This window comes from Sitophilus oryzae, unplaced genomic scaffold (genome assembly GCF_002938485.1).
Source record: "Sitophilus oryzae breed Bouriz unplaced genomic scaffold, Soryzae_2.0 scaffold_1499_pilon_pilon, whole genome shotgun sequence".
In the NCBI taxonomy this organism is placed as follows: domain Eukaryota; kingdom Metazoa; phylum Arthropoda; class Insecta; order Coleoptera; family Curculionidae; genus Sitophilus; species Sitophilus oryzae.
In genome coordinates this window covers 2,437,485-2,509,573 of record NW_022146168.1, presented here as the reverse complement: position 1 = coordinate 2,509,573, position 72,089 = coordinate 2,437,485, and the positions used below count along the sequence as shown (strand labels likewise).

The following is a 72,089-nucleotide window of genomic DNA, read 5'->3' as shown; positions in this document are numbered from 1 at the left end:
TTCTCGAAAATAAAAACATAATTTAAAAATTCCGTTATAATACGGAAATGGATTGAAGTTTTGTGATTACAGTAATATATAATTTATATGGTTTTGTAACAAATTGCTCGCTATTTTATGGAAAATTATGAATCCCTGCAAACCTTAATCAAGCCTTAATCCAAGCACGTGTGTTTGAAATTTTGGGTGTGGCTTAACACGACATGATCGGGCTAAACATTAGGCAGATTTCTGAAATATAATATATATTTCCTTCAGCCACACACCCGCTTTACCCGACCCCTGAGAGCGACCCGATCAGTACAGCGTAATAGTCTCTTAAAGGTTGATTCTCACTATACCTTCCATATCAGCTCCCTTCCGTTTCTTTGCCGTTTACATAAAATATTATATCATGTAAATGAGTAGGACAATGCACACTATCCGTTCCGTTCTGTTCCGTTTCCCTTCCGTTCCATATCCTTTCCTTCCACACAGTTTTTGGCGGACGAACAGAAGCGTATCGGAAACGGCGCGGCGTTGTCAGGTTCTTACATTTGTACCAGCTCTGTTAAAATTTTGATGATATTTATTTAATCTTTCGCCTCTCAATTAAATTGATTCAAAAGATACAAATTTTTAAAATAAAACTTTCGTAATGATATAAATTGTACAATAAAAACTGATATGGAAGGGAAGCTATATAGCGTCAATACAATAAAAATACGGAACGGATATGGAATGGAAACGGAAGGTACAGTGAGAATCAACCTTAAGGGTTGCTTTACTTTTGTCACGTCAGTTTCGTACACTAAAATAAATTTTTACATAATACATACCTATTACGTTATTTTTCATTTGAAGACAATTTCATTTTACGCATAACATCAGCCAATTATGACAATTTCAACTACATAATAAGCATGTAGTTTAAATATAGTTCATATCAAATAAACTTTTATTCATGTGATTAAGCTTGACTGGCACTTTTACATATTTTCTTTTAATGAAAATATTTAGTCAACAAAAATAAATTAATTAAAAACCTCACCAACAGCACTTAAGGGACACAAAGCGCCATTACTTCCGCTTTCCGGTTCAAAATATTCTAATAAAGTTGCAATGAGTTTTTTACGGCTATTAAGCTATCTCGTACACTTCGTACTAAAAGAGGTTCTAAAAAGAACAATGTTCGACTGCAAGGTCTGCTAATAAAACTTTTTTAGCTTAAAATATCACAACACAATTCATTTAAACCAAAAGCCCGTAATACACAACTAAAGTGTCAAACCGAATGACAATGTCAGGAAATACATAATTAAATGTGGGAACTTGAAATTTTTTACAGCAGGGCTATCACCTGAATCCCCAGCGGGAAATTTAAATCCCAGTTAGTCAGAATATACGCCGAATATGTCCATGGTTGGCAACAATTAATATAAAAATCGCGCCCCCGATTACGTAACTAAAAGTTTAATTCATATCGAATATAGTTTTCCTTGGTTTAAATGATTTTCTTGGATACTCATTTTTAGTTTTATATAACGATTTGAATGTTTAACTTTATAAGAAAAGGTAGCTTTACCTTTGTCCGTTAGTATATGTATTATTTTATCACTTTTCTTAATAATTCACTCCAACAAATAAAACAAAAATAATGTTCTATAATGGTTTAGCAACATTACATTTACAAGCGAATAGAAGAAATTGTAAAAGTATACAACTACGATATCACGTCTTGCTTTATATAGATTCGCTAGAAGAAAAATCAAAAGAAAAATTCAGCGAGTCTGACACTGTCAGATATTAATGACTGCATTTTTGCTGTGTCAACTCATATAAAAACAGACGCTTACGTGACGATCTCGCCACATACGACAGTTTTCATTCCGAGCGTTCTGGAACAATTTTTAATATCTCTCGTTAAACTAGCGCTGCTGTACGAATTTAATTTACCCCTAAACGAATTAAGCTCGATTTTAAAGGTTAAAGAGAAAAAGTCTGTAAATTTTTAAATACACCAGAGTATATGAAGAGCAAAAATTCAAATGGGATAATATTTAGATTTTGAACTGCTTGGGAAAATGATGCTTTTGTTTTAAGAGAAAAAGGACACGTGGAATATTTAATTGTTTTATGTAAAAATGATTCGGGGAGTTAAACATGGTGAGTCTCAAATAAGTGCAAATATTTTCAGGGGTGGTATATTTCGATCCCAGGAACACATCTATGAGGCTTTTTTCACAAACAAAAGATAATGAAAATAGTGCATTTTCTTTTAAATTTTTCTGTATATTTTAGAACTGCTTGTTCACCGCAACTTTTCCCACTGTATAATGTTTAACTCTGATATTACCATGGTTACGGCACTAAAAGGGATGCAACATTGCCATTTCCCCCATGACCTATGTTCTAGTTATTCATACGAGAAAATCCAACTATACTCTGTTTTTTTTCTCAGGTAAGATTTCGACAGACGATGCCAGAAAAAAAGCAGATGACTTCTATACCAATCCATTTATTTCACTAAAAAAAGTTTCTAATATTTTTTAAGTTAACTATGGATGGGTTTATAAAATATACGTCATGCGTCGTCTCATGTTGTTTTTAACCAGTTTTATTGGTTTATTTCAAAAACGACAGATAATATTTCAATATTATTGGTTTGACGCAAGGATGAACGACAAACGGATGCGTATGAACTCGACTTAAGATTTTTGAGAATTGTCAAACTCTTGCCAAATTATAGGTTATAATTTTGTGTCAAATTATGTCAAATAAAAATGATAAATATTGCATTTTGGATTGTGTTGTTACTTGTGTTTCGTGTTTTTTAAAATTAAGTGGAGGAAAACTAGAGGGAAAATTAAGTGTTGAGCCAGACCATAGTTTACAGTTAATATTCGGTGCACAGAGACCGCCAGAGACACATGTTTCCAGAGATTATGGCCAGAGAGTTGTATTAGCGACATATAAAGTTGTATACCAACTCGTATATGGTACCAAAAACTGGAGTATCTGTAAAATAACATCACACGATAGCTAAATAATACATTTTAGTACAGCAGAAAAAAAATAAGATTAAAGTTAATTAACCAAGATTAGATTTTTTCAGTTTTATACAGTTTTTTTCACAATATTTTGAAGTAATCATTTGTCACTCAAAATTTAAATATATTAATCATATATTAATTATGCGTTCCAATTGTACCAACTTATTTCTTTTTAAAATAAAATAAACTACTTTGAAATTAAAATGACAGACACATCTATCACTGTCAAGGATTTTGTCGTTGGACAGACTATAACAAGTAAAAAATTGCTGAAAAGGGGTGAAAATTTGAAAAAAGGTATTAACAAAATACCCTGTATTATAAAGTGCAGAAATATTAGTTGTGCCATTATGATTAATAGTTTAATTGTGTCTTTTTTCTTAAATCTTTAGATTATATCCATATATTTTTAGCCGACCATACCAATAGGTATGGTAGGGCTATTAAGATCGGCAAATTTTTTTTTTTTAATTTCACTCAAAATGAGTTATTTGGGTCATAAATGACCTAAATACAAAATATTTTTATGGTGTCTGTCTGTCTGTCCTTCTCGTCTGTCCGTCTGTAACACGATAACTCAAAAACCGCTAAACCGATTTTAACCAAATTTGGCACAAAAATACTGTGGCACGCGAGAATCTGGTTATTAGTTTTTGATGGGGGTGGGGCGTTGGTAAGGGGGTATGGGAGGGGGTTAAAAATTTAAAAAATCGTAACTACAAAATTACAGTGGCTAGCCAAACGCGGTTTTCAATTTAAGATTAGGAATAGTATTTACAACAAAATTTGTAATAACATCAAAATCAGTCAAAGTCGCAGTATTTGAGATAAGAAAACTGGAAAAATTCCTTTACTTTGAAACTAAAAGAACTGCCTACCAAATTTTTATTAACATATTTTAGTATGGGCGGCTATACGTGCCTCCAGGCGCCATTTTTTTTCCTTTTCTTAAGTATGAGGTTTTGTTAATAAATTGAAAGATGGAAATTTTTTTATGGGACGTTTCGCTCCAACATAGTAGACTTTTTCATGCACTTTATTCTAAAAACTTGAAGTCGCCTTGCTAGGACCAGTCTGTATAAATGATGAATTTATGTGATGGCGTGTAATAAATAATATTTAAGTCAAATTTTGAAATTTTCAGTTAGATTGAAATTAGAGAAATAAATTACAGAAAAAATTCGGTGGCTCTCAAAGTTTTATTCAAAAAAAGCATTTTTTCAAATTTTCATAAATATCTTTCTATTCAGAATTAAGGTACATACAATTTCCTATAATTCTCGTTATTCAAGTTTTTTTTTCTCTAATAACTGTTCGGTCTCAAGAGCCAGTTGAAAATTAGCGTTTTTGGTTGTCTTCACAAATACCTACTTACTTTGTGTACTCCAAAACCCTTAATTTATTATTATTTTTTTTTAGTTTTAACTTGAATGTGATCATATATAGACACTGATTTCAACAATAATTATACCACTTCCAATAATAAATAAAAAAAATATTATATATTTAAATCATGTTATATATAAATACAGATATAGTTGCAGATAAAATAATCCACTGTCACTTGTTAAAAGAGATATGTATGAAAAGTATAGAAATCATTATGGGTTGTAATTCTTAAACAATGTCAAATTTAAATGAAGTGATAACGCAAAACCTCTTGCAATAATGAACAACTCTGTTCAGATAGAAACCACAACTATAATTACAATCCAACTACACTTTTCCAACGAATTGCCATCGTAAAACATTCAGACAATTATTTTTTCCATTTCGAGCTTAGTTCTCATTCTGTTTCTCGCTTGTCATCTTTGATGGCTACTCTCGAGAAGATTGTGGAAGCACCAAGGGCATAGAAAGATCGACAAGAATGCAAAGAAAGTAATTTGCTGCAATATCATTTACCAGAATCCATAGTGCCATATAAAAATATATAGAAATACAACGAGGTGTGTGTCAGCGATGCATCTTGGCTCCCCTCCTTTTCAATATACAGGGTGGTCCGAACTGTATTCCGGAAACTTCAGCAGCACATCCTGCTGATAAAAATAAGTAAAACAGTTCGTATAAATATATGTCCTAAAATGCTTAGTTTTGGAGATACAGGGTATAGAATTTTCATTTTTATTTCGATTTTTTCCAAATAATTTATGAAGTAACGTTAATATTTGGATGAAAATTGGTGTCTGGGAGTTTTTTGACATGAGAAATTTGATTTTGATGTCAATATGACTCCTACTTGTAGAGGGCGCCACCTACTTGTGTTTTAACTGTTTTGAAGAGTAATAACTTTTCGTCCGTACCTGTATATAATTACCGAGCGAAAAAATATACATCTCTGTGATTTTTTACGTAAAAAATATCTCTTTGGAAAAATCGCTACGAGCAACCGTTCTTAAGATATTTAGAATGAAAATAGTCAATGCATGTCATTATTGACAAAAAAGTAAATACGTTGAGTAGATAGTTACTTGACTGAAATAATCAAGTTGGGAAATTTTTATTTTTTTAAATTAATCATAAACTTTCCTGCGAAAAAATGATTATAAAACAGTTTCTGTTGAATTTTTGGCACAAAAACATTTCAAATTTATGATTTCAGTCTAATAACTATTTAGTCAATATGTTTAATTTATGTCAATGATGATATGTATTGATAACTTCGATTCCAAATATCTCGAGAACCATTACTCGAAGTGATTTTTACCAAGAGACATTTTTTACGTAAAAAACTTCGCAAATGTATATTTTTTTACTCAGTAATTTTATACAGGTACAGACGAAAAGTTAATGCTCTTCAAACCAGTTAAAAAATATGTAGGTGGCGCCCTCTACAAGTAGGAGTTATATTGACGTCAAAATCAAATTTCTCATATTAAAAAACTCCTAGGCACCAATTTTCATCCATATATTGACCTTGCTTCATAAATTATTTGGAAAAAATCGATATAAAAATGAAACTTCTACACCCTGTATTTCCGAAACTAAGCATTTTAGGACATAAATTTATACGAACTTTTTTACTTATTTTCATCTGCAGAATATGCTAGCGAAGTTTCCGGAATACAATTCGGACTACCCTGTATATAATAGTGAGGCCATCTTTCAAAAAGCTTTAGAAGAGGGAGATGAGGGAATCAAAGTTAATGGTCAACGAATCAACAATATCAGATACGCTGACGATACAGTAGTAATAACTGACAATGGTGAAGATCTGCAGAACCTACTTCAAAGAATAAATGTCTCCTGCAAACAATATGGGCTGAATATGAATTTGAAGAAAACAAAATTCATGATTATTACAAAAGACCAAAATGTAAATACCTCAATATCGATAGATAGCACGCCAATAGAAAAAGTCCAACACTACAAATACTTTGGCATAATAATAAATGAAACTGCCGAACAATTGCAAGAAATAAAGTCCAGGATTGAGATAGCCAGAAATTCTTTTTTAAAACTAAAGAGATTTATTTGTAGTAGAGTTATAAACTTAGATTTAAAAATAAGAATGCTCCGATGCTACGTGTTTTCGACCTTATTGTATGGTGCCGAAGCGTAGAACCTTAAAACAGCCGAAATTAATAGACTGGTGGCTTTTGAAAGGTGGTGTTATCGTCGCATGTTACGGATTTCTTGAGTCGATAAAGTTTCAAAAATCAAGAATTACGCCGTATGAACAAGGAAGAAGAAATACATAAAACCCTTAATCCCCTTATCCAAGGAGGGCGTAGTCAGGGCAGAAGACGAACATTCTGGCTGAAGAACCTCAGAGAATGATATGGAATGACGTCAAATGCATTATTTAGAGCAGCTGCAAATAAAATCAAAATATATAGCCATGATGATTTCCAACCTCCCTTAGGAGACGGTACTTGGCGAAGAAGATATTTGATAGAAGAAGTACTTGAAGAAAGAAGAGTAGAGAAGAAGTGCCTGCTGCCTCACAGAAAAGGCAAAAATTGTATAACATCAAGCTGAGTAGGATAACGATATCCTTACTGCGTGAAGCTCTTATGTTGGTCCCATTAAATAATTACGTCACAATAAGGAAATATATTCATATTTTCGTAACATGGGGGTGAGAGGCAACTTAACCATGGCCATGTTTTAACCAGAGAAAATTAAAATTTCTTAAGGTTTTACAGAAAAATAGTAACTTGGAATCCGTTCTCTGTCAAAATCCGACAAAAGAATGCTGCTTTGTCCGTTAGACACATTTGTTTAAAAAATGCCGCTGACAAGTTGGTCTCCGTTGGATTAACGCAGTGGCGAAATACCCAGAATATTTTTTTAAAGAATTGAAACTTATTATTATAATTAACATTAGAATTTATATACGCCTAGTTTTACTATAAATAAACGTGAAAAAAATGAGACTACCACTGAATTTCTCTGCGCTATTAATAAATAATTAGCGTAAAGTATATTATATTACATTTTTAGCTTATTTACACAATTATTTCATACCTCAGAGAACATTATCTATATTCAGTTTTACAAAATATATAAAAGTATAAAAATAAAAAGTTAAAGACTAAAAATATAAAAGCCGGTAATATCTTGTTAGTGGAAGTTTTCCCATACTTTTTTAGGATACATGCTATATTGGAAATTATGTTGAATATATTATCCCATATGTGCAATATAATGTTATAAAATAAACTTCCTTTACGATATTTCGTTAAACAAAGTTGTCCGTAATTTAGCTGTATGTTTCTCACCTAGGACGAAAATATATTTTATAACATTGTTTCTTTTAATATCGTTTTGACTATCCAAAGTCTTTTTATTACCATTTTACGAAGAAGGGTAAATAGCTTAAATTTAAAGCATTTACGGGCGTAAAAGTTTCACTTATCTTTTAGATATTTTGTTGCAAGTATAGCCAGTTGGCCTTTACTTAAAAGGTTCAGTAATACAATAAATAGGACGATCAGAGAGAGGAAAAAAATATGAAAGCTACATAGCAACACTTGTAAAGTAAAAGTAATTAATAGATACAAAGGAAACGACCAGTGTATAAAATTAATTAACTAACTACTAAATTATTCTTCTCATTTTTTAAAATATTAAACCTAAAAAATTAGAATATTTGAGTCAATTATCGAATCGTGATAAAACCAATCAGGATCAGAGAACTAGAAGGAATGAATCAGTATATCTATTCATATTCTCTTTACATTCATTTTGATACTCTTGTATGCATCTGATTGTCTGTAATTTGAGACATGTTTGGCAATTTTCCTATAATTTGTAAAGTTTGGTAACAATACCAATTAAGTGCCTATATAAACGCTCAAATTATAATTAATAGTTTATATATTCGGACAAGCAATGATATTCTTCATATTAAAAAACTATAAATGGTCTTTAATTATTATTTCAATTTTGCATATTAAAATATTATATTTTAAAAGAAAGGTAAATCATACATTGCAAAGTTATAACAAAAAATTTTAGATGCAAACTTACAATTCAGAATTTAATATTTAAGAGATGCATTAAACGACGACCGTTAGTTAGGCATGTTTCAAAGTGATAAATATTACCCCCTATGGACCGTTGGGCCGTTTGTGGTTAATTAACAAAGTTCTCGGTTAAAACGCCCGGAGTATGTCATCGTCAAAGAGCATGTTCCACACAAATTGCACTAGATCGGTTAGCGGCTAGATTAGCTCTGTAACTAAACGTTCTTTGTTACATTCTCCCTTAGCTTCACTGCGGGAACATTTATACCATGATTTAAGGTTTTTCCGATTGGAAGCGGTAGAGAAAGGAGTGTAAAATGCCCAGTTGGCCGATCAAAATCAAATGTAATTGAACTATATTTGTAATTCAGTTGAAAATTTGTTTAAAAGTCGTAAACCGGCGCAATTATGAAATAAAATATTTTCTTGGACTGATATTCATTTTACGGGAAAAAATACACTAGATTTGTCTTGTTTTGTCAGATTTAATGGAAGTAACTATTAAGAAACTTAAGAACCAAAATCGTCTACCACAGAATGAAGAAAACTACGAAAAAAATGGTATAAACTAAAGAACAAAGTAAATAAGTACAAAATTAAAACAGGTTTTACGGTTTCCACATAATTAAGGACTGTTTTAAGCAAAACAAGTACTAAAATTATAGCAGGTCCGCAACTATAGGCTTGGTGCATTTCACTGGATTTCAAAAAATTCCGACCGCAGCCCTCGATACGGCAGAAATTTTTGCTCTGTATTTGAGGACGTCCTGGTTACAGTTCATGTTGATCACATTAAAATAATATTGAAATCGTGGCTTTGTTATAATATGTTATAATATTTGTGTATTTTAGTTTTTTGCTCGGGCAGTTATTGAAAAAATACTATAAAATACTCAGGTAGGAGGTTTGTGTAATGTACCGCCGTTTCTGGTAGTAAAAATTAAGCGAAAAAGAACTCGAACTGGGCATCATGTTCTGCTATGACAATTTCAAATGTGAATAAAATTACCGAAAAATGTTAACGTGTAAAGAGGGGCGTAATTACGTGGTTGTTGCGTTTAATAACATTCAATAACTAAACTTTCCCGAAACAACATTTTATAGCTTTACACCGATTTGATCAGAAGCAAATATGGATTCAAGCAGTTCGACAAAAAGGTAGGTAAACAAAGTGCCCATAGTCATATACTATGAGAAGATAAAATATAATTTGCAATGTTAATGGTATACTCTTTTTTTAATCAACTAGTGCTTAAATTTTTATAAATATCTCCTAAAATTAAAATTACGTACCTACGGAGAAATAGCTCAAATTATGCCCCCACTAATAAAAAATTGTTAGCATCGTTTAATGCCGTTTATACTTTTCCAAATTTCCACACCGTTTTATAGGAAATTGAAAAAAAATGAAAATATGGTTGAATTTTTAGAGTCCTAAAAATCAGAACATGTTTCTATGGTAATATAATTTGGATTTCATTCTTTGATAGATGGTTATTATTAATTTTAATCAACGTCATATTTTTGGTGAATTTAATTTAGAGAATTAGAGTGTTTCGGAGACTTTGATCTGATTGATCGGATTGACAGGATTACTAATCCAGACGTTCGAAAAGTGATCTCAAAACGAGTCAATGCGTTTGGAAAGTGATTTCTGAAGATACTGACTGCGGAAAAGCACTATCGGAGACACACAATAGGAAAAAATGAAAACTGAACTACATAACTTAAGTGGTTTAAAAGATTTAGATTAAAATAACCAGGTACAATGAAAGAATGGAACTTGATTTTGAGACAATTTCTAAAAATTTTCATCGCAATGGTAGATAAAAATTAATATATTTTTTTATTATTAATATGTTGGAATGTTTACTATGTTGACAGTAAATAAATGATTAAAATAAAGTTTATAGTGTTTTTGTTTTAAATGGCATAATTTAAAAAAAGACTAAAATAAAACACATCTTGTTTTTATAAAGAATAGTCTTACAGAAACTAAAAAGTATACTTAAAGCAAAGCAAATAGGATAAAAATAGATCTTATACAATCGTTTGAGAGGGATATTAAGATTATATTTGCTTCATTTGTTTCTTTTTACAAAATATATTTAAATGTGATTGTTAACCCGATTAATCGAATGATCCAACCGTTCGTAATTAAACTACCAGCTGATTACTCTCAGCACTGATCTTGTTGAAAACCTCTATTGTCTATCTATTAACAAAACTTTCTTTGCTTGTCAGATAGTTAGTTAAAGTCAAAGATAGTTAGATATATTCAAAGAAAATCAATCTCAAATCTAATAATTACAATAACAGACATATATTTCCGTCTATCCCAACAGAAATTAATCCGAACATATTACAAGTTAGTCCGTTTGAGCCGCCAAGGAGCGCGACCGCAAGAGACGTTAAATTCTCTAATTAATTTGGCAGCGCCATGATGAGTGAGAGACATCAGCTAAAGTGTCACTTCCAAGTCCCTTTATAGGCTCTCGCCCTACATAATTCGAAGAAATAATATTAAACATTGCTATATCAAAGTTGGCACAGCCTTAAGTATTACCTACTTATTTTATTAAAGACCATTTTTATTTCGCATGGCTTCGAAATGCAAAGGATTTGATAAACATTTAATATAATGAAGTCTATTTCAATGTGGAATTGGCTCTACCATTTAATTTTTATTCTGTTATTCTGGGATAAGATTGCGTTTATTGGTTGAGAGTTTGGGAAATTGATAGGGTTAATTTATTCCTTGACTTTTCTTTCTCTCTCTTTAATACATTTTTTTAATAACTCCTCTTTTTTAATAAACAACTAGGGACCACTCGAAATGTTATAGAAGTGTAGTTCACAATAAATGGGAGAATATTATTGAGTTATTGAAAACGGTGTACGCAAAATCAATGCTGCATGCTCAATAATAAAAAAAAAAATATTGTAACATATATCATGTGACAACTGTGAATGCCGCAGTTTGGAAAAATGCCCTTAAAATCTGTAAAAAGTTCAAAATCAGAAAAATTGCCGAAAATAAAATGTATATGTGAATTAGAATGGAAGATGCGACTGTTATACCTATAGTCTCTTACTGAACAGACTTTGTGTAAATTACTCCTTTACAGGTACAAGGCTTTATAGATGAAAATACCTCTTAGATGTCCTAATTTGAAATTTAAATTTAAATTCTTAATGTGAACATACTGTTTAGAGTTATTTCCATAATATATTACCAATATGCATTTGCATTTACTAAAGGTATTACTATTTCTAATAAACTTACTTAAAAAACACTTCCTCTAGGAGATGCAAAAATTTGTTTTTGGTGGGGAAGCTTCTAGTCAGGTCCTAAGGGAATCCACTCTGGGACGTTGCCTAAGGAATATCTCACTGTCTTGTCCTAAGTTGTAGTGTCGTGGCCAGGGAATTGCACCATACCGACTGGTACTATCCTGTCCTACCAGAACTGATGCGTGGCTAGATAGAAGACTAGCCTCTACTGGTCTCTACCTTGGTGCACAATAGGCCACCCCATTGTATCCTTGTCTCCCTTACTTGCTCTGTAGAAGTGAGCCGACTAACGACTAATCCTGAAGGGGTGCAAGGGGTATTGAAGCGATACATATAGCCTAGCTTACCCAAAAGTCAACCTCACCTTCACGTGGTGCACCCTGTTTACACAAACGAGGCTCTAACATCCGAGTATAGGCGGTATAACCTTATACAACCCTCAGACCTACCATCTTCTGGGGAAAAGGAGTAATAAAATACACCTAGCCGGCCGAGAACGTAGCACAAGGGAACTATCGTCGCAGTCCTCACTGTGCCATAGCCATCCCGTGCTACAGTTGCAGCCAAAACTGTGCGGCAGCGTAACCGCCACAGTTAAACCTTTTCACGCAGCTTACACACAGCAATGATGGAACATTCGAGTGGGACAAAATTATCGTCCGGAGGTAAAATACCCCTCAATCGGATCTCCGGAGGGGGTGCCTACTCGGAGGCGTATCATCGGAGAAACAAAAACATCAATGTTTCACGTTCGCGGCGTGGAACGTCCGCACTCTACTGGACAAGATAAATTCAAATCGACCAGAGAGAAGAACAGCACTGGTCTCACAGGAACTCCACCGATTAAATATAGATGTTGCCGCTCTAAGCGAAACACGCTTTGCAGATGAAGGTAGTCTCACTGAGGAGCATTACACCTTCTTTTGGAAAGGTCACCCCGCAACACACAGGAGAATTCATGGTGTAGGCATTGCGATCAAAAACGAAATCGCCACCAAGTTAACAGAAGTACCTATTGGTGTCTCCGAACGTCTTATGACCCTAAGGTACCCCATATCAGACAAAACTTACGTCAACAACATTAGTGCCTACGCTCCCACCCTTGACGCTAAAATTGAAGATAAGGATAAATTTTACCAAGCATTACAAAATGCCTTTCAACGAATTCCAAAGCACGAACGAATCATCTTGCTAGGTGACTTTAATGCCCGTGTAGGCAAACAACAGGAAATATGGCCTGACGTATTGGGAAAACAATGGAAAACGCAAATAGCAATGGTGAACGCTTATTAACAACATGCGCAGAGTATAATCTTTGCATCACCAATACGTGGTTCATGTTGATGAACAAGTTTAAAGATACCTGGAAACATCCTAGATCAGGCCACTGGCATCAATTGGACCACATAATCGTTCGAAGGATGCATCTAAAAGATGTTAGGCTCACAAAAGCTAGAATAGATGCCGAATGCGGCACTGACCACCGACTTTTAATTTCAAAAATGAAAATCCAGTTAAAACCCAAACATCCACGCTGTAAAAAGCAAAACAACATGACCAGATTGAACGTACGGGATCTAGAGAACAAGAATACCGCCGACGCCCTCCGGGAAGCCATCAAAGAATCACTTCCACCGATAACTTCAATCTCAATATTGGAAGCTGAACAAGACTGGACACAATTAAGGGATGCGATTCATAAAACCAGCGAAGCAGTACTGGGAAAGTCGAACAAAAAGAAACAACCAGACTGGTTTGACGAAAATCAACAGCATATACAGGCTTTTTTGGAACAAAAGCATAGAGCACATCAAGCCGTCACTGCAAATCCACTTAATCCAAGACTGGTAGATAACTTTAAAGCAGCCAACAACACCCTTCGAAGAGAACTGCGCCAAGTAAAGGATAACTGGTGGTCACAAAAAGCGAATCAGATTCAAGAGTACGCCACTCATCACGATTATCGTAAATTCTTCGAGGCTGTAAAAGAAGTATACGGTCCAACTAAGAAGGTAAGCTGCCCAATCATGGCTCAAAATGGCGAACTTCTAAAAGAGGAAGAACAAATCAGAAATCACTGGAAAGAACATTACAGCCATATCCTTAACCAAGAAAACAACCCCAATATGGAAGCACTAAACACAATACCTCAGTATAACAGCCTCGATGTATTAGACATCCCAATAACAGAACAAGAAATAAAGACCTCCATAAAACAGCAACAAATCAGCTGGCTGTGACGCGATTCCGGCGGAAATCTATAAGTGTGCAAGTAAAGAAATTATGGATCATCTTAAGGCTCTCTTTGATGTCGTATGGGAAAGCGGAGAGGTACCTCACGATTTTCGCAACGCGAATATAGTGAATATATTTAAGAACAAAGGAAGTGCATCAGACTGCGGAAATTACCGGGGAATTTCGCTATTGGCTATCGGCGGAAAAATTCTTGCAAAAATAATGTCAAACCGCCTGCACCCATATATAGAAAAAATCCTTCCAGAATCGCAAAGGGGTTTTCGTACCAACCGCGGCACCGTCGATTCCATATTTTCCATCCGTCAACTACAGGAAAAAGTAAAAGAGCAGGAGTCTAAACTTTATGTTGCATTCATCGATCTAACAAAAGCCTTCGACTCTGTGAACAGAGATGCGCTTTGGGCAATTATGGAAAAGTTCGGAGTACCCAACAAATTTCTTACAGTGTGTAAAAGCCTCCAAAACAACAAGTCAAGAGTGTCACATCATGGATCACTGAGAGACCCATTCCTAACAAATACAGGAGTTAGGCAGGGATGTGTCTTAGCGCCTCTCCTATTCAACATATTCATGGCAGCGCTCTCCATTATAGTGGACAGCAAACTGCAGGAGAGAGGATTGGGCATTAGATACTGATATGACGGCGGTCTGTTCAACATAAAAAGACTCAGGGCAAAAACACGTACAAAATTTATCACAGAACTTCAATACGCTGACGACTGCACTCTAGTTGCAAACACGGTACAACAATTACAAGAAATGTTGAACACATATACCTGGGCATACGAGGCTTTGAGCCTTAAGCTAAACATCGACAAAACTAAAATCATGTGCACTCACCCGGAAGATCACAACAATGCTATAAAAATCGGAGAAGAACTATTGGAATATGTGGCGGAATTCAATTACCTTGGCAGTTTGATTTCGGAAAAGGCCAATATTGACTCTGAAATTCAGCACAGGATTAGTAGCGCCTCAAGGGCATTCTGGAAATTAAAAGACAGGGTTTTTACAATCATGACTTGAGTACAAAAACAAAACTTGCAGTATACCGAGCAATTATAATCCCCACCATGATATATGGGAGCGAAACCTGGGTGCCTTACCGCCGACACATGAACGCATTGAACAAGTTGCAACAGAGACACCTTAGACAACTCTTAAGAGTCCGGTGGTTCCATCATGTCTCAAACGTATCGGTCCTTGAAAAATCTAACTGCGAGAGTATTGAAGTCATGGTCACAAAATCCCGCTTAAGATGGGCTGGTCACGTATGCAGAATGCAAGAAAACCGCATACCAAAATCTCTGCTTTACGGTGAGCTTGTGGACGGTAAGAGGAGGCCGGGTGGACAACTGAAAAGATACAAGGACATTTTCCACGAAAATTTAAAGGGAATTAACATGCAGAATGAGTGGGAAAAAGCAGCTCACAATAGAACTCAATGGAGAAGGGTTGTAAACTCAGTTAACAGCGCAACCAAAAAGTAGAGAGGCAACAAAGCAATGAGATTTTTGAATGTCCGGAGTGCGGTAGGCAGATAACATCACGTATCGGGCTTTTCAGTCACAGAAAAGCTCATGAAAGAAAACGCCTTGCGTGACCATTTTCTTTATGTGTGTCGAATACTCGTCAGCGAGTAACGGCTGTATGTATGTATGTAATCCTTGCGGTGAAGCTTGAGGAAAACCCTTAACAACATTGAAAAAATTAGCAGTGCAAATTCCAAGGAACAAACACCAAAGGGAACTACAAGAGAGGCAGCTGAAACTTGCGTGGGACCAGCCTCCACAAGTGGCATACACGCTACAACCTCCTCTAGTAATGATCGGAAAGTTACCTCTAGACCTAGCAGGCTACAGAAGCTACTGTTTCCTCTACTAAGTATTTGCTCCAGTGCACTGCAGTGGAAACAAAAGCGAAAAAGGGGAACAATAATTACTGAAGAATACCCAGTATATTATTCCGATATTCAATGTGAAACTCATGTCTCTTCAAAATACTATTAAGGTTGCCTACCTCTTTCCTTCAAAAATTTTTCTAGATATTTTTATTTAGGGTAATTTTTACTACTGAAATTATATTATATAGTGTCAATTAGTGTAAAATAACTTTTTAAAATTGTTGATAAAAAACAAGGTGCGATATAGAGTGCGTGGGAATAGAATATAATGGCCATTTTCAAATATCTATTTGGATGAAAATGATTAATACGATGATACATCATAATAACCGTCAAGATCGACTCACAGTGTTTTTATTCAATAATATCCGATTGTTATAGACTAGGTGCATTTTTCGCAGATGCTGGCAGAGCTGCACAAGTCAGTTTTAAAAAGATTTAAGGTCTTAAATTATTTCTAAAATCAAAATGATTTAAGTCTTTAGTCAAATTCAACATAAAGTTCAAATGATTCAGGTCTTATGGTGCGTTTAGACTTGAGCACGCATGCACTGATCCTTCGCGAATGCTCAAGTGTAAACGGCTGTGCGCGCACGCTCACTCTGAATCTGTCTGTGCGCGAGCGGCCGCGAACGGTATGGTGCGTTTAGACTTGAGCAGGCACGAGCTGAGCGCGCGCGCACGGCATTCGTTCGCGCTCTCGGCTCCGTTCAAATTAAAAACTTATTTTTCGACGAATGAAGTGATCCATTTGTGCGCACACAGCAGAGCTATGTAGGCGAAAATAATGGACGACCAGGAAATAGTCGAGGCTGCAGTCATTGTTATGCACAGCTTAATTATTAAAAAGAAGAAAAATCGAAAACATCGTTGCTGGTGGCAAACCCAATTTTTTTAGAAATCGATATAATTTACTGTAACAACTTAGTGTCTGAGGAGGGCTATGATCAGTTCAAAATCTTTACAAGAATGACTAGGCCCGACTTTGAATATTTACAAAATTTAATAACACCAAAAATTACGAAAAAAAGATACAAACTTTAGAATAGCAATTTCATTAATATCGACATATTCAATATTAATTTTATTTACAAGGTCTTGCTATGCGTTATTTTTTTTGATTTTTTAATAATACAAAGAATGTTTAACATCCCATAACATATGCAACTTTTCATATTCTTCAATTAATAATAACGATGATTCATTGTTCCACTCCATAATTTTAATAAAGAAAACGAAAAAAAAATCACACACGCACGCACGAACGCAGACAAAACAAATTGCCGGTGCAAACTGAGCGTTCGCGCACAAATAAAATCCCTTTGAGCACGGACCAAAAACCGACACCAGACGGCTCACGTTCGCGGCTGCTCGCGCACAGACAGATTCAGAGTGAGCGTGCGCGCACAGCCGTTTACACTTGAGCATTCGCGGAGGAACAGCGCGTGGGTGCTCAAGTTTAAACGCACCATTAGCTGTCTGGTGTCGGTTTTTGGTCCGTGCTCAAAGGGACTTTTTTGTACGCTCAGTTTGCACCGGCAATTTGTTTTGTCTGAGTTTGTGCGTGCGTGTGTGATTTTCTTTCGATTTCTTTATTAAAATTATGGAGTGGATCAATGAATCTTCGTTATTATTAATTGAAGAATATGAAAAGTTGCCTATATTATGGGATGTTAAACATTCTTCGTATTATTAAAAAACCAAAAAAAAAATAACGCATGGCAAGACCTTATAAATAAAATTAATATTGAATATGTCGATATTAATTAAATTGCTATTCTAAAATTTGTATCTTTTGTTCGTAAGTTTTTGTATTCAAAGTCGGGCCTGGTTATTCTTGTAAAGTTTTTCAACTGATCATAGCGCTCCTCAGACACAAAGTTGTAGTAAATTATATCGATTTCTGAAAATTTGGGTTTGCCACCAGCGACGATGTTTTCAATTTTTCTTCTTTTTAATAATTAAGCTGTGCATAACAATGACTGCAGCCCCGACTATTTCTTGGTCGTCATTTATTTTCGCCAACACAAATCTACTGTGCGCGCACAAGTGGATCACTTCATTCGTGGAAAAATAAGTTTTTATTTTGAACGGAGCCGAGAGCGTGAACGAATGCACGCTCAGCTCGTGCGTACTCAAGTCTAAACGTGCCATTACGTCTTTGACTTAAATAATTTTATTTCAAGTCAAGTCATTTTTGTAAAGATTTAAATCAACATAACGTTATACGAAATATATTTGTTATAATATTATTTCAAAAGTATTAGTAAGTGCAATTTGTAAAAGTTCTAAAAAAGAAATTAAAAATGTTAATCTTTTGATACCTTCAGAAGGTGTAACGAGTATTATAATTTATTACTCGAGCTAATAATTTTTTTTAGATTAGTAATAAAACACCGGCTAGCAAGAACTTCGGTAGCGATCAAAGTTTTTTGAACCGGTATTGCTAGTTGGGACATAACTATAGTAACAAGGCTTATCTAGACTGCAACGAAATTTTTTAAAAGTACATAATTCTAATTTTAGAACACGTCCATAAAGAATTTAAGCACTAGTTGATTAAAAAGAAATATACTATTAATATAGATTAACAGTTATTTTTTATACAAGACGATAAAATGGTATTTTATCGTCGACCGAAAGATTAATTCACTAGCAATGAAATCGCGAGTGCATTAATTTCGAAAGACGATAATGCAATTTTATCGTCGTGTATAAAACAATTTTTTTTTCCATAGCGAGTTACGTTTTAAAAAATATTCAGAAATTATTATTTCAAGGAATTTATTACGAGTAGAAAAAATATTGCGCTGGGTTGGCGCTGGTTTCTATGTAATTTGACAAATAAATAAAGCTCTCTTTAGTTGTCAGTTTTGAGTCAATATTTTTTAATTGTCTTTCGTGTCGATTGCTGATTGAATTATAGCCAGAAATGGCTCAAAACGAAATAAGTAAATTACCAACAGATATTCAGGCTGAGGTGACAAACGCCATATAAAAACTACTTCCATTTAAATCCCGAATGACCTATGAAAAGAAATACAAAATTTTCAAAAATGGAAGCAATTAAAAAACGTGCGAGACAACTCGCTGTTAAAGTGTCATTTATCTACCCTTCCGGTTAAAGTACTATTTTATCTACTATTTGTGATAGATATAAGGCAATTAATAAATTATTAATAATTAACAGTTGCTATGGAAAAAATTATAGTTTATCCCTATTAGGATAATATCCTCATAGTACATCTCTATTTAATTTTTTGATTATGTATTGGGCACTTCGTTGAACTGACTTTTTAGTTAGTTATCAAATATAAATTATTTAGTTATACAAGTAAAATAGTAATTGAACAAAATTAGTTAGTGTATGTCGTTCTCTGAAATTACATTAAAATGTAATAACAGATGTGAGAAGTAAGTGGCTTACAAGCTGTTTCCCAGCTTTGAATGCACGTAGATATTTTCTGTCGGATGTAAACTGCACGTTCGTCTAGGAAGTGACTATGTCTCTTCGGGATGTTCAGTCGTCATCTGTAATCGACAGGCGAGCAACTCCAGTTCTGATGGATATTAATTAACATCACTTTGGCATAATTAGGGCTTTGCGCCATTGCATCAGTACCAGACGCTCGAGACGTATGCCTTTATTATGCAGAAACTAGTCGGATATTGTTATTGATGTTAATTTTAGAGAGGTCGAAGTGAAACTGGGGACATAACATGGGATTTATTTTATGATTAAATTGATGTGTTTTTTTGAAAATAAATATTGTTTGACTTAAGAAAAATATAAAAGGTTTAATTTTACACACGCCAATAAATTACCTAAAATTGCTTACAGTTCACAGGCCTCCTACTATGGGTTTAGAATCACTGTTATATGTTTAGTGAATATTTTAGTAAATAAAAACAAGGAAAAATATTTACTTTATGTATAGAAAAGCATTATTAAAACCTGTATATAATATGATGTAAATATTCAAATTTTTAGTGGTAGAGCTTCACTAAACCGGGTGTGTCTCAAAAGTGGCTCACCCCTATAACTTTATTATTTTTTTAGATAAAAAAGAACGAGATTTGGTATGTTAGTATATCACATAAATGAGGATTGATTGATGTATTCAATTGTTTTTGGTCACTTCCTGTTTTACCTGAAATGACCACAACTTTTGATTTTTAAATGGCACCCTCGGTATTTTTTTTTACTTTATTCGATAGAAAATGACAATCGGAATAGAATGACTTATCATATGTCAACTTTTGACATTCTGGCTTAATAAAAAATCGTATTATATATATATATATATATATATATATATATATATATATATATATATATATATATATATATATATATATATATATATATATATATATATATATTGTTGCGGACCCGTGTGGACTCGACCTAACCTAACTATATGTCCCGCCCTCAGATGACCTTAACATCGCATTAAAGAATAGACACCGTAATGATTCATTCGTTCGAGAAAAATCGAGTCCCACTGGAATGGACAGGACACACAGGAATACAATACGCAACCAACCGTCCTTGAACTGTCCAATCAGATCAAAGAAGTAATCGTCGTAGATCGTGCGGTATCGATGATGTTCGGTACCTGGAGAAAATTGACAATTGACAAGAGAATTGAGGATTGTTTATTATTTATTATTTTTGACTTTTAATTACTAAAACCAGCAGTTCGAAAAATATATTTAAAAATAAAAGATAAAAATCCAAAAAATTAATTATCTATTAACGTGGATTCGGACGATAATAGGTAAGAACACTAAATTTATTTCTATATTCGATATAAACTTGTTTATTAGGTTTTTAGTTTGTGATGTTTCATGTGATGATCATTTTTATGTTCATCGTCTTTGAATTGACATGAGGATATCTATGGAAAAGTAACTAATCTGAAAGTAAGCCAACATATCGTTTGTTCTTTTGTGTGCTAACGAAAAGATTTTCTTTTCGCATCATGAGGAAGTATTACATCAATTAAAAAATGTTAGGAAGTTGATTACTTGTCATGGAAAAGTATACCAATGGAAATTGCTTGTAATAGAAGTAATTCTAAGGGTAAATTTTATTATAATTAGTGACCTGTCTATTTTTTATACGTAGATGTTTCAGGTTTAGAGAATAATTAAATTGGTTGAACGCAAAATCTGGAGGAAGTACCTTTTTCCATAAACAGAATATGCCCATCAAGAATACTAGTCCAAATTTGCTTTAATGGTAGACAATTATTCAATACAAATTAACTTTTTAAGTGACTTAAATATTAAATAGTTTAGAATATGGTATAACAATGTAAAAAAATACTATTTTCAGGAACGATTAGGGCCCAATATATTTGAAACTCATGTTGGACGTAGTACTGAGTTGGGTAGAATATTATTCTATGTTAAGTGAGGGTCTATTATTGTACTGTATTTTAATATATACATTAGAATTGTTGGTTATTTCATATTTGTTTTATTTATTATTTTACTTACAAGTTATATAAAGTTAACACTAAAATCTACTCTGTGGTTTAATGCCATGATTATATTCACATTTCAAGTTTTTAAATTATAAATATTATAACTGGCTTTAAAAATTCCATTAAACTGTTAAAAGTGTAATTTATTTCAAAATAAATATATATAGGTATATATTAACATCGAAAAACTTTTATTTCCTTAACACCAATTTAGTCATCACATACATATGTATAAACATTTATTTACGTTATTGCAAATACACCACAGATACAAGACCACAGGAAAAACCAGCTTTGTTCATTTTAACTGGAGCCGAGAAAATGCAATTACGAGTGGACTACTCTGATTTTTCTCCTGTAGGGCAAAATAACTAAGCTGTAATATCTCCTGGACTAAGCGTATTATTATTGCTTTCTTTGATGGTGCCTCGAATAATGCTAACACTTGCCTATAAAGTTGTGTCGCTATCAATTTCTATGAAAATGTAACATATCTGGTTTTTCCTGTGTAGTCTTCAAATGATCTAAAAATTCAGCAGGAATGACCCATTATGCAGCAAACACACTGATGTTGAATCATTGGAAGCTTTTTTGTGGGCATTTCACAAATAAAATCAAATGTCTAATCAAAAACTGAAAATGCAAAACAGTTAGTAAGCTTTATAAATACATACATATATATTTATATAAATAATCATACCTACATGTATTTATGTCGTACAATCCAACCAATATTTTAATATCCTAACCCAAGTAAATAATCAAAAATGCACTTTTTATATCAAAAGCAGTAATGTTACTAAGGGTTCCAATTAATATCCAGAATTTAAAAAAAAACACGATCCTAATTCTTATTATTTTTCTAAATACGTATTGTCTGATAGGCAATTACAAAATATAAGTCTGATGTAAATAGAAAAATAAAGTAAAAACTGTAAAAACAGGTAAAAACAACAACAAAAACTCTAACCAAAGATTTAACCGTCATACGACAAAAGCATCACGTGATTGCACAATACCTGATTGGACGGTTGGTTGCGTATTTTAATGTATTTAGTACATACGAGAACATTCGAAAACCTTCTTTGTAAATAGTTCTATAAGTCTTTTATCGTTATTGCTTTTGTTAATTAGTGTTAAATAAATAGTGTTTAAATAAATTGTGACTTTCTATCCACACGGAACCGACGAAAAAATAATAATATATATATATATATATATATATATATATATATATATATATATATATATATATATATATATATATATATATATATATATATATATATATATATATATATATATATATATATATATATATATATATATATATATATATATATATATATATATATATATATATATATATATATATATATATATATATATATATATATACATATAATATCATTCTATTCAGAGTATTATTTTCTATCGAATAAAGTAAAAAATACCGAGGGTGCCATTTAAAAATCAAGAGTTGTAGTCATTTCCGGTGACACAGGAAGTGACTGAAAACATTTGAATACGTCAAGCAATCCTAGTTTATGTCATACACTAACACACCAAGTGAGTGGCCCAAATTGGACACATTAAAGGGAAAAACCCTTTTCTATATGAGATAGACGAAAACTAATATGGGTGTCTGAAGCTCAATTTTTATCAAAAACATGATGGTAATAACCGCACATCGATATCTGTTACCGTTTCGACGATACGAGGTGTTTTTCAAAAATGTGTATTTTTAACAAATTGCTGTAATTTTTTTGCTATGAAAAATTGTGTATTTTTACGAAAACATTACCAAAACACCTTTTTACGTAGAATTTAGTGGTTTAATTTTTTTTAATTAACAATTTAAAAGTTATCAACAGAAAAATTTATTTTTTATTTGGACACCCTGTATATTTTTAATTCAATGAAAATAACTTAAAATTTTCTCCCGTTATTGAGGGAGAGAATATATACTCCTATGATAACATGCCAAATAATCAGAATAACCGTCTAATTACAACTTTATCTAAAAGAAAAATAACACACTTGCAATTAATTCTGTATCATTACTCTATAAATTATAAAAGGAATATTAAATATATCATGCAGTAGCACTGTATGCAGAACAAAGGCGATTTAAATGATCTAGTTCCTCGAATACCGTTAGTACAATATTAAAACTTATTAAAATTTTCTGGCAAACGAGATATTTCAAAATGAACATTATAACAAAATTCTGAAATCTCTTATAGAATAAATAGACGTAGAAGCGTATCGCTTTTAGAGCGACAAAAAGCTGACGAATTTAGCGCTTTAATGCTGAAATATTAATTAAACTACGGCGCTTAAAACTTTCCATCCTTTGTTCAGACGTCATTGAGCTTTGTCCAGTCTAAATGAGTTGTTCAGCTAGAGCTGTTTCGCAATTAATATAGTATGATCATAAATAATTCAGGAGAGTCAAGAGGAACTAATTTAAAGAAATATTGGTCATCTAATATTTCTGAATTAGATTATGTGATCCACCTTAAGACGGTTGCACACATTCGGGCAGTACATACAAATACACGAATATTTGTATATTTGTTTATATATTTACGTAAATTATTTTTTTGGCTTATCAGTATGCCAAACGGGAAACAATTATTGAATAGTTTATAACGAAATAAATATTTTTGAATAGTTTCCAAGATACAGCGCTTTCAGATGGGGCCGTCCGCGACTTCGAGCATCGCAAGTACCATGAGTTTATATGAACAATTTCACATGGGTCGCGTATGCTCCGTCCGAATGATTTCTAAACACGCGGACGTACAGAGCGGACGCTCCGCTCCATCTGAAATCGCTGATAGAAGTAAAAAATAAAGATATTTCAGTGGTTGTTGCATTGGTATCTTTGGTGGCATGACATGAGTCGTCGTTTCTTAATTATTAAATATTAATACATCTGGTATTATGTTATTCTGGTATATTATCGATATTAGTACTAGATTAATAGTTTCTATTTTATGTTTCACTTCTTCTTCCTCAAGTACCGTCTTCTAACGGAGAGCATTTATACATTCCGTACACGTATACGGCACCTAGCACAATCCCATTGGTCAGATTTGAATTTTAAACTCCGAGTGCCATACGCGAGTATAGAAGATAAGACAGTGCCATGCGCACTTACGGAATGTACCTGGTAATAATGCTTGCAGGAGAAAGTAACGCCTGGCTATAGCTAATCTTGCAAGAGTAGCTGTGGCTCCGTGACGGAGGCCATCGCTTCGTGAACGAGAGGTCCGTGGTTCAAATCTCACGCGGCACGCTGGACCATAACTTTTTTATTTTTTTACAACTGTTTAAAAGCTGTAAATATTTAATAGCAATCAAAATACGGATTGTGTTGGTTTCACTCTTTTTGGTGGGGTTATATTGATTATTTGGTGGAGTTAGTTGCGTGGGTTAAGATGGTTATTTGATGGGGTTGATTGCGTTGGTTAGGTTAGCTATTTGGTGGGGTTGATTTGGTTTTGGTTGGAATGCTCTATAACAAAGCGTTAATAGTAATGTCTAAGGTACATTCCGTACGTGCATATGACACTGTCTTACATTCCATACTCACGTATGGCACTCGGAGTTTAATTGGTTTAAAATTCAAATCTGACCAATGGCATTACTAGGTGCCGTATACATGTACGGAATGTATAAATGCTAACGAAGTTTGGCGATCATCATGACTATTTTTATATTATTTGCGACTGCTCTAAATAATCCATGCGATGTCATTCTCTGAGGTTTTTCAGCCAGAATAATCGTCTTTTGCCCCGACTACGTCCTCCTTGGATTTTTTTCTCCATAATATTCTGGAGTAATTAGTATTTAGGACCTCGTATAACATGTGCAAAATACTCTAAATTTTTTCCTCTTAAAGGTTTTATGTATTTTTCCTGCCTTGTTCATATGGTGTGACACCTCGATATTTGTGACCCTGCCGACTCAAGAAATCCGTAACATGCGACGATAACACCAGCTTTCGAAAGCCATCATTTAGGCTGTTTTAAGGGTTCACACTTCGGCACCATACAATAAGGGCGAAAACACATAGCATCGGGGCATTCTTATTCTTAAATCTAAGTTTATATCTCTACCGCAAAGAAATTTCTTTAGTTATAAAAATTTTTGGAATCTCAACCCTGGACTTAATTTCTTGCAATTTTTCGGCAGTTTCATTTATTATTGTGCCCAAGTATTTGTAGTGTTAGGTTAAGACTTTTTCTATTGGGGTACTGTCTATTGATATTAAAGTATTTACATTTTGGTCTTTTGTTATAATCATAAATTTTGTTTATTTCAAATTCATATTCAGCCCATATTGTTTGCAGGAGGAGGCATTTATTCTTTGAGGTATGTTCTGCTGTCAGCGTATCTGATATTGTTGATTCCTTGACCATTCACTTTGATTCCCTCATCTCCCTCTTCCAAAGCTTCTTGAAAGATGGCCTCACTATATATGTATATATTAAAAAGGAGTGGAGACACGATTCATCCTTGACGAACACGTAAGATGTACGTATTTGTATATTTTCAGAAAAATCATCATCTAATCTGATCTTAGCGGTCTTTCCCCATGCAGGTTCGCTATCAACCTTATATCTCGGCTATCAATATTCTTTCTTTGTAATATTTCGATTAGCTTCTCGATTCGTGTCGAACTCTGTTGAACGCGTTCTCGAAGTCTATAAAACTCGATTTAGGTCTAAACATCTTTGCGTAAAAACGTTTAAACCGAAGAGCGCTTCCCTTGTACCCATTCCCTTCTTAAATCCCAGCTGGGAATTGCTTATATCGATATCTAATTTTGAGTATATCCTGTTGTGAATAATACGCAATAGAGCCTTCAGTCTGTGACTAGAATGTTGAAATGAATGCATGTTTTACTAGAATAGGTAATAATTAATGTAGTAAAAGTAATGTAGTTAAGGCTTATTCTTTGCATTTAATATATATTTTTGCTATTATTTTCTGTTTAAATAGAGATATCAAGATGCGATTTTTTCTTAATGACTGTTTAAGCTTTTATTCCTCTTCACTAGCAGCTAAAATTACACATACTATTGCATTTAATTATTTTTTTTTGAAAAAGAATAGCAACATTTTTTAAATTGTAAGACAGCGCGCCTCTAGCGTCTACTTTCAAATGCTCAATATCATTGTTTATATGCGATCATGTAGAGTAATTAACGTTCTTTTAAACGAGCCGTAGTTTGTTGGATTCCGATTATCCAATCTGGTGTTATTAAAAGTTAAATAAAAACAGATCTAACCGTTGCCTCCTCCCTTGACCACATTCATCAAACTTGAAAATAAAAAATTTTCAGCAATTTATTATGGCCCTTTAGTTACATTTTTTCCTCAGGCTCTACGGCCTCTAAATGCCGTAGATTCGAGAGATATTCTTCGTGGAACACCCTGTACTTCGATGATATAAAACAAAAAGGTGTAAAAATAGAAAGGAAACTTAAAATTTAATCCAGAAAATACTATTTTCCACGTCGATCTCAATAATTTGACTTTAATTTTATGACATTTCTGAAAGAATTAATAAAAAAGCCGGCAATTTCAACGCTCCTGATAAAATTGCTTTTCCCAGGTGGTCTTTTCCTTTTATATTAAATTAGACTGAGGCAAATATTGAACACTCACGAGCTGTGAGTCTTTAAAGTTTTTAAATGTCTTTCTAAAAAAAATTATTTCTATTTCAACAAAATAAAAAGTTTAATAAATCGTTATTTTTGTTTTTCAACTTCTTACACCGGGTTAAGCCTTTCTTGTGGATAGGCCAATTTATTTACGAATAAAGGCGCGATTCTCACTATAACGTACCGCCACCGTCACGTCGAGGCAACCCACAGTGTATCGACCCAATGCAATTTGCTGGACATTCAACAGCTATGCAAAATTTCTAACTTAAGACATTTTTTTGAATAAACGTGTTCTAAAATCTTCAAATTTGTTAAAAATAATCATAACTTTATTATAAATAACTTACTGAATAGTGCAGAGGTGTTTTTCCAGAACATATATTTTATTTGAATTTCTGTATTAAATTGACTATTACAAATTAAACTGCATAATTTCATACTTATTCCAAAACTTAATGAACTTTTTATCATATTTTTATTCTATATGAATTATGACCTTGCGATTTGTCCAGGTCTTAAATACTAACGTGTATACAATAACAAGAACTTTCAGAGTCTTATTATTATATAATGTATCACAAAAAATTAAATTTTAATCTGAAGTTTTAAAAAATGCTTGAATATGCATAATTTTTTTTATCTTTGCTATTAAGGTTAAAGGTTCCTTAAAATGCGATAAAAAAGATTTACTGCCACTAGGCGCCCCTTTGGAAAATATACAGGGTGGCGCATAAGTGCGAGAAAGTGCAATATCGTCGTTGTTGACAAAGATATTTAGTCCTATACAGATGTTGTATGGTTTAAAATGATGCATTTCCTAAAAAATATTTTGTTGTATACAGGGTGTCACGAAAAAGTTATGATAAAGCTTTAAGTTTTTTAAATTGCACCCACAGTTTTTCTGTACTTAATTGGATATAGCATAAAATTTTCCATAAGGTACCTCATCTTCATCTGATTCACGTAAAATATACTGGGTGGTCCGAACTGTATTAGGGAAACTTCGGCAGCATATTCTGCAGATCAAAATAAGTAAAAAAGTTCGTATAAATGTATGTCCTAAAATGCTTAGTTTTGGATATACAGGGTGTAGATGTTTCATTTTTATTTCGATTTTTTCCAAATAATTTCCGAAGTAAGGTCAATATTTGGATGAAAATTTGCGTCTGGGAGTTTTTTAAATGAAAAATTTGATTTTGATGTCAATATGACTCCTACTTGTAGAGGGGCCACCTATATATTATTTAACTGGTTTGCAGTGTAATAACTTTTCGTCCGTACCTGTATAAAACTACTGAGTAAAAAAATATACATTTGCGACGTTTTTTACGTAAAAAATATTGCTTGATAAACATTGCTTTTGTCGAGATATTTGGAATCGAAGTTATCAATACCTGTCATCATTAACATAAATTAAACATGTTGACTAAATAGTTATTAGACTGAAATCATGAATTTGAAATGTTTTGTGCCAAAAGTTCAACAGAACTGTCTTATCATAATTTTTTCCAAGGAAAATTTATGATTAATTTAAAAAAAAATAAAAACTTCCCAAATTTATCTTTTTAGCCAAATAACCAGCTACTCAACATGTTTATTTTTTGTCAATAATGACATGTATTCACTGTTTCTATTCTAAATATCTTGAGAACGGTTCCTTGTGGCGATTTTTACCAAGAGACATTTTTTACGTAGAAAATCATGAAAATATAGATATTTCTCAGTAGCTTTATACAGGTATGGACGAAAAGTTATTATTCTTCAAAAAAGTTAAAATACATATAGGTGGCGCCCCCTACAAATAGGAGTCATATTGACATCAAAATCAAATTTCTCATGTCAAAAAACTCCCAGACACCAATTTTCATCCAAATATTAACGTTACTTTAGAAATTATTTGAAAAAATTCGAAATAAAAATGAAACTTCTACACCCTGTTTCTCCGAAATTAAGCATTTTAGGACATGCATTTATACTAACTTTTTTACTTATTTTTATCTGCAGAATATGCTGCCAAAGTGTCCGGAATACAGTTCGGACCACCCTGTATACAGGTCCGTTTAAATCAAACAAGTCATTGCCGCGTTTGAAGCTAATGATTATTTGAAATAAATTTATATACACTCGGTATGAGGTAGTATTATTTTTATTATTGCAGCACAAAATCTAGTATATACAAAAACTTCAGTACAATATTTGGTTTTAAAAACACAAATTATGCCTAGAGAAATAAAGAATAGAGGGAGATGGCCGATTCACCATCAGGAGGAGGAGGAAGGAGGAACGTCAACACCTAAGAACATGTAAAATAGGTTAATAAATAAGAATAAACAGGTATGGACCGCTTTGAACCGCTTTTGAACAGCTTTGAACAGCTTTTTAGCTTAAAACAACAGACCTGTTCATTTTTTGTTCAAACCTGTTTATTTCTATTTTAAAGCGGTTCAAAGAGGTTCAAACCTGTTTGATGGCGTCACTTCCTGCTCCTTGCTCCTTCTCCTCCTGATGGTGAATCGGCCATCTCCCTCTACTATACTCTGTTTTTTTTCTCAGGTAAGATTTCGACAGACGATGACAGAAGAAAAGCAGATGACGTCCCATACCAATCTATTTATTTTACTAAAAAAAGTTTCTAATAATTTTTAAGTTATCTATGGATGGGTTTAAATATAAATCCGTCATGCGTCGTGTCTTGTTGTTTTTAACCAGTTTTATTGGTTTATTTAAAGAATGACAGATCGTATTTCAATTTTATTGGTTTGACGGAACGATGAACGACAAACGGACGCCGATGCGTATGAACTCGCCTTTAGATTTTTGTCATTTTTGACGCTTGTCAAAGTCTTGCCAAATTATAGGTTATAATTTTGTGTCAACTTTTGTTAAATACCCCGCGTTTTGGAAGATGATGCATTTTGATTCGTATTATTACGTGTGTTTTGTGTCTTTTGAAGTCAAGTGGAGGAAAAATCGAGTGAAAATTAACTGTAGACCCAGAGCACAGTTTATGGTTAATACTCGCTGCCCAGGCAGAAAGTCTTATACACCAATGAAGTTGCCATCGATAAAGTTTGTATACCATCGTCGTAGATAAGTGCATGTCGTATATGGTAGAAGGATCAAACTAAACACATACTAAAAACTGGAATAGCTGTAAAATATCGACATCACACGATAGGTAAATAATGGATTTTAGTACTGCAGAAAAATAATGTCAAAAGGTACTGGTTTAAAAACATTAAGATTAAAGTTAATTAACCAACCTTTAAGGTATAAAATTTGGTAGGTGTTATTATTAATAAAATAGTTTGTTTTATTTACCTATGTTGTTTTATTTATTCCTGTGGAATATTACAAATTTGTATTTGTACATAAGTTATATTGATAAATATAATCTCATAAATGGGGGTAGTTTCATAAAGCTTGAAAGTAAATAATAGTTCTTTTTTATATTTTTTTGGTATGCAGTTTCTTGTTCTTGTTTGTTTTGTATTAACACATACCGTTTTTATTAAATAAAATAACTCGATTACATTTTTTCAGTTTTATACAGTTTTTTTCACAATATTTTGAAGTAATCACTTGTCATCTTGTCAATCAAATTTTAAATATATCCTGCTATGCGTTCCAGTTGTACCAACTTATTTCTTTGTAAAATAAAATAAACTACTTTGAAATTAAAATGACAGACACATCCATCACTGTCAAGGATCTTCTCGTTGGACAGACTATATAAAGCATTAAAATTGTTAGTGTTTTTTAACAAAATCGTAAATATTTCAAAAACTGAAAGATTAAAGTGCGGTAAACCTTAATTGAACTACGTTTATTTTAATCGTAAAAACTAAAAATTTAAAAATATACAGGGTGTTCTATTAAAAAAAAAACAACTTTGCTATTTTTTATTTATTTGGTATCTTTATTGGCTCTGTACGTTTTGTAAATAATTTTAAAGTGTAGTTTTAGTGGTCCATCTACAATCCCATCACTCATAATTACTACAAATCTAATCATTTGGCTACAATTCTCCATGTCGAATAGATTATTACGAGTATAGTCAGAATCGCGCCTAAAAAGACACTGACAAACTGGATACTATTTGAATTGTAACGCAGTGGCACATTTCAAAAATAACAGCAAATATAAAAAGTATAGACATTATTTAAGTAATATATTGCCTCCTAAAACATTAAAAAATATATAGTACGTACTAAACTACTTGTATGCCTGAATAACGTATATACTTTATTCCAATAAATAAAATTAGTCTCTCTCTAACGAAGAATGGAGAAACCCAACTAACAAAAAGAAACGAGATGAAGTCTATTTAAGTTTTTCCGAAACTAATTTGAGCCCAAATACTTGCCGTCGAATCGAGGCTGCTTATTATTATGCAAATTGTAGAGAATGAGCTTGTTTTGTCGAGTAATTGAACAAAAAGCTCAGGGTTTGCCCGAATAAGAGCTGTTTAATAAACTAGTTTCGAGCAAACCATAGAATATTACCCGTTGACAATGGAACAAGTTGTATATTCAGAGGTCGCGTCAGACAAAGAAATTCAAGAGAAAGGAACATATTTGTAAAAGTACATTCTGGATACTAAGACTAATCAAACAATATTTATTTCCTAATCTTTTGTTCCTTTTCTAAAGTTATTTGTAGTTAGATAATAGGATATATAATATTTTGTCATGTGTTCTGCAATTTTCTTCTTTTATATAGATATTTCAAAGAAAGATGAGACTATAGATGTTAACTTCTCTTATATCGGATATTTGACGCGTTGTCCACTAATACCGTCTGATCGAATAAAAACGGCGTCAGCGACGGCCATGAAATGACGATCGATGATATTTCCCATATAATTTTACATATAAAATGACAGCGATCTTCATTTCATAGCCACCGCTGACGCCGTTTTTATTCGATCATACAGTAGAAAATGCAAAGTGAACGTATTAAGGGAAATTGATAATCGGAGCTGTATTTATATCTTTGTATATAAAAGTGTTCGAAAAAGGGTCAATAGACAGTCGATTTTTTGGAAAATACTACTACGCAATATCCCACCAACTAGGCCAATTAGAAAATTAAATCTCGAGAACCCGTTTTTAAAAATTTTATTAAATTGATCAAAATTTATCATCATCATCATCATGTAGCCATCGTTGTCCACTGCTGAACGTAGGCCTCCCCCATATTTCTCCATGTCTCTCGATTTTGGGCCGTCATCATCCAATTTCCAGCAATCCTCTTTACATCATCGGTCAAGCGTGTCGGTGGTGTGCCTCTGCTACGTTTATCTGCTCGAGGTCGCCATTCTAACAATCTTCTAGTCCACCTGTCTTTAGATGTTCTCGCCACATGACTTGCCCATCTCCATTTCATTCGAGTTACGTGTTCCACTATATCTTTAATTTTGTTTTTTTTTTGTCTGATAGTGTTATTAGGAATTTTGTCTCTTTTAGTTATTCCAAGCATGGCTCTCTCCATGGCTCTCTGGGCTACTCTTAAATTTTCTGCTGACTTTTTCGTTAATGTTAGAGTTTCCGCTCCATATATAATTACCGGCAAGACGCATTGTTCATAAACTTTCCTCTTCAAGCATATGGGTATATCAGTTTTAAAGGTCTCCCGCAGTTTGCCAAAAGCAGCCCAACCCAAACCTATTCTGCGCTGTATCTCGTGTGTTTGGTTGTTCTTTCCGATTTGTATTTCGTGCCCGAGTATTTGTAAATATGTGTTTCTTTTATGTCGGCGTCACCTATTCTGATGTTCTGTGTCAGCACTAAGTTTGTCATTATTTGCGTTTTACTCGCATTTATCCGGAGACCGGCTTTTAATGAGGCCTGCACTAATTCTTCGAGCATCTGCTTTGAATCTCCGATGTTATCTGAGACAAGGACGATGTCATCTGCGAATCTGTGATGTGTCAACCTTTCACCATCGATATTTATGCCCCTATTCTCCCAAGAGAGTGATTTCATTGCGTATTCAAGGACAGCTGTAAAAAGTTTAGGCGAAATAGTATCCCCTTGTCGAACTCCTCTGCCTACCTCAATTTTATCTGTTGTTTCGTGAAGTTTAACAGTTGTGGTGGCATTACTATATATGTATTCTATAAGCCTTGTATACCTATAATCTACTCTTCCCTGCTCCAATGCTCCTATTATTGATGTTAATTTTACTGTGTCAAATGCTTTCTGGAAATCAACGAACACCAATGCTAGGGGCCTGTTGTATTCCACAGATTTTTCTATCAGGACTTTAATTACTTGAAGATGATCGTTTGTTCCATAACCTTTCCTAAAGCCTGCCTGTTCTCTTGGTTGATAGAAATCTAGTTTACGTTCGAGACGTTTGGCAATGATTGTGGTAAACAGCTTATACAAGTGACAAAGAAGGCTTATCGGTCTATAATTTTCAAGCTCGGTGATATCGCCCTTTTTTATGGAGAAGTATCGTTATGGCGTTGTTCCATTGAGACGGGATTATTCCTTTTTCAAGGCATAGATTAATATAGGCATAGATTAATAAGTCTTTAATCCATTTTAATAGTGTTCCTCCTCCGAGTTTTACAGCCTCAATCACTATGCTGTCCTCGCCCGGGGCTTTGTTATTTTTCATTTCTTTTAAGGAGTTTCTGATTTCTTCTGTAGTTATTTCTGGTATATCCTCTGATCCCTGGTTAACTATCTTTTTGCACAGACGTTGTTGACTGTTGTATGTTTGTTGGTGATTACTTGTTTATAGTTCAGTGTAAAAGTTTTCTGTTATTTTCAACAGCCTTTCTCTATTTGTTGTTACGACCCCTTGGTTGTCATTTAGTTTAAAGATCTCTCTCTTTCCATTTGATAGTTTTCCCCGCAACACCTTCATACTTTTATTCTCTTCTATAGTTCGCCTTGTATTAAATTTTCTTACGTCCTTTCTGATTTCTTTAGATATTGTTTTGTTCAATTGTCTCAGGTCTTCAGAGTTGCTGTTATTTTGTTGTAACATTTCTTTTCGCAAAGATATCATATTCTTTGTATTTTGGGTGAGTTTTCAAAATTTATACACATAATAAATTTAGTGTGAGAAAAATTACATTAAAATGTGGAAACATTGCTTAAGTAGGAAAAACCATACATACGCAGATGTTCTAACACTACATATCTTTGGTCGGTACGAACCTCGGTACGAACACATAACTTATGGGACCTTTTTATTTATTGCTTTAGGGGAAGTCTCATTTCAGCCATAGTTTTTTAGTTGAATTACATTACAATTACATATAAGAAAAATTGTGAAAATAGAATAACCATATTGACCTTATTAATTGACTTAACCATTTAATATAATAAATTCACATAATCATATGATTCAAAAATAATTTTTGAATAGGCATGTTCCAAAAAATATAAATTCGCAAATAAATCATTGCATTGCATAGATTAAGTCTTCATTACTTACAATGCATAGGAAATTAGGAAAAATTCCATGATATCTTTTTAGGAATTAAATTATAATTTCAAACTTGAACATTCCCGGTTGAGTTGTGACGTACATAGCTTTCACCAATCACGTTTCAGATCGTAGAAAGGAAACTTTCGTATCATATGTTGATATGACTGATTGCCTGGCTCATGCGTATCGGGCGCAGCCATTTTGGATTTTGTTATTATTTTTCTTCAGTTCAGCGGTAAATTTTCTTGGTCATAACGTTATAACTTTTAATTTTGTCTAAATGGCTCAAAACTATGAAAAAACTTTTTCGGATAATATTCGAATGGTGACAGAGTATAATATGGTGGGCAGTTTTTATATAGACAATTTAAAATACTTATGTGCTGAAATAAAGAAGTTAAAATATCAAGGTGAGATTTTTTTTTTCTTGAAGAAGGTATTTAAAGCGTAGTTTACACGGGATAGAAAATTGCGAGAAGAACTCGCTAGAGTAACTTGCGATAGTGTTTACATTTAAGCAAATTTTAAAGCAATTCCTTGCAACAAATTTTAAAGCAATTCCTTGCTTTTACTTTCTAGGCATGTGCTTTGAGCAAGAAATTGCATGCACATATACACGGTATGGTGTATATTGCATAAGTATATTGTTTAGTAGAAAAATGTCGCGCCGTAAAAAGAGCAGCCACTGCTCTTCTTGTTGCAATTTTACACAAACAGTCAAGAAAATCTAGAAAAAGAATATGGGTTAAAGAATGGACTGCCAGAAGACCTAGTCTTGGAGCTTACGCGATGTTATTAAAAAAAATAAGAAATGAAGACCCACGGCATTTAAACAATTTTCTGCGAATGTCAGAAGTTGATTTTACTTTTTCTTTTTATAATTTTGTTCCACTCCTGGTTTGTTTGGGTTCGAATATTATGTAGCTTCCGCTGAATCTCAGCCTCAGTTGTGTTGAATTTGTCAGCTATGAATTTGATTGCTTTTTGCTTTTTAGCTCTATCTCTGTAAATTTTCGATTTTTTTTGCCACACATCCGGAAATCCTTCAATCAAATTAATCAAAGTGATGGTATCTTCTTTCGACCACATCCTCCATTTTAATATCGTTATTTAACACTCCTTCGAAAATCACTTGCACCAAAAACAAGACGGAAATAAATTTTAACTTGCCAGAGCACTCTCCCAATCTGTTTACACTTGCAAGCGTCTTTCGTCGCAACCACTTCCCCGCCAGTTTTGTGACTTGCTGGGAGAGTGCTTTCGGATACTGTTTACATTATGCAAGTTTGGTAGGAGTGCTCTCAGACATATACTTGCGATAATTTACTTGCCCGTATAAACTACGCTTAATCGTTAGTTTACACGGGATAGAAAGTTGAGATAGAACTTGCTAGAGTAACTTACGATAGTGTTTACATTTAAGCAAATTTTAAAGCAATTTTTTGCAACAAGTACTTTCTAGGCATACGCTTTGAGCAAGAAATTGCATGCACGTATACACGGTATGGTGTATATTGCACAAGTATATTGGTTTACTAGAAAAATGTCGCGCCGTAAAAAGAGAGCTGCAGCCACTGTTCTTCTTGTTGCAATTTTACGCAAACAGTCAAGAAAATCTAGAAAAAGAGTATGGGTTAAAGAATGGATTGCCAGAAGGCCTAGTCTTGCAGCTTACGCGATGTTATTAAAAGAATTAAGAAATGAAGACCCACGGCATTTAAACAATTTTCTGCGAATGTCAGAAGTCGATTTTAACTTTTTACTACTACTAATTTCCAAATTGGATATAATCAATAAAATATCAAATTGGATATGCCCCAATTCCGGAAATCCTTCAAATATATTAATCAAAGTGATGGTATCTTCTTTCGACCATATTTTTCACTCCATTTTTTCACTCCATTTTAACAAAGTTTACAGAATTTGATTTTAATATCGTTATTTAACACGCCTTCGAAAATCACTTGCACCAAAAACTTTCAACAAGACGGAAATAAATTTTAACTTGCCAGAGCACTATCCCAACCTGTTTACACTTACAAGCGCCTTTGCCGCAACCACTTCCCCGCCATTTTTGTGACTTGCTGGGAAAGTGCTTTCGGATACTGTTTACATTATGCAAGTTTGGTAGAAGTGCTCTCAGACATATACTTGCAATAATTTATTTGCCCGTGTAAACTACGCTTTAAAAGTAATAAAACCATTATTTATAGAGTGAATCATAATGATAACAGTTCGATTGGATACGTTCAATAAAAAGAGGGCTTCTGTACAATCAAACAAACAGTACACCTAAACATTATGTGACTGCAATGATAAAAGTGTACAGAAAGTGGAGGGAACTAAATTTTTAAGCTGCGCAACTATCACTGGTGATTTTTAAATTATAACTAAATATGTAGGTTTTTATTTATCTATTTATATTTTAATTTTAGGCGGCATGTAAACATATGTCATACATAACAAATAAAATCAAGAAAGGTACCATGGCTATGATTTATGTAGAATGAAAGAAGATAACATCTTACTTTCTAGCAACTTTTATTGCCATTCTTGTCTTCTCATAATATTTATATTTTATATTCTTGTAGCGGATTGATATGTATCATCATCATCAAAATGTAAACTATTACAATATTTTAATTGAAACACGTTATATTTACTTGCCTTTTAATTTAATAAATTTATATGTATATGTAATACACAATGTACGTTTCCTCTAACACTCTTAAAAGATAATATTTTATGCATATATACATTTTATAACAAAACTTTAAAATAAAATATTTATTTGATATTATGTAAAAAGGCACTGCATTAGAGCCTTATTTTCCTTCGCTTGTCCTTGATATAATTACCATGTAGTTTCCGAATAAACCTACTCATCAGCACGAACTTTTTTGGAGTTTTTTTTTTTTTGATCTGTGGCCCGGTTCGATCGCTGCCTGTGTTGTTATTCCGTTTTCGTGCTCGTCAGCGACGACTGTAAACAAATCGCGTGTGTCGAAAATTAAAAAGAAAAATGCCGAAAAAGACCATTTAAAGACAAGGACCAGGACAAATACGGTGAAATAAAGAGATTAAAAAAAGCAATTTAGAGAAATGCAAGAACATTTAAATAAGATTTGTGATTCTAGTGAATCATCTTCTGAAGTTTTTCAACATCAGGTAGGTTGTTTTTTTTTTAGCTTAATGAAGAGTTGTCAGATAACAAGGAGAAATTTAGGCAGGGATATCGTGCGATATTCCCTGAGAGACAGGAAAACCGTGCGGTTTTTTTCATGTCGTCCTTATATAATATAAATAAAATGTTTTTAGGACAACGTGTGTTGTTCCTAAAATTGAAAATCGAGCATTTCTTATATAAACAAGCAATTATATAACATGAGATCAGGCGATCTCATTTGAATAGAACTTTGTCAGCTGGGATCTTCACTGAAAGACTGAAAAACCGTGCGGTTTTTTCATGTCATCCTTATTTAATATAAATAAAATGTTTTTAGGGCAACGTGCGTTGCTTCTAAGAAACGAAATCAGGCGATTTCATCACTTGAATAGGACTTTGATGTCATGTTTTCTTTTCAGAATCGGAGGCTACCTCTGATATTCCAAATATTCCAGCCCCAGACGTCACAGTAGTAGACATACAGAAATACCAGAAAATTCTGATCAATATTTTGACGCTTTAGGTTTAAGACCAGACTCAGGGGACAATGAAGGCAAAGACTTACATGAAGAAATTGTTGTTCGCTGGCACAGCCTCTTGAAAAAAGGGCTATCTAAAGAACAGCGAGAAGAATTAATGTTAAAGTATAAGGTGCCTGCAAATTGCAAAGCTCTTCATCCTCCCCAGATAAATAATGAAGTACAATCTTGCCTAAATAAGTCGGTTCTTGACCATGATCGTTTTATCTCAGCGTTACAACAACAATTGGTTCATGGCCTATCAGCAATAGGGACAGTTATTGAGACTATGATGCCTAACAAAGAACAAGTAGATAACATGAAATCATTGGCAGAGGCCTGCCAATTATTCACTAACGTTCATCATGGACTTTCAGTTCACCGTAGATTTAAAATCATACCACATTTAAATCCGGAATGCAAAAAAGTCGTGGACAGTCTGGAAATAGATGATTTTTTATTTAATAAAAAATTTGCAGATACAATGAAAAATGAACAAATCATAAAAAAGGCCAGTGCTGATTTTAAAAAGAAAAATTGGCAAACTAAATTTTCAAGACCATCAATAAATACATCAATGTATCATTTAAACTACCGGCGTGGGCCTCCCAGAGAGAAAATGAAGGAAAAAAAGAGGAGGGAAGAATAGAAGCCATCAGGATATCAGAAGTATCACAGGAAAGTCTCCAGGAAATACCATCGCCAGGAATAGATATGGAGGAAGATGTGAGTAATTGCGCTGGTAGACTTTCGAGATTTTTACAGAGTTGGAAACATATTACAAAAGACCGAGCGGTCTTAAACTGGGTCACAGGTATTAAAATAGCTTTTATTAAAAAACCTGTACAGTATTTTGAGCCCTCTGTACAAATCTCTGACAAACTCTTACCCCAGTATAAAAAATCCATTCAGCAAATGTTAGAAATAGGTGCTATCGAAGAGTGTCATTCTTCAATAGGACAATTTATATCATCTTACTTTTATAATTAAAAACCCTCTGGCTGTTATAGGTTTATTTTAAATTTAAAAAGCCTTAACAAATTTTTATTTGCTCCTCATTTTAAATTAGAGAGTTACAGAACTGTAATAAAACTTTTAAATAAAAATTGCTACCTTTCAAATATCGATCTAAAGGATGCATATTATTTAATTTCAGTTAATAAAAAGTACAGAAAATACCTGCGATTTCGCTTCGAAAATCGTCTATATCAGTTCAGTTGTTTACCATTTGGTCTTAACATCGCACCATATATTTTCACTAAACTTATAAAACCGACTACTTAACAAAAAGTGCAATAAATTTGTTTCCTGGTTTCCAGATCCTGAGTCATGGAAGGTTGACGCGTTCACAATAAGGTGGTCAGAATTTTTCTTTTACGCTTTCCCCCCCTTTTCAATAATTACTAGGGTCTTAGAAAAAATTGTTCAGGAAAAGGGATTAGGAAATGTAGTAGTACCTTATTGGCCTACACAGGCATGGTATCCCCTGTTCACTAAGTTGTTATTAGAGAAACCTATTTATTTTAAAGCAAACAAATTTTTACTTGTCTCTCCTTTCAGAGACTACCACCCACTACACGAGGAGATTTCCCTGGTAGTAGGGAAATTATCCGGCAGGCTTATATAAGAAAGGGGGTTCCAGTGACAGCAATAGAAATAATCGAGGCATCTATATCAAAAGGAACACTTAAACAGTACACATCTTGTTATAAAAAATTCTGGCAATTTTGTGCTACGACATTTCTTGGAACTTTAGTTTCGGAGATATTAATTTAATCGGACCTTTTTAAAAAAATTAATTTTATTTTTCAGAAACTATTTGAGACAGAGTTTACCAAAAATGCTTTTTATATCTACTAGTGGGTAAATGAATTTCTAGATATATTACGACATTTCTTGGAACTTTAGTTTCGGAGATATTAATATAATCGGACTTTTTTAAAAAAATTAATTTTATTTTTCAGAAACTATTTGACACAGAGTTTACCAAAAATGCTTTTTATAACTACTAGTGGGTAAATGAATTTATAGATATATTACGAATCTTTTTGGAACTTTAGTTTCGGAGATATTAATTTAATCGGACCTTTTTAAAAAAATTAATTTTATTTTTCAGAAACTATTTGAGACAGAGTTTACCAAAAATGCTTTTTATATCTACTAGTGGGTAAATGCGATCCTCTTGTTTATAGGCTAGAAACATATTTGGATTTTTTATCCGCTGCCTTAAAAGAAGGTCTTTCATTTTCTGTCGTCAATTCTTATAGATCAGCTCTTAATTTGATATTTAGTCCTATAAGTAATAATGATGAAAAAGTAATTAATCGTTTTGTGAAGGGAGTGTCTAATATTCGACCACCAGGACCTAAATATAAGATTGTTTGGGATCCAGACCCTCTATTAAAATACCTAGGTACATTATATCCTCTAGAGGCGTTAGATTTAGAATACGCAACTTATAAACTAGTCACTCTTATGGCACTGACATCAGCCAGCAGAGTTCAGACTCTTTCTCTAATTAAAGTTCAAAACATTAATATATCGGTAGACAGAGTTGAGATTAAAATACCAGATAGAGTAAAAACATCCGCTCCAGGCCGATTCCAACTGCTACTAATTTTTCCGTTTTTTAAGAGTAAACAAGAACTTTGCGTTGCGTCCACCATTGCGGACTACATTAAAAGAACGAAACCAATACGCAATACCGAAGAAAAACTAATTCTTACTCATAAAAAACCACACCGTTCAGCATCTTCTCAGACAATAAGCAGGTGGATTAAAAATACTTTAAACTTAGGTGGCGTAGATACGTCCATTTTTTCAGCCCATAGTGTACGTCACGCTACAACTTCGGCTGCGTATAAAGCAGGCGTAAATATAGAGATAATTAAAAATACAGCAGGCTGGACTCCTGCCTCGAACACCTTCTTTAGTTTTTATAATAGACCTGTAGAAAAACCTCAAGATAAATTTGCCAAAGCCATTATTGAATTGGGTTCTAATAAATCGTAGTGTTCTACTGTTAGTATTATTAAGTATTTTTTTATTATTATTTAGGTGTTATCAATATATCATATTCATACTATTAGTTATAAGTTAAAAGTTAAGTTCTATACATTATATACTGAGTAGTTAGTTATAAACTCAGAGTTTATGTTAATCATTTATTAGTAAATATGTAAAAATATAAAAAAAAAAAAATAATTTCCAAAGTTTTCTAAAGTTCAAAAAATTAAAAAAAAATGTTTTTTAAATTTTAGAACTTATAGTTCTTACAATAAGTAATTGTTAGAGAAGTTAATATCTTATGATAATAATTAATTATATCAATATATGGTTATAAAAAATAAAAAATTGCCTTTGACTTTGAACATCTACATGGTAATTATATCAAGGACAAGCGAAGGAAAATTAAAAGATTAATCGACTTACCTGAAGGATGATTAATCATAATTTTCCGAGCTTGTCCGAAGATATAATTACCCAACCCCCCCTATATACCCCAGATCGTAGGCAATTTTTTTAGACACTTCAACGGAATGACAACACAGGCAGCGATCGAACCGGGCCACAGATAAAAAAAAAACTCCAAAAAAGTTCGTGCTGATGAGTAGGTTTATTCGGAAACTACATGGTAATTATATCTTCGGACAAGCTCGGAAAATTATGATTAATCATCCTTCAGGTAAGTCGATTAATCTTTTAATTTTATCTAATAAACAATGTATTTTATTAATAGTCTTCTGAAATAATTTAACCATGAACGTATTTATTAACATTCTTGGTGCTAATAGAATTTTTCTAATTGCCTTGTTCATCTTCTCTAACTTTTCATGGTGAGATTGTAGCGTACCTGTTTTATACCATAACTGTGATTTGCCGAAAATACTATTAATCTTAGTTATCAAGAATTAAATTTGTTTCAAATTAATTTTTCCCCATCTTCTTCCACATGTAAAAAACAGGTCATTAATGATTTAACAAATCAAACATAATATAAACTCACTTTGAAATGCTTTGAAATCACATTCATAGCTTAAGAGAAGTTTTCTGAAAAAACAACATTTACGATTTTCCATCTTTTTCGACGCGTACAAAAACATTTTATTACAGTTACTGGAAAATGTTATCCAACAATAGAACAATTCATTTTTTAATATTATTGCAAATAGTTTAAATGCAAATTTAATTTAAAATCAAAAATAAACAATTGTAAACAATGCCATTTTGACATTGAATAACCAGCAATACTGCCAACATCATAAAATTCACCAAGTTTATTTCGAGACGAAAACCAGCCAATCATATTGGCGTATACATACGTCATCGCAGCGCGCGTATTACAACTTTTACCCCATTTTTTGGCCTAATATTAAGTTTTATATAAAAAAGACTAAGTAGCAAGCACTAATTAGGTTGAAATCTGCATAATTACGTGGAAATTGAAAAACATGAAACATGCCTATTATATATTTTACATTTTTTATTTTTTTACAATAATTATTATTGTGTATATAGTTCAAAATAAATAGTCTTTCTAATTATTACACAATATGAGTATATAGTTACTACAACAACAAAAACATGCTCTCTAACATAAAAATGAGATATGCGAATCCGAAAAGAAAAATCTTTCAAATTATAATACTCCATTTTTAACCTTAATAATAATACATTTAATACATACGTTTTACGTTAAATTTTTAACACAATATGACATGTATATGTTACGGTTAAGGTCCGATGTCCGGTTAATGTCGACATTATCCGGTTAATCTCGAGAATAACACACAACAAAACAATCAAAAACATAACCAAACCCAAACATTAACCAGTTAATGTCGACATTAACCGGACATCGGACTTTAACCGTAACATATATACCAACTATAGTAAACATCATTTTGAATGTTACAATTCTTTTTTAAAAGAATACTACAAAATATGTTGTTAATAAAATGTTTTTACTAATTTTAGCCATTATAACTCAGTAATTACATATTTTAAAGTTAATATTATTAGATATGATTATTTCGTATTAAAAAAAATGTGACCTTATATGTCCTGCACCGTTATAATTATGAAAATAATAAAACTGTTTACAACTAAAAGTTCTATTTTTAAATTTACATTTGCTCTAATTAACGTAATACAAAACGAAATGTAAAGCAAGCAATTTAATAAAATTCTATTTTTAGCCTTACCCTATACTGTAAAAATGAAACCGTAGAACAAAATAGGGAAGCGAGTTTTGAGAGGCAGTACATTTTCGAAAAGCTTCGCATCGCCTATTACTAGTCTATAGAATGTCAATTGCATTTCCTTGTTTACTGGAGGTAGGTATATCACCGAAAATTGAATGACATAGAGCAAGGCGTGGATACTCAAGAATTTAAATTTTTATAAATTGGCAACACTTTCGAAAATTGTAGGAGCACAAATTTAGATTTTCCGTAAATCGATTTAAGAAATAAGCAACTAAAAGTGATATAGATAAAGTCGCATCATATGAGTTACTTATCCATGTGAATCAAGGAATGCAGTGTTTCGTGTCTCTTTTTTATTGTTTAATTTTTTTTTAAGCTCGGTCTCGAGTTTTGATTTTCTAATTAGCGCAGTCATAATACTGTCGCTGCTGATTCCTCCTTCTTTTATTTTTTTGTTCGTAGAATTGAACTGAAGGGCTACAAAACGCAGGAAGTTTTCACCAAATTTTACAAAAATGTTCGATAAAGTGTCGATAGACAGTTACGATTTTTTGGAAAATACTAATACGCAATCCTGCAGACTGCGCCAATTAGAATACTAAATCTCGAGACCCCTTTTTAAAAATTTTATCTAGATACATTAAAGCTGGTCAAAATGTATACACAGAATTAATTTAGTGTGAGAAAAATTACATTAAGTATGGAAATATTGCTTATGCAGAAAAAAAAACATACACTGCAGATGTTCTTCTGAGAACACTCATACCCTTGGTTCGTACCGACACGTAACTTATGGGACTTTTTTATTTATTGCGTTAGGGGAAGTTTTATTTATTCCAGTGGTTTTCGAGTTGAATCAGATTACAATTATAAAAAAAAATTAACCTAGATCTTTTTTTTAGGGTTCCGTACCCAAAGGGTAAAAACGGGAACCGTATTACTAAGACTTCGCTGTCCGTCCGTCCGTCCGTCTGTCACAAAGGTCCTTATGAACCGTTATAGCTAGACAGTTGAAATTTTCACAGATAATGTATCTATGTTGCCGCTATAAGAACAAATACCGTATGATCGAATAAAAACGGCGTCAGCGATGGCTATGAAATGAAGATCGCTGTCATTTTATATGTAAAATTATATGGGAAATGTCATCGATCGTCATGTCCATGCCAACTGGACGCCGTTTTTTTTTCGATCATACGGTACTAAAAACAGAATTAAATAAATGTTTATAAATAAAAAGTACTTTCACTAAACATTATCTTTTAAGTAAGAATTTTACATATAATCTTTCAGGTCCTCGGTGGCCGCGTGGTTAAAGCGTTAGGCCTTTACGCTGCTATGACGTTGGAGCCGTAGTAAGACAGGTTCGAATCCTAGTCAATGCGACTTCTTTTAATCGTTTTTTTTAAATTTTTACATATTTTTACATATTTATTTTTACTTTTTACATATTTATTATTGATTAATACAATTTTTAGTAATGTGTTTCTTCATTTTTTTTAATTACTTATACGCGCATTCAAAATTTCAGCTAAATCGGAAAAAAAGTTTATAATAATATAGTGTCTAATGTTGTATAGATAATGAATGGTACGGAACCTATGGTGCGCGAGTCCGACTCGCAATTGACCAATTTTTTCCTTTAATCTATATTAACTGTCGTAAACATGTTGGTACAGATTCGGTTATCCGATGAGGGTCACGTATTTCATAGTAATATTCAAATAATATATTCTTTACAAGCCCCTAGTAGAATATTATATAAATGCCTTTCGTATGTTTTCGAACATATTTATTTTAACGTATTATAAGAGTAACATTCCCACGTGCCTGGCTTGCAATACTCAGAATATTATTCATATAGAAAAAGTAGCATATTACCAGTGTAGCATATTGGAACATAGTTGTTATAAGTTATAAGAAACTGTTTGATATATTATGATGTAATAAATGATAACTTAAGCCAAGCCGGTGAACTGGGAGGAGGGGATTCACTCCGTACCGTGCTAGCAAGGCGAGAGTATAACGATTAGTAAAAGTGTTTCATTTACCCTAATATTAATTACTAAAATACAGCAGTATTACATTGGCGACGAGGATAAAGTCCAGCAATAATTATTGACATTATTTGTTAGTGAAGTGTACTTTTTGTAAACTTTTTAAGGTAGGTGGAAAATTAATATACTAGTAGTTCGAACAAACAAAGAAAAGGACAAAGGCATATGCGTAACACTGCATTAGAAAATACGATTTAACTATTTTAGATAGATTCTAAGGCCTCTTAACACACATTATTTAAATAATTAATTAAATTGTGTAATAAAATAATATTCGTCTTTAAAGTAAACATACGCTTAGTCACTGCCGCTCTACGAAAATCAATAAGATTATTAGTCATACGATAAAATACAGGTATTAATTTAAAATCACTGCTACTTTTATAAATAAATTCTAGGCTTTTGGCTATTCATTTGAGTTTTACAATTTGTCATTTTTTAAATCTTACCTAAATACTTATAAACTTAAATTAGAGTAGCAGATTAATAGTGTTAAGGTCGTATAAAACTTGCAGTAGTATGACAAAGCATATTGCCTACAGTAATCTATAGTATCTACTAGTAGATACCTATTTAATGTCCTAGTCGTGTTTCGGAGTGCACGTTAAAGAAACGCCCCGTCGGATTTGCAAAAAAAAAGCAAAAGACGACGTTAATATCGAATGATTCATTTAGAAATCAGTCAGTGGTGTTTCGGAGTACACCTTAAAGAAATGTCCCGTCGGATTCGAAGTAAATTCGAAAGACGACGTTAATATCGAATGATTTATTTAAAAATCACGAAAGCATGCAGGGTCTAATATAGAGTTTATTTCAGATAAATCTGAAATGGCACAACTTATGGCCATAGAGCATTTTGATTGCGAAGGTGAACCAGCTTCAGTAGGACTGAGGTGGGAACGATAGAAGAGGGCTTTCCTTATTTATTTGGAAGCCTCGAATATCATAGAGCCAACAAAGAAACGAGCTTTGTTACTTCATTCCGGTGATATTGGTCTTCAGGAGATTTATTATAACATACCAGGGGCGCATGTTGATGAAACTGCAGACGAGGATGTGGACGTGTTCAACATAGCACTGGAGAAATTAGGTGAATATTTTGCACCCAAACAAAGTAAGATCTTTGAGAGGCACATATTTCGGCAACTTAAGCAAGAGTCTGATGAGAAGTTCGAAAAGTTTCTAGTAAGGTTAAGGATGCAGGCGTATAAATGCCAGTTCCAAAACTTGCAAGAACATCTCATTGATCAAATTGTGGAGAAATGCTGCTTTTGGACCTAAGGAAAAAAATATTGGCGTTAGGGGATAATGCTACATTGGATAATATTATATTGGAAGCAAATGCTTTAGAAACAGTAGGCCGTGAAATGGAGGGGTTTTCCACTCCAAGTTGTTCCAGTATGCAAATTTCAAATTCTGTAAATAAGGTTTTCCAAGACACATCTAAATTTGACTGTTCTTGTTGTGGGAGAAAAGGACATTTACCAAAGGATAAATCGTGTCCTGCTAGAAATAAAGATTGTTTAAAGTGTGGGCGGAAGGGACATTTCCAAATTTGCTGCAGAACTAAAGTGAATCGTAAAAGAAATGTTGGGTTTAATCGATACAAAAATAATAAAAAACCAAGAACAGAAGAAACTGATTATGTTTTCCATATTGATGACGATTGCTTGGTTCAATGCAAAATTGGAAATGTACCTATAGAATTGTTAATAGATTCAGGAAGTAAGAGTAATTTAATTACTGGGGATTCCTGGGAATTTTTAAAAGAAAATAAAGTTCACGTTTGGAACCAAATAAAAAATCCAGAAAAGTGCTTTGTAGCGTACGCAAGTAATACGCCACTGACGGTATTGGGAGCATTCGATGCGGAAATATCTATTGGAGATCAAACAAAACGTTCTACTTTTTATGTGATCAAAAACGGATCAAAAAATCTTTTAGGAAAAGAAACAGCAATGGCGTTAGGTGTTTTGAAAATCGGTCTTGAAATAAATTCTATTGAAGTTTTTCCGAAATTTAAGGACGTTTTGATTGATATACCAATAGATAAAAATATTAAGCCAGTTTGCCAACCGTATCGAAGGATCCCGATTCCTCTAGAGGCAAAAGTGGAAAAAAAGATTAATGAACTTATCGAACTTGATATTATTGAACCAGTCAACGGTCCGTCAAGGTGGGTTTCACCTATGGTTCCCATTTTAAAGCAAAACGGAGATATCAGGATTTGTATTGATATGCGCCGAGCTAATACCGCTATTATTCGCGAAAACCATCCATTGCCTACAATGAATGGCCTACTTCCTCATTTAAGAAAAGCTAAATTGTTTTCTAGGCTTGATATAAAGAACGCATTTCATCAAGTCGAGATATCTCCGGAGTCGCGTGAAATTACAACTTTTATAACAAATAAAGGTTTATTTAGGTATAAAAGATTATTGTTTGGAATATCTTGTGCACCAGAATTATTCCAAAAAATAATGGAACGCATACTTATGGGCCTTAAGGGAGTCATAAGTTTTATTGACGATATTGTCATTTTTGGATCTAATGAAACAGAACATGACAATAATTTGGATGCAACATTGAAAAGATTAAAAGAAAATTATGTTCTTCTTAATAGCGATAAGTGTGCTTTTAAAATAAAAGAAATCACCTTTTTAGGTCATGTTTTGTCTTCAAAAGGTGTAAGACCTTTAGATAATTATATAGAAAGTATTCGGACTTTTAGGGCTCCTAAAACTATCGAAGAGTTGCAAAGTTTTTTAGGTTTAATCAATTTTATTGGAAAATGGATTCCGCACCTTGCCACTCTCACTGAACCTTTTAGAAAATTATTGAGATTAAAATTGAGTAAAACTGCTACTATTGCAAATTATTGGACTTCGGCTCAAAAAAAATGCTTTTTAAAATTAAAAGATCAATTATCCCTGATAAGGTCATTAGGTTATTATGATTCAGAGGAGAGAACTCAAGTCTTTGCAGACGCTAGTCCGGTAGGTTTGGGGGCGGTTTTGGTTCAAATTAATCAAGAGGGTTCCAGAATAATAGCATTTGGTAACAAAAGTCTCTCAGATTGCGAAAAACGGTATTGCCAAACCGAAAAAGAAGCTCTGGCATTAGTGTGGGCGGTGGAACATTTTAGGATATACCTTTTTGGTAAAACATTTGAACTTGTAACCGACCACAAACCTCTGGAAGCAATATTTGGGCCAAATTCTAAACCGTGTGCCAGAATTGAACGATGGGTGTTACGACTGCAGTCATATAAATTTAAAGTAGTTTATAAACCAGGCAAAAACAACATTGCCGACCCGCTGTCAAGGCTATGTATTGTAAATTCAGAAAAAACTAATTTTGATTCAGATGAGTACGTACACAGCATCGTTCAATTCACGTGTCCGGTTGCGATCTCTTTAAATCAAATAAAAGAATGTTCCAAAAGCGACCATGAAATTAGTAAAGTAAAAAGAGGTTTGTACGAAAACGTTTGGGACGATTGTGTAAAAAAATTTCGTATGTTTGAAAATGAACTTTGTTTTTATGACAATATTCTTTTAAGGGGTAATAAAATCGTAATTCCTGTTCAGTTGCGTAAAGCGGTTTTGGAAGCGGCTCACGAAGGGCATCCTGGTATTGCTGCCATGAAAGCGCGACTAAGGACCAAGGTTTGGTGGCCAAACATTGATACTGAAGCGGAAAAAATAGTAAAAAATTGTAAAGGGTGTACTTTAGTTTCAGCGCCAAATCCACCTAATCCAATAAAAAGACGAGAATTTCCCGCAGGACCTTGGATTGACGTAGCAACAGATTTTATGGGCCCTTTGCCCAATGGATATCATTTGTTTGTTATCGTCGACTATTATAGTCGGTACAAAGAAATTAAAATAATGAAAACAATTACTGCTGCGGATACAATCAGGGTTCTTCGGGAAGTGTTCTCTCGGTTGGGTAACCCTGTGTCCATAACAGCGGATAATGGAAAACAGTTTTCCTGTAGTGAAATGAGGTCTTTTTGTTCTGAAAGAGCTATCATATTACACCACACAATACCTTATTGGCCTCAACAAAATGGGGAGGTAGAAAGACAAAACAAAGACATATTAAAGAGGCTTAAAATAAGCCATTCTTTAAAAAAGGACTGGATTACGGAATTGCAAAATTACCTTGTAATGTATAATAGTACACCTCATTCCACTACAGGAAAAACGCCAGCCGAATTGTTTTTTAACAGACAATTCAGGGATAAAATACCTAGTTTAATAGGGCAAGATTATCGTGGTTTAGATGGGGAGGTAAGAGATAAAGATCACATGCAAAAAGAAATTGGCAAAGAATATGCTAATAAAAAAAGGAAAGCAAAAGAAAACGACTTGGATAGAGGTGATAAAGTTTACGTAAAAAATCTAATAAAACATAACAAATTAACTAGTGATTTTGGAACTGTTCCATATACGGTTGTTAACAAAAAAGGGGGTGATATAGAACTTGAAAACAGCGAAAATGGGGAAAGACTTAGGCGAAATGTGGTTCATTTAAAAAGAGTAGAAGGAGAGTGGCAAGTATGTAAAAGTCCAAACACTAAAAATATCGAGTAAATAGTATAGAATAAGTTATAATAGGAAAACAAACAAGTACATAAAAATGTGTACAGATTATTTATTAAATTATTATACATATTATTATATATTACTTATATTATTATATAGTTGTGTTAGGTTTTTAGGTTATATTTAATATTTATTAAGGTACTTAGTTGTTTGCATTATACATTTAGATTGAGAGTTTAATATTATTGTTAATGGTTATATTATATTGTTATTATGTTTTGGCTGGTTATGTCATATACTAGCGTAGTTGATCAGGATTTTGTTTATGAATGTATTGTCTAGTTATGTAAAAACATTGTGTAAAAAAAGGAGAGATGTAGCATATTGGAACATAGTTGTTATAAGTTATAAGAAACTGTTTGATATATTATGATGTAATAAATGATAACTTAAGCCAAGCCGGTGAACTGAGAGGAGGGGATTCACTCCGTACCGTGCTAGCAAGGCGAGAGTATAACGATTAGTAAAAGTGTTTCATTTACCCTAATATTAAACACTAAAATACAGCAGTATTACACAGATATTGAACGTTTTCAATTTTTAGTGTCCTATTTAGAAAAAGATGCCGCATTAGTAATTAAAAATATTCCTATTACTGAGGCTAATTACATAACTGCATATAATGATTTAATTACAAGATATCAAAATGATAGAATTTTAGTGACAAGTTATTGGCATTCTTTATATCAAGCTCCGTTAATTAAATCTAGATCTGCAGTGGAATATAGAAAATTACTAGCAATTTTTTCTGAAAATTTGGCAGCTTTGAACTTATTCAGTGATCTTGATTTATTAGATTTTACGAAATTTAATCTACTTTTTCAAAAACTTGATCAATCTTTAAAAACGCAATTTGAGCTTGAGCATACATGCAAAACTTTTTCTACCTATAATGATTTATTCAATTTCTTAGAGAAACATTGTAAAGCGTTAGAAAATAGTCAGTTGTGTCAAAAGGCAGAATTTAGCAATAGTTATAAAGTAGTTGACAAGTGAAATAAATATGGTAATTCATATAAACCGAGTGGTCAAAGTAAACGAAATATTACAATTAATTTTATGACAGAAGTAGATGTTTCTATGTGTAAATATTAAATATTGTAAACAAGATGCTCATTCGTTACTTAAATGCGATGCTTTATTATGTTCTGAAGTGAATGATAGACATTCATTTGTTAAAACTAATAAGGTTTGTTTTAATTGTTTATCCTCTGGCCATCCCGTGAATAAGTGTGTGAGTACAAAGGCATGTCGTGTATGCCATAAACGTCATCATACTCTGTTACATTTTCCTTCAAAATTATCTTCTCAAACGTGTGATTCATCACCTCCTTCTACCAGTGCTGCCGCAAATAACGTGTGTGTTGAAGAAGGTGTGAAAGCTTTTTCTAGTAGGGTGTTGAAGGAAGTTAAGGTGTGTTCAAAGCAGGTAATATTGTTTGCTACCGCAGTGGTTCATGTGCATAACAGTCGTGGTGAACGAGTCAAATGTAGAGCTTTCTGGATTCGGCTACCCAAGCTAATTTTGTGAGTGAGGCTTGTCTAAGAAAATTATCTCTACAGCCAAAAGAATCTTCTATATGTATTCCCGGCATTAATCAGATGTCAATATGTGCGAAACAGGGCAGTATATCGCTAAATGTGTACCCTTATCAGAGTATCAACCCTCTTTATTGTGTAGAGGCTGTAGTGTTGCCTCAAATTTCGGAAGCAATTCCTGTGTCAAGCTTTTCTGCTAATAAGTGGAATTATCTTAAAAAGTATAAACTAGCTGACCCTGATTTTAATAAAAGCTCAGATGTGGATATTCTTTTGGGGGTTGAGATGTTTTCGCAGATCATTCAACCAGGTTTTCAAAAATCTGAAAGTGGTGGACCTTGTGCTATTAATACCACTCTGGAGTGAATTCTATTTGGTTCAATTAATGCAGTTCCAAATTCATCAGTGATAAAGTGTTTTACTACCCTTGAATGATTCTATTAAGAAATTCTGGGAAGAAGAAAGTATTCCACAGAAAGTAGTTCTTTCGCCGGAAGAAGATACTTGTGAACAAATTTTCTCTAAGAATGTGACTCGTGAATCAAGTGGTAGATATGTGGTTCCTCTTCCATTTTATAGTGTTCCGCCTTCCTTGGGAGAGTCTAAAGAACAAGCGTTACGTCGTTTCATGCTTCTGGAGAATCGATTGACAAAAATGCAGAATTAAACTGACTTTACAGTGAATTTATGAAAGATTATCTTCAGCAGGGTCACATGACATTATCTAGACCTCTAAGTTTTACTACTGAAGGCAGGGGCGGATACAGAAATTTATTATAGTGGGGGCCCGGGATTTTTTTAGGGGGGGGGGGCAAATAAAATGTAAGGTAGAATATGCTTTTTAGAGCGCGATTTTTAACCCATAAGCCTAATATTTAACATAATTCAAAGATTTTAGGGGGGCCTTGGCCCCATGGCCCCCCCCCCTCTGTATCCGCCACTGAGTGAAGGGTATTTCATTCCTCATCATTGTGTGATAAAAGACGAAGGTTCTGATAAAAAAATTCGTGTTGTGTTTGATGGTAGTGCAAAGTCATCTAATGGACTTTCTGTTAATGACAATTTATTCGTGGGTCCCAAACTTCAAAATGAAATTACTGCTATTTTATTGAAGTTCAGGATTTTCAGTGTGGTGTTTACTGCTGATCAGACAGATGTATCGGCAAATTCTTGTGGCCGCAGAACATAGACATTTTAAAAGAATTTTGTGGCGTTTTTCCCCTTCTGATCCCATTGAAGAATATCAACTAAATACGGTTACTTACGGTTTATCTTCCAGTCCTTACCTATTCGTACTCTTCTACAATTGGCTAAAGACCATGAAACTGAATATCCCCAAGCAGCAAAAATATTACGTGAAACGACATACGTGGATGACATAATGGCAGGGACTTTTAGTATTTCTGAAATATTGGAAATGCAGCGACAACTCATTGAATTGTTATCTTCGGGATGTTTTGAGTTGCGCAAATGGTCTAACAATGAGCCAACTTCGTTAGAATCAGTTCCTTGCTCTCATCAGCGAGTGATATCTTTTAGTGATAAAGAACCAACTGGTATGAATTACAGTGGTCGCCATTGACAGATTGTTTTTTATATTCTGTGAAACCTGTAAGTAAAGAGTGTACGAAGAGTAATATATTATCTGAAATTGCGAAAATATATGATCCGTTGGGATTTTTGGCTCCCACGATATTGGTTACTAAGTGTCTAATACAGAAATAGTGGCTTCAGGGGTTGGAATGGGATGCTTTACCTTCTAGGGAAATTGTAGATCAGTGGGAATTGTATCACAAGCAACTTTCTATTTTGTCTATACTCTCTATACCTCGGTGTGTTATACGTGATGAATGTGTGGATGTTGAATTTCATGGATTTTGTGACGTATCGGAGGTTGGTTATGGTGCAGTGGTTTATTTACGGCAAGTGCTTGAACATGAAGTTGTGGTTTCTATGTTGTACTCCAAAAATAAAGTAGGACTAAATAAATGCCTTTATTGTCAAAAAATTTTTCAATTTGTAGACAAAGGTAAACTAACAAACAAAGTAAAAAAACAAGGTACACAAACAAGGTAAACAAACAAAAGATAATACAAAACATTATACAAATAATATTGTCAGTCTTATTGTTAAAATAAACATTTATAAATGTTTATAATGTCAAAGAACAAAAAAATCAAAATAATGTTCAAAAATATTTAGCTAGTTTATAGTAAAATATCAATGACCTCTAAATAAATTCATTTCGATGTCATTAGTAAATATAGCAATAGCAAACATTAGACCAGTGTTTACAAGATCAAATTTGATTTTCAAAATATAATTCATTTACGGCGTAGAAAGCCTTGTCTAGTAAATAAGAGTTCAATGCTTTGCGAAATGAAAAAATGATGTTATGGATTTGATTTCAAATGGCAGGTGATTGTGCATTTTTTCGAGTTGTATAATATTGAACTTTTAACTAACTCTGAGCGTGGGGTAGGTAGATAAAGATCTTGGTCCGCGTTCCTGAGTGGATAAGTGTGAGATGGCCTTTCTTGAGAAGCTGATACATGTTTACGTATTAGGCAAACGGATTCAAATATAAATAAGGAAGGAATAGTCAATATTTTTAATTCTCTAAAAAAGCCCCGGCAATGAGTTCTGCTGTTTAGTCCCAGTGAATATCGAACAGCTCTCTTCTGGAGCTTGAAAATGCGGTCAAATTGAGCCGCACAACACGTAACCCAGAATGGAAGGGCATACCTGAGGTGCGACTCAAAAAGTGCATAATGAACAGTTCTAGCCATTGACAAGTTAAGCTCCTTAGAAACAGGCCTTAATGCAAAACAGGCAGAGCTCAATTTTTTCGACAAAACTTTGATATGTATGTCCCATTTCAGAGAATTGTCCACAACAAGCCCTAAGAATTTTACAGATTTTACGACGTCAATGGTGGTGTTGTTAAGTACAAAAGGCTGCAACGAGTTTTTATACGACAAAGCCTTAGTTTTAGAAATGTTGAGACTCAGGAGGTTCGAATCGCATGAAAATTTAATGGTGATTAAGTCATTTGATATAATCCTATGAAGTGCCGCGATGTCCTTGTTGCTCCAAGTGAAGCTAGTGTCGTCCGTAAAAAGACATATTTTGCCACTGATGTTTATGTTAGCAATGTCGTTAATAAAAAGAAGAAACAAAATAGGGCCTAGTACTGAGCCTTGTGGTACTCCACATTCTATTGGCTTGCTAGAAGACAACGTGGTATCCACCCTCACAAGTTGACTTCTGTTGTTCAGATACGACTTAAACCATTCGAGAGATGATCCCCTGAACCCATAGTGCTGCAGTTTATTAATTAAGATCTTATGATTTACACAATCGAACGCCTTAGAAAAATCACAGAAAATTGTTGCTGTAGAATGATGATTGTTTAGGCTGGAGTAAACTTTATTAAGGAGGGAAAACATAGCGTCATTTGTGGACTTGTTGCTTAGAAATCCAAATTGATATTCAGTAAGTATTTTGTACTTAAACAGAAAAGATACCAGCCTTCTTTTAACCAACCTTTCTATGATCTTAGATAGCGTTGGAAGGAGTGCAATTGGGCGATAGTTATAAGCTTCATCTTTGTCTCCTCCTTTATGCAGAGGAATGATTATTGCCGTCTTAAGACATTTTGGAAAAATACCATTTTGGAACGACATGTTTATTAAAGTTGTTAGGTGATTCAGAGTAGCTCCCTTAAAGACGATGTCTATTCCTAGATTAGAGTTATGTGCAGCTTCTCTTTTTTCAGACTGTATTGCATTCTTTTTGAGTAACATAACAAATGTGCGAGTGAGGCGAGTGTTTTGTTGGTCATATTCAACTGTAACATTGTCTTGGATCCGGTCGTCTCCCCATCGTTGGAAAACATTTGTCGCCAATCGTGTCTCCCATATTCAAGAACAGGTTGCTCCGGAATGTTGGAATTATGTAGATGGTAAAGTGAACCCCGCAGACTGCGCATCGCGTGGTATGTTTCCAGAACAGTTTGTCTCACATTCGATGTGGTGGGCGGGCCCTCCCTGGCTCGCAGAATCAAATTCATCTTGGCCAAACTGTTTTAGTTCCGAGATACCTACAGCTGTAACTTTAGAAGAGAAGAAAGTAGTGTATATGGCTACGTTTTCTGACAACTTTCTTTCTGGACTTCTTCAGAAATTTTCGTCATTAAGTAAAATTCAACGCATAATTTCCTATTGCCTTCGTTTTGTGAATAACTTGCGTAATCATAAGTGCGAACAACAAGTAGGGTGTTTGAGTTATGTAGAACTTTATAAGGCGTTGATAGTGACTGTGAGATTTGTGCAAAATGAGGTCTTTTCTGCTGATATTCTTAAACTAAAAGAGAAGGTGCCATGTTCGAAACCGTTTAGGAAATTAGCTTCGTTTCTAGACGAGGATGGAGTCCTCAGGGTGGGCGGTCGTTTAAAACATGCTAATTTAGAATTTGACGTTAAACATCCTATGTTGCTTCCTAGGGACCATCAACTAACTTATTTAGTTATTCAAGAATTTCATAACAAGAACTTGCATCCTGGACCTAGAACTCTTGAATATTTAATTTTGCAACAATTTTGGATATTATCAGCTCGACGAGCTATTCGTATTACAGTGGTCGCCATTGACAGATTGTTTTTTATATTCTTGAATTATATTCAAGGTGTTATCGATGCTTCCGAATTACTCCTTCCAATTTGACGCCATTTATGAATGATTTGCCTCCGGCCCGTGTTGCCCAAATAAAAGCTTTTACTCATTGTGGAGTAGATTTTGCTGGACCTTTGTCGATAGTGTTAGGAAGACATCGTGGTGTGCGTAGTCAGAAAGCTTACATATGCGTGTTTGTTTGTATGAGTACGAAAGCTGTCCATCTTGAGGCAGTTTCGGATCTTTCCTCTGAAGCTTTTCTGGCATCTTTTTGTAGGTTTGTAGCTAGGCGTGGAAGATGTACAGATATGTACAGTGATCGTGGTACAAATTTTATCGGAGCTTATAATCTTCTACTATCCTACTGTAAACAGTCTTCTGAGACCTTGTCTTTTAAATGACATTTTAACCCTCCCTCTGCTCCTCATTTTGGTGGTTTGTGGGAGAGTGCTGTTAAATCTGTAAAGACTCATTTGTATCGTGTTATAGGTTGTCAAATTTTAACATTTGAAGAGCTTACAACGCTGTTAGCTCAAATCGAGGCATTGCTCAATTCGAGGCCGTTGTGTAGTTCTAGTCCAGATCCAAACGATCTTGGCAGGTTAACTCCAGGACATTTTTTGACTTTTGAGCCACTTACTGCTCCTCCTGATGAAAATTTACTCGATGTGACTCAAAACCGCTTAAGTCGTTGGCAGTTAGTTCAGCAACTTCAGCAACATTTTTGGAAAAGATGGCATGTAGAGTATCTTCATACACTTCAGCAGAGAGCTAAATGGAACAGCGTACATAATTCGCCTAGAATTGGCGCATTAGTAGTAGTAAAGGACGAAAATTTACCCCCTTTGCGTTGGCTACTCGGTTGAATTACTAAATTATATCCAGGTACAGATCAGGTTGTACATGTGGCGCAAATTCAAACGATTAAGGGTTTTTTCGATAGACCATTAGTTAAACTGTGCCCTCTACCCGATCAATAAACCTACTATTTCAATTATTTTACGTGTGTGATGTCTAAGAGAATTCAATTCATTTTATGGGGTATTTGATGTACAAAGATGTACAAATGTTTAAATTTTCTTTGTTTCTTTTTTAAGTAAAATAAAATATATTATATTTTGTTTTGGTGGGCGGAATGTTTGATATTGTCAAAATTTGAATCTAGTGTAATTTTATTTTGGTGTCAGCGGTACTGCCTCACATTTAGATAGAAGGGCGCCTGCCCCATCCCGCGAAGGATCAACGGAAGTGTAATGAGAGACTCTCGCTCATGATCATCCGAAGTGGTACCACGCTTTGATTTATTTCCTAAAAACCGTGTAATTGTGTGTATTATCAAGGCATCATTGAAGCCGGTCGGCTGGAGGAGAAGCAATCTTTGTGGGGTGAGTCCATTATATCTTATTGTGAGGTGACGCTATTTAATTTTTTGTATAATTGATTGATTGATTTTTCTTTTTGATAATTATGTTAATATAAAACAAAATCTTTATTTGATTCGCTTATTTGAAAGAAAAATGGTTTATAATGTGGAAGAAAGAATTCAAATAGTTTTTCTTTATAGTGCTGAAGGTATGTGCTATTTGAGAACGGCCCGTGCTTTCAATGAGAGAAATCCGGACAAAAACGTTTATGTTAGAGATTTGATTCTAAAGTTTCAAGAAACTGGATCGGTCAAAAATAAAAAAAGGACAGGGCCCAGGGTACTGAATGAAGAAATGCAGATGGAAGTTATTTGTCAGGTATCGGTTAATCTAGAAGCATCAACACGCCAGTTAGCATATATCACAGGTATACCTCGAACATCTGTCAGAAGAGTATTGAAAATGCACAAATTCCATCCCTACAAAATGAAGATTCTCCAGGAACTTGGCGACGACGATCCAGATAGAAGGATTCAGTTCTGTGAACTAATGACGGAGGAAATTCGAAGGGAACCTTCACTCACTAAAAATATTTGTTTTAGTGACGAGTGCTCATTTTTTTAAACGGAAATGTGAATAAGCAGAACTGCAGATACTAGAGCGATAAGAATCCGCAAATTGTTGTTGAAGGACACACCCAACATCCCCAAAAGCTCAATGTTTGGTGCAGAATACTAGGCGATAAAATTACAGGTCCAATTTTCATCGACGGAAATTTGACTGGTGATGCTGATGTGGAAACGCTGAACAATTTGATAGAGCCAGCCATTGTAAATGAGGTTAAAAATCAAAGAGATTTGGAAGGAAATTTAACTCTTAATGGAGACCTCGTACACTTTCAGCAATATGGAGCCCCTCCGCATTATTCTATTGTCACAAGGCGGTGGTTGGATAGATATTATCCAAGGCAATGGATTGGCAGAAGGGGTCCAATCGAGTGGCCGCCAAGGTCACCTGATCTCACTCCTTTAGACTTTTTATTGTGGGGTTACACCAAATCCATACTAGAAGACAAAACAAGGTTCTTCTTCTTCTTCTTCTTCTTTTAGAAGGCGTATCGCCTGTTTAGTTCCGGTTTCCTCCTCGTCTAAGCAACTCTTGCGAGGTTGACTGCCAGCTGTCTTGCCAACGTTTAGGTGGTCGTCCAGTAGGTCTTCTGCCATGGGGTACGTTGTTGCGAATTATTATGGCCATTCTGTCGGGGCCCATTCTATTGACATGCTGGTTCCATTCTCTTTTTCTCTGCCTTATCCATCTGACAACGTCGTTTGTTTGGCACTTTTCTCTTATGTCTACATTTCTCTGTCTGTCCCTCAATGTGTATCCAGTTATCATTCTTAAGGTCTTCATTTCAGTAGTTCGTAGGATTCTCTTTGTTACTGATGTTTCAGCTCTGGTTTCCGCACCATATGTCATCACTGGTCGTATGCAGGTTTTGTATATTCTTGACTTACATTCTGTACTCAAATGTTTGTTTTTCCATATGGGATATTTAAGATGTCCTGATATTGCGGCAGCTTTATTGGCTTGTTTTCTTACTTCTTCTTCCAGAAATCCTGAGCTTGTAATTTTGCATCCGAGGTATTCGAATGACATTATCTGATCAATAGTTTTGCTTTTTATTACCAATTTGCACCGTAGAGGCTCCTTTGTAATGGTCATGCATTTGGTCTTATTTGTGGAAATTTGCATGTTAAGTTTTTCTGCCTGTCTGTTAAAAAGCTTGTAGCATTCTTTTGAGGTCGTCCTCTGACTCTGCAATAAGTACTGCGTCATCGGCATAGCATAATATGTTTACTTTATGCATTCCCATTCGATATCCTAATCCAGTATTCTTGACGGTTTTTATTACTTGATCCATGATTGTGTTGAATAACAGAGGGCTGAGACTGTCGCCTTGGCGAATACCAGTTGTAGTTCGAAGATGCTGCGTTAAGGTAAAGTTTGTTCTTATACTGGTTGTTGTGTTTGTGTTTAAGTCCTTGATAAGTTCTGTGAGTTCTTTCGAGACATTACTGCTTTCCAAGATGCTGATGATGTCTTTTAGTTGGACTCTATCAAAAGCCTTTGTTAAATCTATAAAACATAGATAGGCTGGAGAGTTATATTCTAAGGATTTTTCAACTAGTTAGGCAACTGAGTATGAATAGTGCATCGGTAGTTGATCGGTTTCTTCGGAATCCTTGTTGTTCCTCGCTTATTGGCACTATTGAGGAGATTTTGTCCGCAATGATCTTAGTCAGAAGTTTTAGCGAGGTGCTCAGTAATGTTATTCCTCTATAGTTTGCTGGGTCTGTTTTATCTCCCTTTTTTAAAATGGGTATTGTTATACTTTGTTTCCACTCTTCTGGTATTTTCTTATGTTGTAATATAATGTTAAACAGTTTTGTGTATTCCTCTATGATAGCCCTGCCTGCGTTTTTTATTAGCTCGTTTGGTATTTTATCTTGATTAGGAGATTTTCTATTTTTAAGTTTCCTTATTGTCTCTTCTACTTGCTTGTAAGTGATTTGCGCATGATCTTCTATATTATCTCTTTGGCTTGTCTCTTGTGCTTCCATTGGTTCATCTGTTTCTGCGTATAAGTCTCTGAAATATTTTTCCCACGTATCTTCTGCAATTGTTCTTAGTTGTATCGTTTCATTTGTTTCTCGTTTCAAACCCCTCAACATCTTTCAAATACGTTTTTGTGCTCCGTACATATCCGCCTCCATTTCGCTACTAAATCGCTGCCAATATTCTTCTTTAATTTCTCGTGCTCTATTATTAGTCCTGTTCCTTATTTCGGTATAGATATTTCGGTTCTCCGGTGTTGGAGATTTCTTGTATTGTAAGTATTTTTCCTTCTTTTCCCTTGTAATGTTCTTGACTTCTAATGTAAACCAAGGTTTAATGTTCGGTCTTCTATTGTGTGATACAGTACGTGTTCCTAAAGCTTCTTTAGCACCTTTGCAGATGTTTTCTTTCAGTTTGTTCCAAGCTGTGTTAGGAGTATCAAACTGTGCTATGGGGTTAAGAGTGACATGTGTTTGGCATCTGTTTGAATAAAGTTGTTTAGTGCTTTCGTGATTGAGGCATTCTATATTGAATTTTTCAGTTTTTATCGATGGTCTTTTTTTGGATAGCGGCGCACCTATTCGTATCTTTCCTAGCACAAGTTTGTGATCTGTTCCAATGTTGGCTGAGGATAAGACTCTTATGTCTATTATTTGTTGAGGTAAGAAACTTCGATTGGTGATGATATAATCGATTATTGATTTATTGTTTCTATTGTCATAGAAGGTGTATTTGTATTGTTCTTTATGGGGAAAATATGTGTTGTTTATTCTCAGTTCGTTCTGTCCACAGAATTCGGTCAAAATTTCGCCATTTCTATTAGTTATATTCTCGTTATATTTTTGTTTTATTCCATCCACTACCTGGTTTCCAATTCTTGCGTTTAAATCCCCTAACAGAATTATCTTTTCATGTCTTGGTATTTTGTCTATCGCTGACTGTAGATTTTCGTAGAAGTCCATTGACATTTCTTCAGGTTTATTAATGTCGGGTGCGTACACTGATATAATGTGAATGGGTTGGTCAAACATAATCTTTACTCTCAGGATTCTGTCGCACACGTATTCTATGCTTTTTATATTCTGTTCATATTTATCATTTATAGGTACTCCAACGCCTGATTGCTCTTTGGTCTTTTGGTACGCCTGAGTATATTAAAATGTAGTTATTTAGTTTAGTTGTTCCTTTACCTTTCTTTTTTGTTTCGGAAAGTGCACTATTGTTGTGTCTATTTTATGTTCGTTGAGTTCGGGAATTAGTTCATGGTCTTTCGAATAAAGTGTTTTTATATTCCAGTATGCAATTCTTATTTGTTGCTTCTTCATATAAAGTTTGTTCCTTGTCCTTTTTCGCACGTGGGTCGTTATCTGTGAAATCAATCCTGGTTCCGAGGCTGTATTACCGGTGCTTTGAGCATGTGAGTGTTTTACCTTAGGCAGGTTGCTAGCCTTACCTAAGAACCCTCCTCCTTTATCCGGGATTGGGACCGGCAGTGACAACTGTGAGCTACTCAATCCACCCACAGCTGACTCAGGCGGAGTTCTGTCACAAGAGACAAATCTTGAGACAAAAACCAGGTTCGTTGCAAGAATTGCGGCAGAGGATAATTGACATGTCGAAATATTCCAAGAGAGACTTTCCAAAAAGTGAGAGAAGAATTTGAAAATCGTTTGTATTTTTGTATGGAACAAAACGGCTGTCATTTTGAGCAATTGTTAAAATAAATTATCATATTTCTTTCAAATTGTCACACCTACATTTCTTATCACTACTCACCAGTAATTAAGTTGAAGTCTGTATGACCATCGTTTAGCAATTTCAATTAGCTTTCCAAAGAAGTGTCTCAAGTGGGGTATCGCTATTTTGAGATTAGAAGTGAGGGGGTGGCACCTAGGGGTAGGTCGGGGTAGTTCGAAAAATACCGCATTTGCCTCATTTAGCTGGGTCCCAATTTGTAACTTATGATGAAAAAATCACTTTTTTCATTAATGTCCACCTAATTTTTCGTGTCAGGGGTACTTTTTCAATTTCACCCTAAAAACTTTATGATCATCGTTTAGAATTTTTCATGGGGTTTCTAAAAAGGCGCCACAAGTGGGGTGTTGCCATTTAAGATTTTCAAGTGAGTGGGGGTGCCGTCTAAGGGGTAGGTCGGGGTGGTTCAAAAAATACTACATATGAATTCCCCCTCGATATTATAGAAACGGTATTTTTTTATTTTTTTGATATCTTTTATGGTTTAAAAATTATAACCATTGTAAGTTTTCAGTGGCCTACCCTGTATATAGAAATACATTTTTAAGATATTTGTATATAAATTATATAATATGATCTAGACATTTACCATGTGACGAGCAGATTTTATTCAAATATTAAATTAATTTTTAATAGTATTATGTAATAGTTAATATCTTTTAGGTAAATATTTTTTAACAATGAATAATTTTGAATGTAACATTGATTTTTGATTTGGTGCTGGTTGATTTTTGATGTTTTCATACTGTTTTCCGTCAAAAGAAATTAATATTTTTGAATTTAGTTTTCAGCGGAAGGCTTTAATAAGAAATTCGAACCTTAAGCGGCCCACAAACGGTCAATATTATTGCGCAATATTTCATATTGTGCAATAATATTGACCGTTTAGGGTTTACATTGAAAGGTAGCACAATATATTGTGTCAATCAAAAACAGTTTGATTTTTATTGTGCAATAGTGATTAGTTTGTATCCTGTGTGGATAATATTGCACAATAGTTCAGTATATTTTTGTTTTCTCTGCGTGTTTGTCTCACTGCTCGGCTCTATTTAGAATATTTAGATCAGTGGTTTGTCAGCAAATATAGGATCAAAAGCAAAAGAGGAAGAAAGACGATTTATTTCAGAAGTCATCAAAATGTACCATTCTTTGCCAGCTTTGTGGAATACAAAAGGCAAAGAATATAGCAACAGAAATAAAAAAAAATTAACAATATGATGAACTACTAGGGAAATTATAAGGAAAAATACCCAGACGCTGATAGAAACCAATTGATAAGCAATAGCAGCTTGTTTTTTCTTATCCTTGTTAACCAAAGTGCAAAACGAAGCTAGTTATTGAACAAATTTATTGTACTGTTTGGAGATAACTAACAATATTATGGGGCAATATTATTGCGCAAACATATTGACCGTCTGTGGGCCCTTTTAGTATCTGTTTTCTTTTTGCCAAAAATAATTTTTTATGTTAGAAGTTAGAACTTAATTGGGCATTGGCAGGGGCGCAACTAGACACCGACTGTTGGGGGGGCTCAAGCCCCGAGACTTTTAAGGTAATATTGGTTTGAGGATAATACCAATTTTAAAAAAACAGTGATTTTTTGTTCATAATATTTTTTCGTTTTTTATTTAATAATACCATGAAATTAATACTACCTTAATCTTAACCAATCTTTATTATGTACAGAGTGGGTCAAATTGGACGCTTTTAAAGGGAAACACCCTTTTCTATAGGAGATAGACGAAAACTAATGTCGGTCTCTGGAGCTCAATTTTTTATCAAAAAGATGATAGTGAAAACCGCATATCGATATCTGTTACTGTTTCGAAGTTACGGGTTTTTTATTCAAAAATGTGCATTTTTAACAAATCTCTATAACTTTTTTGCTATGGAAAATTTTGTATTTTTATGAAAACATTTCCAAAGTACCATTTTAATGGTTTAAGTATAATTTTTTTAAAATTAATAATTTAAGAGTTATTAACAGAAAAACTGATTTTTTTATTTGGAACGCCCTGTATATTTTTAATTAACTGCAAAGAATTTAAAATTACCTTTCCAAAAATATAGCATACTTATAATAGCACACTTTTAACTAGTAGGCTTTGGACTCCTTATTTGACGATCTGCCCCTAATGGAACTCGAAAACATATTTTTTCAGCAAAACGAAGCATCGCCCCAGAACACTGAAGTTATCAGCAAATTTTTGCAGCCAATTCGAGAATAATGAATAGCTAACCAAGGTTCCAGGCGTTGGCCGTCGAGGCCGCTGGACTTAGCGCGTATGGATTTTTCTATTTGCGAAAGAATAAATGTTTTTATTTTCAAATTGCCTGTATAATCTAGACAAGAATTAGAAGTAATTAGCGGTTATGCGAGGGTATCTTTCACCGCCACTGAGTTAATAAATTTCGCGAGAAATGTTTAAAAACGGTCCCGTGTGTCCATAATAGAATACGGTCGACATGTCAAACACATGTAGCAAAATCTCTTGGTTTGTTATTTATTTTTATTGTTATTAGATATAGTTTAAATGTGTTGATGTTGAGATGTTGTTAAATATAGTTTAAATTGTTATAAAATTCTGCATCTCTCATTGCAAATATTATTTTCGTTTTAATTGCTGTTCACGGCTAGAATTTTTTTCTATCACAGGCAAAATACCAAGTGTGCTATATTTTTGGAAAGATAATTTTAAATTATTTTCAATGAATTAAAAATATACAGGGTGTCCCATATAAAAAATCAAATTTTCTGTTGATAACTCTTAAATTATTGATTAAAAAAAAATACGTAAAAAAATTGCATGTTCTATTTGAGTAAAAATTACTTTTTGTGCCTCGCCTGAAATGCCAAGCGTACGCCAAAAAAAGTATAATTTTTATACATAATAAAATATTATCAAAAACTTAAAACTAATAAATATCAATAAAGTTTGGTGATCAACCATGAGAACCTGACGCTTGTTACTCAGCTTTGCTCGTAGAATCACACTATATCACGTGGTTTTATTGAACCGCACCAAACATCTTGGAGGGCTAATTTTGAGTCTAGGGGGGCTAAGCCTCCCCTAGCCCCCCCCCCCCCTAGTTCCGCCACTTGGCATTGGGCATCAAAATAAACATGTGAATATCTTGACTTGGTGTTTGTTGTCTACTTTAAGTGGTACTGAATTTATTAAAATAAACATTGTTTTCTACATTACTGTTTTATTTCAATAACGTGAAGAGTTTGGTGTGAATACTGGTCCTACACCAGTGTAATAACAAAGACATCTAAATTTTAGCCGAACACACGCCGAGCATTTTATAATCTGGTTTGGTCGATTTATGATAGAATTGTAGGAATTGTATCACCTTCAACGAAATCAGCTAAGAAGTATTTAAAATATTAAGACAAAACCTTACAGAGAAAAAATAATAGGCAAAATCGATTTTTAAAAGAATTTAATATATTCCAAAAAAAATATTTTAACGCCACATGATGTAACACCCTGTATTTTATATAAAATCATTTTAACCATAGATAATTTATAAATAAAAAGGAACTATTTGTTTTACCATCGGTACCAATCATTAACCCTAAGTGAGTATTGCCGCGAACTATGTCAATCATTGTTGATCGCTCGATCGCTCCATATTTCGTCGTACAAATGGTCCCCCTTAACTAGCGTGTACCAGCGACTTCGTTCGCGTCGAATTAATCATTTGTAATGGTGATGATAAGGCAAAGCAAGAATTTCCATTAACATACAAACTGGATAAAATTTTCTCACATTTATGTCAGCATGAGAAAAAACAATATGGCGATATTATTATATAACTTGGTAATATTTGAGGGGTGGTTTCATCTCGTTGGAATTTGACTTTCGAAAAATCCGTTTGCCAAAAATAAGCTTTTTACGTCAAGCAGTTTAAGCAGAATCGTGGTTAAGAAATTACCCAACTGTTTGGAACACCCTTTATGATTTATTAAATAATTTCAAAATATGTAAAAAAATCCAAATAAATTATGCTTGTCCAAGCGTTTTCCCGAAAGACTAACCGTTTTTTAAATAACAAATAATGTAATATTTGAGGGGCGTTTTCACCCTCTTGGAATTTGAGATTCGAGAAACCCCTCCTTATCGAACCTCTACACCCCAGAGTCAATCCGTTTGCCAAAAATCAGCTTTAAACGTCAAGCAGTTTAAGCCGAATCGTGATTACTCAGTGGTCACATTTTATGAAACAACCCTGTATAAATTTATAAAAAAATCTTAAAATGTGTAAAACAACAAAATAAAATATACGTGTTTAAGAGTTTTTCCGAAAAACTCACCGGTTTTTAAATAAAAAAATATTTTAATATTTGAGGGATAGTTTCACACCCTTAGAATTCGAGTTTCAAAAAATCCCTTTTTATCGAACCTCTATACACCCTAAAGTCAATCTGTTTTCCAAAAATCAGCTTTTTACGTCAAGCGCTTTAAGCAGTGATTAATCAATGACCAGATTTTTCGAAACAACCTGTATACATTTTAAAAAAAAAATTAAAATATGTAAAAAAACAAAATAAAATATACGTGTTTAAGCGTTTTTTCGGAAACTTGACCGTTTTTTAAATAAAAAATATTGTAATATTTGAGGGGTGGTTTCACCCTCTTGGAACTGGAATTTCGAAAAATACCTTCGTATCGAACCTTTACGCCCTAGAATCAACCTGTATGCCAAAATTGAGCTTCTTACGTTGAGTGCATGGTTTGAGCAGGATCATGATTAATCAGTATGTCAGTCACTTAAGGATTTTATATATTAGTATAGATTCTTAAGTGACTGATTCACTGATTAATCCTGCTCAAACCACTCAACGTATGAAGCTTTAGGGTGTAGAGGTTCGATAAGAAGGTTTTTCGAAACTCGAATTCTAAGGGGGCGAAACCACCTCTCAAATATTACAATATTTGTTATTTAAAAAACGGTTAGTCTTTCGGGAAAACGCTTGGACACGCACAATTTATTTTGTTTTTTTACATATTTTGAAATTTTTTAAAAAATCATACAGGGTGTTTCAAAAAGTTGGGTAATTGATTAACCACGATTCTGCTTAAACTGCTTGACGTAAAAAGCTTATTTTTGGCAAACATCACCATTACAAATGATTAATTCGACGCGAACGAAGTCGCGGGTACACGCTAGTGAATTAATAAAAGACATATTTTTTAAATCAAATATTTTATTTTATAATACATATAGTATGAACAACACATTTATATTATCTCAATAATATAACAAAAATAATTCGGTTTCAACACACTTACTTTGCAAGAATATATAAACTTTGAGATAAACTTTCTATTTATTCTGTCAAAAATGGGTGATATAAATTACACAGTGCTTAAAAACTTCATGGAGATTTTTGTCAGCTTTTAACTTGATATGTGACGTGAAAAAGGAAGAAATTTTCTGCGTTTTCTAGCATTGATGATGATATTTATTCTATTTAGGAAGATATTAAAGTTTTTAAACACATATGCAGTATAACAGAACTGAGCTACATATAGAACAGTTAATTTCAACTAATTTTAACAGTTAAATAATAGAATATATTTCTTATAATATTTCTTAAAGTCTAACGTCGTGGCACAACTATAGAAACACACTGTATATATTTACGTTTTTATTTTCTCCATTGATTGTTAACAGTATCGTTTTTTTTATAATATAAATCTTTAATGTTTGTTTTAACTATATAACTTTGTTTCCTTGGTGTGTCATATTTATTTCATTTATATTCTTTTTATGAGAATATTTATAGGAAAATTAAAAGCAATTATGAAATAGATTTGATTTTGATCTGTTATGATTGCTAAAAACAATTATTTTACATCCTAGAATAATACTTTAATATACAGGACGGGTCTTAAATAAGTGCAAATATTTTCAAGGCTGGTAAATCTCGATAGAAGAAACATATTTTCTTTTTACCGTATTTCAAATAAGTCCAAAAAAAACGAATCATTTGAGTTTGAACATTTAAAAAAATTATTTTTTTCTTAAATTTTGAGAACCCCTGTATCTTTTCTGGGTTTTCTTTCTTGTAAATTTAATCCACTACCTATGTTGTCATATTATAGAGAATTTATGTTTTGAATCTAAAATACTACGAAATATATATCTACTACCCCTGAAAATATTTGCGCTTATTTAAGACTCGCCCTGTATGCTCAAGATAGGCCATAATTTTCATAATTTATCAGTATCAAAGACAATTTATATAATTTGTTAATTGTGTTACATATTGTATTACGTGTTTATTTTCTTAAAAACATTTTATTTCATGATATCCAGGTGAAAATCAAATCTATTTCTATATTCCAGACAGCAGATTAGATTCAAATACATTCAACCCAATCCACAATCTGTAATATTACAGGGAGGACACCAACAAATAAAACATAACATGATCTGTACAACAATAAATACATCACATGACGAGATTGTCACTAGCTAAAACATGGGGGGATATGTGGTAAACACTGATTACACGAAATACATTCATCTCGTTTAAAATATACAGGGTAAGTCGTAAACTTTACCCGCCACCTTAGTTATACATATAGGATGCAGAGGTAAGCGATGATCTACAAGATGTCAAATACGTATATTATTCTATCGTTGCAAGTCTTCTACATTTAGTTCTTCCTCAGGGAATAAAATCATCGTATATATCACACTTTTATTTGACACCCTGTACGAGAAAATCCGAGAGCTACAGATATATTATTATTATTATTCAATATTTTCTTTTTCTCTTTTAACTAGTCTTTGTAAAGATATAAACGACTATAATAGTAAAAAGATTGTCATTCAGTTTAAAGTTATTAGGCCATAATCAATAAAATTTACATTGTTTAGAAATGACGCTATAGTTTTCATGGAATACGGAACCGCCCTCTGTACATAACCTATAAAGTGTAAGAGGGGGAGTTTTTTCGGGCCGCCCCGTATCTATTTTTACAAGTTAGTTATGTAATATATAACTAGAAGCTAGACAATATACAGGGTGGTACGAATACTAATCGGGAAACTTCTATAACGTATTGTACAGATAAAAATAAATAAAAAATCATCAGTTCATGTCCTAAAATGCTTCGTTTCCGGGATACAGGGTGTTGAAGTTTCATTTTTATTTCGTTTTTTCCAGATAATTTCGGAACTAACGTCGATATTTGTATGAAAATTGGCGTCTGGGTGTTTTTAATGTGACAAATTCGATTTCGATATCAGTATGACTTCTACTTGTAGTGGACGCTACCTACATAATTTTTGAACTGTTTTGAAGAGTACTAACTTTGTGTCCGTACTTGTATTACACTATTATACTGAGAAAAAAAATATAAATTTTCGGGAATTTTAACGTTAAAAAGGTCTCTTGGTAAACATCGCTACGAGCAACCGTTCTCAAGAATTTGGAATACACTCACCAGCCCAAAAAGCAGGCACCTTAAAATTTTGACGTACTTTAAAGTTTAATATATTTTGTTCTAATGGGCTGATTTTGATGATTTTTTAAGAAATATGTAGCTAAATTATCAGACGTTTTAGTATCTCTTTCTAAATTAAAAATGAAAGCTTCCATCTGTCAATTAGAGGAGGAAAATCAAAATGTTGAAAATTATATTTTGGTGGGAGTTTGACACAGGCAAACAGCAAGGAATTTAAAAATCATTTTCTCATCTATATAGGTACATCCTTTCTCGATAGTTTGTTTTTTGGTTCATCTCAATAGCTTTATTTTTGTTGGAGATATTCGCTTTTGAAGAAGACCCTAACATTTTTTCGTAATTTTTACATTAAATCCATTCCTTTGCTTTTGGTCTTAGTCAACAGACCTAGTAAGTTGAGGTCCCGAAGCAGGCCTTCTTGACATAAGATTTGCTTCGTTTAATCTTCTTACAGTCCGTTCACACTTACATGTACGTTCCTTGGGCGAAATTCATTATAAATAATTTGAAAAGCTGGCAAACGGCTGTTTCTTAGCGATAAACTTACAATAAGTCGATCGTCTTGATTCGAAGTTCTCATACGAAGGTTCCTGGACATCCAGCATATGAACTTGTCTCGGGGAAGCGACTGCACTGTACTTCTTGTACACCTAAATCTCTTAGAGATATAATTTAAATCTCTATAATTAGGGTTACCAGATGTCCGGATTAATCCGGACATGTCCGGATTTTGACTACGCCCGGTTGAGCCCGGGTGGATTTTTCATAAGCGTTCGGATGTTCCATTAAGAAATGTCGCAACAAAATAATATATTATTTTTAATAAATTTAGTTATTTAAGAAATCGTCGATAAATTCAGCAGTGTAAATTCATTGTTTTACTTCGTAAGTTTTAAGTTTTGAAAGTTATAAATATATATTTTTTTCAAACGTCACAAAAGTATTAATTTTTGCGACGTAATTGACAATATAAGAAAGTCATTTTAACGCCTAGGCTGAAAAGTAAAGCACTTTTACGCCTAAGCATTAAAGTACGAAAATATATTATTAAACTGACATAAAGTGTCAAACTCAAAGAGCCGTAACAATAGTTTCTCGATATATAATTACAAAGTTCCAAGGTATTACTCTAGGTATTACTTTTAGATGTTTTTATATTATCTGAAAGGATTAAATTTTTGTCAAATGCCACAAAAAAGTTATTTGTGGCGTTTTAAAACAAAATAGCATGTTCTATTCGGTGTAAAAATGACTTATTGTGCCTCGCCTGTATGTCGTCAAACATACAGCTTCGCCACAAAAAGTGTCATTTTTACTCCTAATTAAACAATATAATATTTTTGCTCTTATATTGCTAAAAAATTATGACGTCCGGATTTTGTCCGGATTTTTGGGAAGGCTTGCCCGGGGTGGACAAGGTTTCATCTGTGGTAACCCTATCTATCATCTTCAATTAAAGCAACTATAGCGGATACAACTTCTGGACTTAAACCATCTCTGTTAGAGTAACTGCCCAACAGCCAACAGACAATAATAATATTATTTTTCAATAACATTGACATTACATATATCATAAACACTATTTCATAGGTCTGTTGACTGGGACCAAAAGCACAGGCATGGTTTTAATGTAAAAATTACGAAAAAATGTTAGTGTCTTCTTCAAAAGCGATTATCTCCAAAAAAAAATAAAGCTATTGAGATGAACTAAAAAATAAACTATCGAGAAAACATGCACCTAGATGAAAAAATTATTTTCAAATTCCTAGCTTTTTAACATATTCCACAGGGTGTTCCAAACTTTTGCCAAAATAACATTTTGTGTTCCCTCGTATAATTGACAGATGGAAACTTTCATTTTGAATTTAGAAAGAGATGCTAAAAAGTCAAATAATTTAGCTACAAATTGCTTAAAAGTTCATCAAAACCGGTACACTAGAACACAATATATAAAACTTTAAGATGTCGGTTTTTCGTGCCAGTGAGTGCCATCACTAACACTTTCTACGCAAAAAGAAACAGCAAAAATGAATATTTACTTTTCGCTCAGTAGTGTAATACAAGTAAGGACGAAAAGTTATTAGTCTTCAAAACAATTAAAAACATATAAGTAACGCCTTTTACAAGTAGAAGTCATATTAACATTGAAATTGAATTTCTCATGTCAAAAAACATCCAGACACCAATTTTCATTCGAATATCGATGTTAATTTTGAAATTATTTGGAAAAAAAACGAAATAAAAACAAAACTTCTACACCCTGTATCTCCAAAACGGAACATTTTAGGAAGTTTTTTACTTATTTTTATGTGTAGAATAAGCTGTCAAAGTTTCCCTATTTCAATTCGACCTTCCTGTATATTATGGAGGGTGGGATAAAGATTAAAAATCATCTTATTGTCAGTTTAATAAAACGGGTCATTTTTTTATCGAATCGAATTCAATATGGTTGTCAATACTGGGATGTAATTTGGTTTTAAAATTTGATCAAATTTAATCAATATCGTACAGAGATTTT

General features: G+C 33.4%; 3 protein-coding genes across 3 annotated transcripts; 2 read left to right on the top strand and 1 right to left on the bottom strand.

Annotated features, from left to right (window-relative positions):
• Positions 1-46,788: 46,788 nt before the first annotated feature.
• On the top strand, positions 46,789-50,124 carry LOC115877949 (uncharacterized protein K02A2.6-like). The gene has a single exon (XM_030894299.1). It carries the CDS (start codon positions 46,789-46,791, stop codon positions 50,122-50,124), a length of 3,336 nt encoding a protein of 1,111 aa, XP_030750159.1.
• Positions 50,125-55,407: 5,283 nt separating this feature from the next.
• Positions 55,408-56,400, top strand: LOC115877948. The gene has a single exon (XM_030894298.1). The coding sequence runs from the start codon at positions 55,408-55,410 to the stop codon at positions 56,398-56,400; it is 993 nt and encodes a 330-aa protein (XP_030750158.1).
• Positions 56,401-60,448: 4,048 nt separating this feature from the next.
• LOC115877947 lies at positions 60,449-61,654 on the bottom strand. Its single transcript, XM_030894297.1, has 2 exons — positions 61,520-61,654; positions 60,449-61,474 (listed from the first exon to the last, which is right to left on the bottom strand). Exons 1-2 carry the CDS (start codon positions 61,652-61,654, stop codon positions 60,449-60,451), a joined length of 1,161 nt encoding a protein of 386 aa, XP_030750157.1.
• Positions 61,655-72,089: the final 10,435 nt, after the last annotated feature.

Bases quoted from the DNA above. Each gene is read 5' to 3' on its own strand.
- LOC115877949 (XM_030894299.1), top strand. From the start codon at position 46,789: ATGCTGCTTTTGGACCTAAGGAAAAAAATATTGGCGTTAGGGGATAAT.
- LOC115877948 (XM_030894298.1), top strand. From the start codon at position 55,408: ATGTCTATTCCTAGATTAGAGTTATGTGCAGCTTCTCTTTTTTCAGAC.
- LOC115877947 (XM_030894297.1), bottom strand. From the start codon at position 61,654: ATGAAGAAGCAACAAATAAGAATTGCATACTGGAATATAAAAACACTT. The intron at 61,475-61,519 runs GTAAAGGAACAA...TAATATACTCAG, and splicing joins TTCCGAAACAAAAAAGAAAG to GCGTACCAAAAGACCAAAGA.